This window comes from Haliotis rufescens, unplaced genomic scaffold (genome assembly GCF_023055435.1).
Source record: "Haliotis rufescens isolate VD_foot unplaced genomic scaffold, xgHalRufe1.0.p SCAF_10, whole genome shotgun sequence".
Classification (NCBI taxonomy): Eukaryota; Metazoa; Mollusca; class Gastropoda; order Lepetellida; family Haliotidae; genus Haliotis; species Haliotis rufescens.
Window position 1 is genome coordinate 20,985,025 of NW_025963780.1, and position 60,948 is coordinate 21,045,972.

The 60,948-nt window shown below is 40.7% G+C and overlaps 1 protein-coding gene across 6 annotated transcripts; it reads left to right on the forward strand.

Annotated features, from left to right (window-relative positions):
• The first annotated feature begins 11,996 nt into the window (after window positions 1-11,996).
• Window positions 11,997-60,729, forward strand: LOC124143125. Of its 6 annotated transcripts, XM_048388036.1 has the most exons (27): window positions 11,997-12,133; window positions 12,266-12,344; window positions 12,962-13,058; window positions 16,217-16,288; window positions 16,599-16,761; window positions 38,298-38,369; window positions 38,692-38,789; window positions 40,136-40,231; window positions 40,535-40,642; window positions 41,592-41,858; window positions 42,374-42,503; window positions 43,134-43,317; window positions 44,533-45,205; window positions 45,580-45,745; window positions 46,184-46,301; window positions 46,645-46,839; window positions 47,116-47,152; window positions 48,015-48,281; window positions 48,636-48,683; window positions 49,025-49,203; window positions 50,530-50,722; window positions 51,736-51,855; window positions 52,933-53,087; window positions 53,628-53,756; window positions 55,579-55,693; window positions 58,122-58,215; window positions 60,395-60,729. In XM_048388036.1, exons 5-27 carry the CDS (start codon window positions 16,745-16,747, stop codon window positions 60,528-60,530), a joined length of 3,597 nt encoding a protein of 1,198 aa, XP_048243993.1. In that variant the 5' UTR covers window positions 11,997-12,133; window positions 12,266-12,344; window positions 12,962-13,058; window positions 16,217-16,288; window positions 16,599-16,744; the 3' UTR covers window positions 60,531-60,729. The 6 variants fall into 6 exon arrangements, with proteins under 6 accessions (XP_048243993.1, XP_048243999.1, XP_048243992.1 ...); XM_048388042.1 differs by lacking the exon at window positions 16,217-16,288; XM_048388035.1 differs by lacking the exon at window positions 12,266-12,344 and having other exon boundaries at window positions 16,217-16,761.
• The last annotated feature ends 219 nt before the right edge of the window (window positions 60,730-60,948 follow it).

Consider the following 60,948-nt stretch of genomic DNA (forward strand, 5'->3'; position numbering starts at 1 on the left):
AAGATATTTTGTCAAGTCAAATGATATGTCATCATTGGTCGATAAATGTTTACTTGTAGATAAGATATAATATATACATGCAGAACCAGAAGTCCTTATTCACCTAACGTTCCAATTCGAATTTATTTTATTTACCCCAGTAGGTTTGTAAATACAGTACGACACGATATAACGAACACGGAGAGAGCGAACAAACGGATACAAAGAACTGTTACAAAATCTATGATTTATCTCCTATATATTATCATAAAAAATTTACGTACATAAAAGCAAACTCTCTACAGCGAAATAATGGATATAGCGAACTGATATCTGATCCCCGACGAGCCCATCTACCACTTATTAGTGACGTGTACAGCGAACTGAGAAATCTCACTCAGTGTCAAGTGTCTCTTACAACTGTACACAATCAGCGGCGAATCAACGCAATCAAAGTCTATATTTTCATTTTCCAATGTTAAATAAGTCGGTGGAATTACATGAGTTGGGTCCGACGTATATCATGATGATGCCATAAAATAGAGTTTTGTTGTCTGATCGCTGATTGTCTAACTATTGGTAAGTTTATGTATCTTTATTCTAAACAATAATACTAAGCTTGTTTGTTTGTATTTTATACCGATGTGGATTTGAAAGTTAGGGTAGTAGGGTCTTCAGCATGTCTAAAAAACATGTTCGTTGTATATCTTGACTTATGTTTGTAGCATATTATATTTTTTATTCAAAACTAATGTCGACGAAATTGTGTGATAAGGGATCGGCAACCGCTGTCAGATTTTTGCTACTGACGCCTTGAAACGAACTTTAGTTGACAGGGAATGGATACATTATCATAAATGCCATACTTTGACTCATTAAAAGTCATATTTGTTGTCATTTGACCTATGTGCCGCGACAGTGACTGATGTATTCAAATAAAATATTTCATCAAAGCTAGGCCTTATGAAGCTTCAAAATTCGGCACTAGATCTACCTTGCATAACAAATTCCAAGAAATGAAGTCAAGTGCTCATCTTTTCATTTCCAAGAATATGTGCCTTAAATGGAAGTGTTACTACGATTTATCAATGAAACAAGCCTAGTTCGCATTGGTCACCTGCCTGACATCGAAAGGTTTTAATCCGATTGGTTGACTGGTGTAACTGTATGCAAAGTAGATTGCCAGTCTGGGACACAGGCAAAATATTAGCCAATGATAATGAAATATCGTATCATGATCACATGATTACATTCTCGTAAAACTTGACCCAGTTCATTTTCTGTACTCTACTTGTGAAGTGCATGCCAGAGAGTTATATTTGCCCAACATCTAAATCTTACTTGGCACGGGCGTCGGCAATGGTAGTTTTTAACCCCTGCGGGATCGGGAGGTCATGCTTGGTTGATGCATGTCATCGTATCCCAGTTACGTAGACCGGTGTTCATGATGTCAATCACTGGATTGTCTGGTCCAGACTCTATTATTTACATAACGCAGTCATATAGATGGAATGCTGCTGAGTGCGGCGTTAAACAAAAAACTGTGTCTGGGGTATCTATGGTAAACTGTGGCATGGTATCACACATCCATCCCAGGCAAGCGTGTCCACTAAGCCATATCAGAGTCCAGTTTTCACTTGACTTTGACATAGGCAAGTTGACCTGTTATAAGGTAAAAAAATGCATCCCCAAATCCTTAGAAAATTACAACAAATTCAACATTCAAAATGGCGGCTTCACTCGTGATAGCTTTGATCCTGAAGTTAGTAAGTAGTTCTCAGTAAGTTGTCATCACCATACAATCCCGAAGTTAGTAAGTAGTTCTCAGTAAGTTGTCATCACCATACAATCCCGTGATAATGGTGTGACCTGTTGTCCTAACGAGTTGTGTATTAGGACATGACTGTGACAAAAGCGGGTCAGGCGCGACCACTTTATAAAGACAGTTCTCAGTGTTAGAAGAGTAGTGCCATCACCATACAATCTCATGTTAATGGCCTGGCATGTTGTCTTAACGATTGGTGTACTAGGACATGACTGTGACAAAGGCGGGTGGGGCTGGGGCTAAATTCTACATTAATCATCTGTGTTTTGATAGCCTAATCTGAAATTAGAAAGAAACCTTCTTTCACCCAAAGTTTAAATAATTATTGGAATGTTTCCATCCTATGTTAAATACTTTCAGACCATGAAGAAAACGGTTGCCATGTAAACTGGTTACACTTACGAATATTTTGTTGTTATCCTGACTGGCACTCGCAGCATTACGGGCTGAAACAATCTCAGATTTAGTATTTAGTGTATTCATGCTACCTGCCGCTAGCACTAAAAAACTGGTATTCTATAGCCCAGACCAGTACAAACAAATACATGTGCATGCACGTCGCCATATAAGTGCAATAATCATGAACGCGACGTTAAACCCAATTTCACCTCACCTATATATAGTATATAGCATACAACAGCCACGATTGGATGGAGGAGAAGCGGCTTTAATTCCCCTCTCTGCCCAACCAGTTCATGTGTACAGGCTGCTGAGTATGAATCTCATGACACATGCGGGGGTCGTCTCCCCACCAATGGTGCCGAGGGAGCCAACCTGCAACAGAATCGCAAACATGGAGTCTATTTTTAGGAATATACGAATGTGAATAGTTTCTAGTCAGGGCGACGCACATTAGGTTCATGACACATTTTAGGCGTAGGGGTCGACACTAAGTTGGTGATCATTGATTTCGTGGTTCACAGTTTGTGATGAAATAATCTGAATTGCTGTTGCTGAAAGCGACGATATTCGGTTACTGCATGCTTTTGTTTCAAATTTATTGCTGCAATAGAAATATGAAAGTTTAAACACGTTTCTTTACATGTAATTTGTTGCCAATTAATAATAGTTCCTTAGACAGGACAAACGAGTTAAAATCAAGAATGAGTGAGTTTGGTTTTACGCCGCTTTTAGCAATATTCCAGCAATATCACGGCGGGGGACACCAGAAATGGGCTTCACACATTGTACCCATGTTGGGAATCGAACCCGGGTCCTCGGCGTGACGAGCAAACGCTTTAACCACTAGGCTACCCGCCCCGTTAAAATCAAGAATATAGTAGGAATAATATGCATATATGTGTATATTGGACTGGCACATAAGAATGATTGGTTGTTTAACGCCGCATACAGCAATACTCCAGCTATATGACGGCGTATCTGTGAATAATTGAGTCTGGGCCAGACAATCCAGTGATGGACACCATGGGCACCGTTTGGGATACGTTTGGGGCTTTGCTCATCATCAGAACTGGGATTCCAAAGACCATGACGCATTGGTTAACGACCTGGAACTGTTTTACGTCGTTAAAGTGCAATGTGTATACTACAGAATAATAAAGTACGTTTAAGCTTGGTTGATCTGATTGTAAATGCGCGAATAGGTGTAGTCTTTTTTGTGAATGAGTTTGTTTTCATGTCCCCATTTTTCAGTTATATCACACCGTGTCAGCTTAATGTGGGAGGACAGCTCGAAGTAAACCCGCCAGCATGGATATGGTGCTGCCAAAACTAGAAACATGATCGGGGTGAACCGGGATTCGAACCCATGATCTCAAACCACGTTTATGGGTTTCTGGCGTGCAAAAGCCTTAGACGACTTGGCAACCCGTGCCTCTTGAATCATTTATAACCTACCTTAGTGAAAATGGTATTTTATTGTAACGTATTCGTTATATTTAGTTGATGTGGCGCAAAAAATAATATTACAAAACAAATGTACACACGTTTTCTTTTTTATTCCCTAATTATTAATCATAATTGTATCATTATCAGAAGTTAACTTAGTTCTGCTTTTTCAGCTTTGCACATGCCTTTGCCTGAAAAAGTATCAGTGGGAACCCGTGAAGATCCGATTTAGAATAGGTCTTCAGCAACCCATGCCTTCCATAAGAGGCTACTAACGGAATCAGGGGGGTCAGGCTCGCCGACTTGATTGATGTATGTCATGGTTTCCCAACTGCGTGGATCTATACTCATGATGTGAATCACTGGATTGTCTGGTCCATACTTGATTATTTACAGACCGCCGCGTTAGGAGCGTTAAACAACAAACAAACAAACAAACAAACAAACAAACAAACAAACAAAGTATCAGTGGGTATAAAAGGGAAACAATTAACACCTTGTCTTACATGACAATTGTAGTCACTTGTGAAGGACTTGAACTACATTTTCTGAGACAACCGATTTGTCCGAGCACATTCCTCATTTAAGATACGTGGACATTTTAACGAATTTTAACATTTCTATCCTAAAGGCCGTCCCTGTCTGATTGTTGTCATGGAACCGAGGTGACTTAATTGTTGCTCATGCCATCGACCACTGGTCAATTACTTACATGCCACCATGTAGAGCTTGAACAACGTCCACTCACTCACTCACTCACTCACTCACTCACTCACTCACTCACTCACTCACTCACTCATTCAGCCAAGTAAATGGGAGGGATGCATTCAGATTTAGTCAGCAAAGGATCATTTTGCTTTTGAAACCATGCTCTTTATCCAAGGTCATAGCTTCTTACATACTATCCATGTGACTTTCTTCCTGTATCTGTCTATTGTCTGTTACTGTAACTGTCTGTCTGGGGACATGACATTGTGTCTCCTGATATGTGGATTGACTCTGGTGACCAGATCCATCCGGATGACACCCCCAACCCACCAGGTGACCCCGACCCTCTCACCACTCACCAAACCGTCATAGGGTACACACTGGGTACATTTAAAGCCTTTTGCTATTGTTTACTTTCCTTGGTTAATGGTGTTGAAAAAAACACAGGGTCAGCGTTCAGTGCCTCCCCACCATTTTTTGCAATACCCTGAGTGTGGTAAACAGGGTCAGGGTTTAGAGCCTCGCCATCATTTTTCACAATACACTAGGTCAGGTAAAAAAAAATAGGGTTTAGAGCCTCGACACCATTTTTCGCAATACACTATGTCAGGTTAAAAAAATAGGGTTTAGAGCCTCGACACCATTTTTCGCAATACACTGAGTGAGGTAAACGGTCAGTTTTGTGAACCTCGCCATCATTTTTCACAATACGCTATGTGAGGTAAACAGAATTAGGGTTCAGAGCCTCGCCACCATTTTTTGCAATACACTGTGTGAAGTGTGCTGGGTGTGCATGAATTCCGTTTCCGGTTCCGGTTTGCCTGATGTCGAGTTCCGGTTTGCCTTATTTCCGGCTCCGGTTTGCCTGGTGTCTACTTCCGGTTTGCCTCATTTCAAGTTCCGGTTTGCTTTATTTCGGGTTCCGGTTTACCTTATGTCGATTTCCGGATTGCCTCATTTCCGGTTCCGGTTTGCCTTATGTCGAGTTCCGGTTTGCCTTATGTCGACTTCCGGTTCGCCTCATTTCCGCTTCGTCAGGTGTCAACTTCCTTTTTGTCTTATTTCCGGTTCCGGTTTACCTGTGGTCGATTTCCGGATTGCCTCATTTCCGGTTCCGGTTTGCCTTATGTCGAGTTCCGGTTTGCCTTATGTCGACTTCCGGTTCGCCTCATTTCCGCTTCGTCAGGTGTCAACTTCCTGTTTGTCTTATTTCCGGTTCCGGTTTACCTGATGTCGATTTCCGGATTGCCTCATTTCCGGTTCCGGTTTGCCTTATGTCGAGTTCCGGTTTGCCTTATGACGACTTCCGGTTCGCCTCATTTCCGCTTCGTCAGGTGTCAACTTCCTGTTTGTCTTATTTCCGGTTCCGGTTTCCCTGATGTCGATTTCCGGATTGCCTCATTTTCGGTTCCGGTTTGCCTGATGGTGAGTTCCGGGTTTTTTTTATATTTCCGGTTTGCCTGGTGTCGACTTCCTGTTTGTCTTATTTCCGGTTCCGGTTTGCCTCATTTCCGGTTCGGGTTTGCCTGATGTCGAGTTCCGGTTTGCCTCATTTCAGGTTCCGGTTTGCCTCATGTGATTCCTTGTAGACAGGTTTTCCGGCTTTGCGGTTATTTAAAGGTAACCGGAAATGTTAATTTAATGGATATTAGATTTTTGGTACTTATAGGTACTTACAGTATGGTATTTACTGAGTGAATGTGGTCTCTTGATGATGGCAGAGTCACATGGGCTACACATATCAAACATATTCTATTTCAATTTGGGTTTGGTTTTGGTTTTGTATGGACTAGCCAGGATATTATCATTTTTATCACATTATTTAAAATTTGACCTCTTGATAATTTTAAACAAAACTGGTAAACTACACTACACTACACTACACTACACTACACTACACTACACTACACTACACTACTAATTGTATCGTTATGTTATGTTATGTTATGGAAAGTGTTAAAAATCCAAGAAAATGAACAAAGTTGGCACTGTAAAACATATTTAAATTTGATTGAAAAATAAAATGATTAATTTAAATTATTTGTCGTTTGGGTGTCTACAAGGGTGTCTACAAGGCCATCTACAAGGCCATCTACAAGGCCACTATTGGCACCACTCTCACAGTTGAACCTTATATTCACACAAACCTTTGTAAGAAACATATCACTTGAAGCCAGGCTGTCCATGTAAACAATAATTATTCAACACATGGGGTCTGCACCAATATTTCATTGAAGAATATGGCGGTAAATATGGAGTCACGAATTCATTGTGGGTTTTACTCCTGGGGTACCTCGGGTCACGACAGCAATTACAGGCAGTTCCCTTCTCTTTATTCCACTTATTTGCCATTATTTCTTTATTCTGGTAAACGAGTAGGCTAAACTCAGAAAAATACTTTTCTACTTGGGACCAGTAAGGCAAATTAGTTAGCGTACATACCAATGTTGTGAATTTGAGGTTTGCCGAGAGCCCACAGGATATTTTTTTATTCTCGCCTCTGTAGTTTCTGGCCATTATGGCGGACGTCACGTGGCGTTCCAGGTTATCAACAAACTTTTAAAAATTCTTTTGGCTCCTGTTAAAAAAACGTTCCTTGTCCGTATTAGTGCGTGTAATTGAGAAGTAAACTTATGGCCCTTCTTTAATTCCGAAAAAAGTCACACCTACTGACATTGGGCAACAAACGTCCCCTCAAATTGATCAGTTTTATGGCCGAAATGAAACTGAAATTGGACCACATAAAGCGTCACTGTCAGCTGTACCAGGACCAAGGCCACAGAGTTCAAGTACAAAGGGTATGACGTCATCATCGCCAGTTCTGACGTCACAGGTTTTTCAACCAGAGGTCGAGATGTCTTGTTAACGTTTCAAATGTTGCGCAGAGAATGAAAGTAAACCAGTTTGGAGTAAATAATAAATCTTCAATAGACGGATCCAAGTTTAGTGCGTGGCGGAGAGACGAAGTCCTTATTTTATGTTGGCTCGCATTATCGTGATAATAGACCATCTGTTCATACCTTTTTCACATTCCTTCATTCTATTGTCAAAACATTTATTCATAGTTACTTATATTTTTACTCTGTTCAATAGCTTGACCTTTTACAGTCATAACTAATAAGGATCCTATTGTCTACATACCAAGTATTCAAAACATGTAATAGATTATTCAAATCACCTGCCTATTCTGCAAGCAAAAAAAGATCAACACAAATACCAAAATCAGTTTAACTTAGCTTGTCAAGCAAATCCTTCATAAACATAAAAAAATTGAACCGAGTTGGCGAGAGTAAACATCCTTGTTTTAAACCCCGATTAACATTAAACCAGGGTGTATGCATACCATATATACCACACTGCATTTCAGATATAAAGATTGAAGTGCAAGAAACATTTTCCCTTTGACAACAATATTACTTAATTTCTCCCACAGCACACCTCTGTTAATGCTGGCATACGATTTATGAAAGTCAATAAAAGCAGAAAAAAAGTGTCTTTTTTAATACCCTTTTTTTATTTACAATTAGAACACAGAGTGAATATGATCCGAAAGTTGATCTAGGCTTCCGGAACCCATTTTGTGCATCATTTCGAGCTCCTGTACTTTCAGCCCAAGATTGCAGAAGGTTATTTAAGATATTACAATATACATAGATTGGTGAGGGTCAAACCTCTATACGATAAAGGATCCGAAGCATCTAAAATAGAACACTTTCGTATGCAGGGATTTCCCCTGTGATAAAACAAATATTAAAAATAATGTGCATAGCCGAAATAACATTTTGTTATTTAAGACATTCCATCGGGGATACGTCAACACAAGCCTTGCCACCGTGACTTCTATCAACCACTCTAGCTACTTCAAACAGAGTAATTTTAGCGTCGAACAACACACGTGTCAACAGTCTCACTGTCACACTTAACATTCTGCATCCTGACGTCACCATTCAACAGTTTACAATAATCATTCTTCCACTTATCTAGTACATCACTCCATTTCTCAGACACATTTCCATCGTCTACAACCACTCTCAAAGGGGATCTGTTTTCGTCTCTCCCCACCTACCCCAATTTGACCATGTTCTTTCAGAACTCTCTATTATTATCCTCACCCATTTTATCCAACCATTGACTTTCTTCTTGCATGCATTCGTTTGACATGTCTATCGCGAATAGTCTGCATCAGTGCCATTGATGTTTGGGCATGCTAACACTCCTCCCCCAGCCGCTGTATGTTTCGGGGTGTCTTCGCTGGAGGTTTCAAAGAACCCCCGGCGTTGTACCATTCCATAGTTTGAACCCAGGGCATCATCAGTTTGCGGCAAGCATTTTCACAATACCAGTGGTAACGAAAACAAACGAGCCACAATTTGTATATTCCCGCGCATTACCACAGAATTTAACTCTACCAAATTGTTAAGGTATAAGTAGAAAAATGGCCAAATAAAACAAGTGGTAGCGTGTCGCGCTCTCATTACAAAGTTTATGGGTTCAAACCGGCTGTCTCTCCTTGTTTTTTAGATAATCTTTTATAGAAATATACATACACAGCTGAATGAATCGTTTACCGTGTCATTAAATAAAGCATGAATGGTGTTCTTTGAAAACAAAAGTAATGCAAAATAATTTGTATGCAAGACCTCAAACCTAGGATCAGGCTTGAAGCCGCGGTATTCAACTTGGTTTCAGTAAAGGGCTATTTTTCAGATATTTCTCGGGCGCTTCACTCAGTTCAGTCACATCAACAACTCTTCTCACGACAAGCACAGGCCACACTGGGAGCGGTAAACGGCTGATTTAAAGATATTTCTCTGGCGCTTCACTCACTTCAGTCATCTGAACATCCCCCTCAAAAGGACAGGCCAGGCCGCTTGGGACGGTTAAATCTGTCAGTGAGACGATGAATATGCCTGTCAACTCAGTAGCAGCCCAGCAGCCCAGCCCAGCCCAGCCCAGCCCAGCCCAGCCCAGCCCAGCTTTAGTATTTATCTGTCTGCAAAAGGTCTCTCAGACACATGACCGCCTCTGTGGTCTAATGGTAGAGCGTCCGTCCGGTGAGCGGAAGGTCCAGGATTCTATTCCGGGGCCGCGTCATACCAAAAGACGTTAAAAAATGGTACCCTGTGTGTGTGTGTGTGTGTGTGTGTGTGTGTGTGTGTGTGTGCGTGCGTGCGTGCGTGCGTGCGTGCGTGCGTGCGTGCGTGCCTGCCTGCCTGCCTGCCTGCCTGCCTGCCTGCGTGCCTGCCTGCCTGCCTGCCTGCCTGCCTGCCTGTCTGTCTGTCTGTCTGTCTGTCAGAACTGAACTGAACTGAACTGAACTGAACTGAACTGAACTGACTGACTGACTGACTGACTGACTGACAGCAGATCGACGACTTGGTGCATGGAAGTTGTCGATGACCAAATTGACGTCAGGTTTTCCCGATTTTTCGCACATCTAAGTTTTAGGTCTAGGTTTAGGTTTAACAGTAATAGCCACCGTTTTAAGTTCCGTCAGTCGCAACTGTTTTAAGTTCCGTCGATTCCAATAGCTGTTCAAAGATATAACGAATTAGAGATATACATATTCTTTGGATAGATATAATAGCAATAGAGGTCGAGGGTCGAGAGATGTTATATAAAATATGTGTGTGTGTGTGTGTGTGTGTGGGGGGGGGGGGGGGATGTGAAGGGAAGGGGGCGCATGTATTGTTGTATTGACACTTATCTGAAACATGATGAAACTTTAGTGGCTATGATACCATGTATATCATGTCCAACATTGTGCAACACTATCAAGAGCAAAACAGCCATTCAGCCTCCCTGCCCCATGCGTTATGAGTTTTAGTCACCTCTTCCATTAATACAAGTTAAATACTAAGAAAGACTGCACAACGTGTTTCAAGCGACATTCTGAGAGAAGTTTATCTTTAATCAGTTGGGTATTATATAACTACAATGTGAAGTGCTGCCGATACCCAGACATCCCCCAAGCCTTCGCTTGTCATGCCTAGAGAACATCACATGAGAACACGTTAATAGAAATGTGTCATGAGTTTCATGGTTGTTCAGATAAAACGTTTGTGCCGAAATGACTGATAAAGCGCAATTCATATTTTATAGTTCGAAATGTGCACTAAAAAATGGTAACATCTATATACATATCCCACATAATATTGCACAAATATTATTCATACCCAACGAATAGAGTTGCTCTTTCAGTCTTCGAATTAATCAATAGTATCTGTCTTTGTGGTTTAGGCATCTGTTGCGTACTGGAAGTATCATGCAACGTGCCACGTACGTGTGGTATTACATTTTAAGCCCCCGTAAGAAAACCTGGACCGGTGCTTAACGGGGAATGTTGCGAGCTTATAACCCGCAAACAAATGATTCCCATGGCCTGACAATCGATCCTATACACACATAAGCCAGATTTATCATTTAACAGCGCTAATGTGGCCAACAGTAATCTTAGTAATCTCGCGGTATATCCGAACATTTATTAATAGAAAGGGGTTTTTCCAGACAATTCACAACCGTCGGTAAATCAACTTTGGGCTGCTTTTGGGTACCTTCAGAAGTGCTCATACCTGCATTTTTGGTCTGCAGTCGCTTGGCACTGCCCACTTTGGCCCAGGTACTCCTTTAGTGGGTGCAAACCCCCCTTTTAGGAGGAACTCTTTTTTAAGGAACTTCTTACTTATTGCATGAACCCCCAACTCAACTCTCACCCTTCAACCGGAGCCAATCCAATCGCTCCCTTTTCACCGACCGACGAATCGCTTTTCTCCCTTTCCCTTCTTTTGGCTCGCTTACCCGGGCCCCGCTTTGGCCCCGCTTTCACCCCGCTACTGCCCCGTTTTAACCCGCTTTGAACCCACTATTGTTTCGCTTTCACCTAGAATTACCACTAATCGCTTTTCCGCCTTTCCGTTCTTCTCGCTTTCAACCCGCTTTCAACCCGCTTCTGACCCATTTTAACATGCTTCTTCGAAATTCCTCGCTTTCACCTAGAATGACGACTGCGCTTTCAAACGCAATTAATTTGTCTTGTCTTATCTTTCATTTATTCACATTTTTGTCATAAAATATAACTACAACCAAATTAAAAAATAAAATACATTTTTTTAAGTCAATATATTAAGCCTACTTCCAGTCAATATACTTCTTGCACGGCGTATTTATTTCTGCTTTTCTTGCGAGTTGGTGTTGCTGCTACTCAATGCAGCTTTAACTCTCTTTCGAATTGTCAGAATTTCTTTTACAACTAGTCTTCAGGTTTTATACTGTTAATTCTTTACCTTCGCATTTTCGGTTGTCTGTAAAACAAATTATTACATTATTGTACTTTATCTTTTGCAGTAACAAATAAAGGAAATATATTTTATTCATCATACATGTTTTTCCATTTTTCTTCTTCCTTCCACTTTTCACACAAATCCACCAAGTGACTACACCGGCTGCACCGGGAGCATCTGGGCTTTGCACCGACCGCCGAAAAACGCAGTTTAGCAAGCCGGTACCAAGCCACTCGAAAGGCACCGGCTACACCGAGAGCATCTGGCCTTTGCACCGACCACCAAAAAACGCAGTTCAGCCAGCCGGCACCAAGCCACCCGGAAGGAAGCGGCAAAGCACCAATCACAAGCCAGATAACTAATGTCAAAGGCCGTCGCATCCGCCATCGGCTGGCCATGGCGGAGCACGTTTCATCACCACACCCAAGCGTGCTCGCTCCGTCTTGTCGCATCTCTATCGATGGAGACGACGATTATGCACATGCATCTGGAGGTGAGTACGTTCGTATATTTCGCTCCACGTCTTTTATTTCTCGCACAGAGCGGCCATTCTGTCAAACAGGGACGAAGCATGTTCCAAAGCTAGTTCTCCCTTAGCCAATTGCAAGTTCTTCTTTCATCACAGAAAATGTCACCTGCTTTGGCCGCTCCCTGGTGCACGTTGCAAGTCTTTCCGTGGCGAAGAAGCAGGCAGCGTCATTCTTGTATGTAACGTAAATGCGAACCTCAACACACACAATGACCACGCCCTCACAGTCACACAGTGTATACGACTATGGTATTTCATCCGACCGACAAACAAACTGCACTTTATTATCATTAATCAACATGCACCACTCATTGATTGTTCCATTCGATTGTCTCTATTCCATTGCTGCTGTACAGGCCGAACCGATGTCACACGACCCTGGGCCCTCTCCCCCCCCCCCCCCCCCCCCCCCGGGCTCCCCCTTGGCTCCTCCACCCAATCCTGTCATGCAGCATAAATTGCAAAGGAAACAGTTAATTGTATCATCGATTAATATTCCTTTAACATCTGCCATTTCTTTCTTCTAAAAACCTAACCTAAATGTCAATAACATTGTTGACATTGGTCTCTTTGTGTTTCCACTTGGTTGTAACCATGGTAACAGTTCTGTCATTATTCCAGTATCATGAACCAATGAAAAGTGACATTTATTGAAACCTTTACATCTAAATTTCAAAGAAATTGATTTTTTTTGGTTGGTTTCCAAGGTATCAGAGATTTGTGGAGTAATGATGGTTTTATCTTGTTTTGGCTGTGAATCACTTGTGCTCCTTGTGTTGGACATTGTTGCAGACCCTCACCAAAGATGGCTCTGCGGTCGCCGACACAATCTCCTGACACAACTTACCACAGCCCCTGATAATCTCTTCCTTAAGGAACATTGTGAAAGGTAGGTGATTTTATACTTTGGTCTCATTGTACTCAATAATATTTGTCATGTGGTGTCCTGTATTTGTGGTATCAAGCACCCTGCTCCTAAAATAGCAAGGATTTATCTAGAATTCCAAACAAGGTGCCATTGGCAGGCAATTTGGGAAAATTGTGATATTCAAAATTTGATTTTTGAAATGTAACATTTTAGATTCAAATCAGGAATTTGTGCAGTAATTTGCTGCAGACTTGGGGCTGAATATGGGCCTCTGACCAAGTCTAAATAATCCCCAAATAGATTTACATGACAGGTCCATTTTTGTGTGTATATTACAGCAATGGTGAAGGAGTGACTATCAGCAATACAGTTTACTTGGCCCAGCTTAGTTAGCACAAATTGTCTCAGGCTGTCGATTGTGGCTCTCACTTCACAGATCTTGTGTTCCCCTTCAATCCTTAGGGCAAGTTGTGTTTTTGTTAGGCTAGGTTAATCACAACTCTCTGTTTAACCCTTTCCCATCAAGTACCCCTTTATGATCATTAGGGTTGGGTACCCGGTTCCCATCAAGCACCCCCATACAATCCTTAGAGTTAAGTTCCCCTTTCCGATCAAGCACCCCTATAAAATACTTAGGGTTAAGTTCCCCTTTCCGATCGAGCACCACTATACAATCCTTAGGGTTAAGTACCCCTTTCCGATCAAGCACCCCTATAAAATACTTAGGATTAAGTTCCCCTTTCCGATCGAGCACCACTATACAATCCTTAGGGTTAAGTACCCCTTTCCGATCAAGCACCCCTATACAATCCTTAGGGTTAGTTATGTGGAAGGGCATGGGTTAGCTATCTCTGTTACTTGATCCAAAGTAATTAATGGAAAATCCTTGCCATTATTATCAAGTTTATCAAGCTCCGCAACGTCTCTGACAACAAATGTAACTTATGCTTGGTTTCAATAAGCGCTCCACTTTGTCAATTTGCCAAGCCCCCGGAGTGTTTACAACGGCTGGTCCTATGTTTGAGTTTTTTGTTTCAATTGTCTTGCGACCATGGAAACATATGATACAAAGGATTCCAGAGAATCTCTTCATTTTCAGGAGGAATCTAGAGTTGTCATAGTTTTGTAGACTTGCTTTGGAGCATTCCGATATTTCTTCTTCAGTGTCTGTGGGAGAGATGAGTATGACACCAACATCTGAAGTGTTTCATCACTACATGTCCATATATCATGTCCGTATACCATGTCCCAGACTTGATTATTTACTGCCGTGGTGATACTGGAATACTTTCATTCACTCACACACATGCTCTACAAGACTGGCAGAGTGATAGGCCGATGGTTCAATCCCCTGTTGGCCGTGTCTTTCCAAATGATGGTAAAGGATGGTACTTGTTTTTAGGCTGATGGTTGGGGTTTAGGAAAACCTCAACGATGGTTTATGTGGCTGTGTTGTCTTGGTTACAAACCGAGGTCCAGTTCACCAAGAACTTGTTTGTGGTTGCTTTCTGTCTTTTTATGAGTCTTTGTGGTATGGGTGGAACAGTTGTTTTGTTTTTTTCAATTTAGCTGTGCAGAGTTGTGTCCCTTAGGCATACCTGCAAGGTAGAGGAAAGTTGGTGGTTTGAAATAATCTTGTCTCTCTTTAAGACCCCAGATCATATAAATCCATCACCCTCATTCTGTTCCATCCCTCATCCCTTCTCAGATCCATCTGATAGTACTCATCCCATTCTCAGCTCTATCAGCCTGTACGCTGTGATGCAACTTGAATACTGTTCAAAGCAGCATTAAACCTACCTCACTCATTCACTCACTCACTTATTCTAACATCCTATGCTTATCCCATTCTCAGCTCTTATCAGCCTGTACACCATGATATAACTTAAATTATGTTCAAAGCAGCATTAAACTTCACTCACTCACTCACTCACTCACTCACTCACTCACTCACTCACTCACTCACTCTACCATCCTATACATATCCCATTGTCAAATATTAAATATTATTGTTCCTTATACAATTGTTTTTTCAACAGTATACATAACTTTAGTGAAGAGATGGTATGTTAATCTTAAAATGAATGCCAGAAACCGGTGATCTTGGGTTCGAATCCTGGTTCGACCTGATTATGTTTCTAACTTTTTCAGCACCATTCCCATGCTCATGGATTTTGCCTAAGTGGTAAACATCTTACACCTACATCCATTCAGCATTACCGATCACTGATTTAGTCCCTCATTGAACTCAACTGCCCTCCTTCGTAAGATATAGCATAAATATCCTGTTTATGATGTAATTTCAATAACATTTGACATATAAATGGTGATGTCAGCATTTAGTCCCACATTTACCTTCACGTCTTATGTTTTCTGTAAAAAATTTTTTTGCATAATTATTCTTTGTTTTTCATATCAACCAATGTATCAGTTAGATCTTCTTCCTCTTTTCCACTTTTCACAGCACCACATGTGCACATCCACTCTACTCATGGTCTCCAAATCACCCACCACTACACTTGCAAATGTCTCTAAGAATACGGTTATATGTACTTCTCATTCAGTAGAGACTTGAAACAAGTCTAACCGATCACCCGCCTTTCTGTTACTGGAAGTAGCATACCAATCAAAGGCGAGATCACGAACGGCCTTGTTTACCTCCATCAGCTGGCCATGGAGGCACATGTCTCTTGTGCCCTGCATCACGAACATGGTGGTTCTGTCTGGTCAAATCGCCATCGCTTGTCAGGGACAGCTATTAATTCATTCGTATATTGTACTCAACAGTATTTATTTCTTGCATGTAGCTGTCATTCTGTCAAATAGGGACGAAGCATGTTGGAAACCATGTCACATGACTTGGCCATTCGCAGCCCTCTAAGACTTTGTCACCTGTATTTACCGCCCTCTGGTGCGCATTCCAAGTGTTTTCATGGTGAGCAAGTGTGTTCATGGTGAGCAAGTGTTTTCATGGTGAGCGAGCAGGCGGCGTGCCTCCTGTATTGTTGTATGTATTATAAAGGCGACCTTCAAACACTGTCCACGCCTGAACAGTGTAAACAAACCGTATTCAACTACTGTGTTTCCGACAAAAACACCTCCCTTTATTATGAGTATTCATACATTATGCTCCATTCACTGACCAAGTTGTATGTCTTTATTCCATTGCTGCTGTACAGACCTGCTGACCCGATGTCACACAACCACGGCCCTCTCCCCCCTGGCTCCCACTCCCAAGGAAACAGTGCATTGTCTCATCATTTTGTATCTTTAAAATCTCTTCTTTTTTCTAAACACGTAACCTTAAAGTTAATAATGATGCCGGCTCTAGTCATTCGTGTTACAAGTTCATTGTATCCATGGTAACAGTACTGTACTTTTTCTAGTATTCTGAACGAGGAAAAATCACATATAAACACCTTATTCATAAATTTCCATTAAATTCAATTTGTAGTTTATTTCTATGATATGAGGACATTAACGTTTGCATAGTAATTATGGTTTATCTTGCTTCCTTTGGCTGTCAATTAGTTGTGTTCATTGTGTTGGACATTGTTGCAGACCCAGATCATCATCGTTGTTCATCCACCGATATCACCTCCTGACACAGACTCCTGACACAGCCTCTTGACGCATCCTCCAGACACATCCTTCTGACACAACCTTCTGACACAGCCTCCTCGCAGCCCATTGATATTCACCTCTAGATGGAAGATTGTTTAAGGTAGGGGATTGTTTACCATGGTAGCCACTGTATTCGCCTTAAAAGCACCCCACACCAATATTTCATTTGCACCAATGGGTCCTATTTTCTTGTGTATATTGTACAGCAATGTATAACCAGGGTTAGAAATTGGCACTAGTCCTATAGTCCTTGCCAAAGTGCCAAATAGTAAAGGTATCCTAAGGACAAGTAGAATTTTGCCATTTTTAGAGGTTTTGCTATATGCTATCATTATAAGGACTAGTGGACTGAAACTGTTAGTTTCTACCACTTATAACTATTATCAAACAAGATTTGATGTCACCAATGTCTGAACCAAGTCTCTTCTCTTCCTCTATATCCCTGACAACAGATTCAAGTTGTTGTGGCAGGCCCTAGGGCACTTATTGTGGCGAATATGGTGCTAACTTTTTGTCTCTGACATGAAAGTGTGTTTAGATTTTTTGTTTGAATTGTCTTGTAATAGGTCGTACAAAGGAATCCATAGAATTTCGTCATTTTTCAGGAGAAATCTACTTTTGGCAAAACATAGACTTGCTTGGCACATTTTACATATTTCAGTGCAGTGTCATACTAGCCCTGTCATACCCGTCAAAGTATGAGTGGGCGTGACCTGCTTCAGTACTACATTTCCCTATACCATGTATACCCATGTGTATATTGCTACATCAACCCGTTGCTGTTGGGGTTAACATAGCCTTGCTCCAAGTCTGTACTGAATGATCAGTCCATGTGTATATTGCTACATCAACCCATTGCTGTTGGGGTTAACATAGCCTTGCTCCAAGTCTGTACTGAATGATCAGTCCATTTTTGTGTAGTCATTTTTTGCTTATAACAGGCAAGTCTACATTAGCAGACAGTACTCTCAGGAACAACTTGTTCTTATTATTTTTATTATCTAGGAATTTTCATTTAAACTAATAATCATTTCCTTAGAAACATGTGTCAAGTCAGGGTTATCAGTATGTCTACACGGGTGATGATACCGTACATCATGTGATATAATGACTGGCACATAAAGGGTCCTGTTTATTTCCTGACTCCTGGAGTGTCTTAAGGTATTTTTGCCATCATATGCCAAACACAAGACATTTTGTGCCCCAGATATATGATATGTGTTCTGATACTTTCACTTGATTTCTTCGAGGCCTGTATGTATGGTATGCTCCTTATCTATATTGATATATATTATATATGAACTGGTGCACCACTAGTCGTAACTCTGTCAACGTATGTCATGTAAGTCACTTGACTGATGACTTTCTTATGAGGTGACTAGAGACATTCCACTTTATTTTTTTGTCATATTGTGTATGACATATTTCCCCCCACAATAGCTTGACTGTGAACTATGAACTAATAATATAACATACAACATACTTTGCACTAATTCACTGCGTTGTTGACAGTGATATGATAATAGCAAAGTGGTCAAACTGCAAACACGCTGCCAAATATTTTATATTGACTTTGAATCGTTCATCATATATCGTGTCGCTCTGGAAATGGTCTGTTTCAGCTCTTGAAACATGTCTGATTGTCTCTTATGGAAAAGAGCTTCCATAGGACATATCGCTCGGAATCATACGATATACCCGGTGGATAAATCACTGACATGATCGTTTACTTAGTGTAAGCTATACACGTTCAAGTCTAACCCCAATGATTATAACCTTATGTTTTTGGAAATTTAGTTACTGCAAGGTCAAGGTCAAGACCTTCAAATTCTGGAAAACTTTACATCTAAGTCTGGACAGGAGTTCCTGATTAAGGGAGATATGTTTTAAGGGAAAGTCATTTCTGAAGACCATGCCTTTATTTCTAGTTTGTGACTACATTGCTTTATGATTCATGGATTAGAGCTGCATCACTAAAGGCCTTAGTAAAGCTTTCTTAAGGTAGTCATATGTACCAATTTGACCTGTAACAGGATCAGGTGCATATGTCAAAACTATAAGAAATATGTTGGGATGGTCTGAGTTATGTTTCAACCGGTTGGACCCGCGGACTAAATACGATGTCAGCACAGTTTGGCCCTCTCATCCATGGGTTAAGTTCCGTTCTAGCAATTACAAAGAAGCCATTGTGATATGGAACTATTTCAGGGCTTACATCTTAGTGGCCACGAAAATGTCGCTTGTGCCAGATTAATGTTCACGTTGTAAGAGCCTTACTGTTTGCGGACCCAGTTGATTACGAACGTTACTGTGTCACAATGCTCCCAGACAAACGTCAGTGAATGCTTCATCACTCAACAAGGCATAATCCGGAAGAACACACTCCCTCTTGAGCACCGTCTTCTGGGGTGTCTTGGGGATTGGATAGAGATCATTATGTAGGTTTTCATGGCATAAACTGTCCCGGGGATCGAACATTTCCAGGTTTTATGTAGCGTAACGTGTTACCACAGTTGGTAAATTTCGGCCAAAGCACGTTTTGTATCCAATTATTCCTTTAACCAATAGAATGGGGTAGGTTGTGGAGTGGGGATGTTGTTCAGTCAATGCAGTCATACAACAGATACGATGGATTTGGTATACAAAGGTGTGGGGAAGTTATAGTGTTACGTCACATCCGGTACATGACAAAGGTGCAGAGGGACATGACATAGATCATTAGATAAGCACATTGACTGGATGGGGTGGATTAGCCAAGCAAAGTTGATGCCATTGGAAAGTTAATTGTTCCATCACTAAGCCAGATGATGGTATATATAGATTGTGTCCATTAGCCCGCAGTAGGTTACTATGACAACTCTCCATTGAGATACAAAACACAATATATAAATATATAAACTAGGAATACAAGTTGTATATGTACATGTTCACGCCAACCCTGCATCGGACTTCAAAATGTGTAATAAGGTCTGGTATTAAACGTATTTGTTTTATAAATAATATGTCAGTTCTATAATGTTTTGTCCATGAGAAATTAAATTACATTAATCTACATTGTTGTACAACTGCAAGAGATCGGTCTTAAAAAGGCACCATGTATGGTACCATAATAAAATATTGCCAACATTTTCAAAATTACTTGAACCTACAGCAGGAAAACGCTTGGCGAGTCTCACTTAAGCTTACAACTTGTGACCATAATCTACCTATTTGAACAGGGAGATGGGGCAAATTAGCTTTAACCAAAAGACAATGTCCACTATCTGACATAGGTGATGAAATCCATTGTTTGTTTATTTGTCCATCTTTAAAAAACGAAAGAAATTTTTTTTACAGATTCTACTACATGTATTCTACAAATATGTATAACATGAATTTACTTTTCAAGGATGCACGATTAGGAACATTGAGAAAATTGTCCAAATTCTGTAAAATCATAATGTCATTGTTTAAATATATGAAGTACCTCTCCCTTCTCTTGAATTGCATATATATTGCTACCTGAGTGAATCTATATTAATATGCAAGCATGCTCGGTAAATCTATATTAATATGCAAGCATGCTCGGCAAACATGTTCTTGTATCTATTTATATTTATATGTATATGTTTTATGTTGTTGAAATAACTTTGTACCGCTGATGCCGCTGGTGGCGATCTGAGTGTAATAAAAGTTCAGTTCAGTCAGCATAATGTTCGAGAAAATCCCCAAATGATACATGTCTTCGACATGACCACTTTACTGCCACCAACCAACATAGCCACAATGTATGATGTTGGGGGACTAAAATTAACCATGTCACATATGAGAATCGAACCCACGACCAAAAGAACCTGGTTCGGATATGGGGTCAGTTGGTACTAACGAAGTCAGTTGCGGGGCAGCGGGCGCTGCATCGGTAAGCAACATGGGTTGCTTGGCAATGGTTGTTGCAGGGCAGCGGTTGCTGCAGTTGGGGTTGCTTAACAGGGGTTAAGCTCATTGCTGCAGTCCACCAGTACCTCCACATCCGCGACCATTTCATCCAATAATATCTCTTGTCTTAATTTGAAGCTCCGCTATCATGCATGATGGCGGAGCCTGTCATAATGGAGCCATGTCCTTATATAAAAGTGAAAACAAGCCATTCAACACAAGAGTTCACTGATATAGAATCATTCACTTTACCACAGAGAACACTGATGTAGAAGCATTCACTTAAACACAAAGTTCACTGATATAGAATCATTTACTTAACCACAGAGAACATTGATGTAGAATCATTCACTTCAACACAAAGTTCACTGTCATACAATCATTCACTTCATCACAGATTAAACTGACATAGAATCATTTATTTCACCAGGAGTACACTGGTATAAAATCATTCACTCACCACAGAGTACACTGGTATAGAATCATTCACGTCACCACAGAGTACAATGATATACAATCATTCACGTCACCACGGAGTACAATGATATAGAATCATTCACGTCACCACAGAGTACAATGATATAAAATCATTCACGTCACCACACAGTACACTGATATAGAATCATTCACGTCACCACAGAGTACAATGATATAGAATCATTCAAGCCACCACAGAGTACAATGAATCAGAATCTTTCAAGTCACCACAGATTACAATGATATAGAATCATTCACGTCACCACAGAGTACAATGAATCAGAATCATTCACGTCACCACAGAGTACAATCATATAGAATCATTCAAGTCACCACAGAGTACACTAACAAGAATAACACACTCTGTTTATATTGCTTTGGAATATTTTCCAGTATCTTTCAAATATTATTATCAAACGTTCAAGAATACACATTCTTTATAGTCGAGTGAGTTACTCACAGTAAGATATGGTGTTATCAAATATTGTTTTCCTTATGAAGGGGTGAATTGGGAAGAAACTTGATAATTTGGGTTACCCGTGTCCTATTTTTTTAACAAGGCACTGCTGTCAGTTGCATGCCTTGAATCAAGTGACCGGTACACTATATGGTCATGATACATTCGACCTGTGAAGATCCGGGATAGCTTAGTTCTTCAGCAACCCATGCTTGCCGTAAAAGGCGACTATGCTTGTCTTAGGAGGCGACTAACGGGACCGGGTGGTCAGGGTCGCTGACATGGTTGATACATGTCATCGATCCCAATTGCGTGGATCGATGCTCATGATATCAACCACTGGATTGTCTGGTCCAGACTCGATTATTTACAGACCCCCGTCATATAGCTGCAATATTGCTGAGTGCGGCGTTAAAAAACCAACCAACCAACCATAATATATTCACTTGTACAACACATTTGCGGAACAGGTTGCTCTGTTGGTTCACGTGCCGCTATCCGCTGTGCAGATTTACGCATGTTATGTCTGTGTCTACTGATAATAAACGTGGGTTCGAATCCATGATTCGCTCTGACAATGTTTCAGTATCAAATCCGTGCCCTTACCTTTTTCACAAAGAAAAAGTCGAACAATTTCTTTCACACTACAGCAAACTACGTTTATAACGAACATGCTTATAACGAACTGACGGATATAACGAACTTTTAGTCCCCACCATTTGTTGTATATATGCTGTATGTATGCTTATAACGAACTACGGTTATTACGAAATCAAATTAGTAGCCCCCTCGAGTTCGTTATAACCGTACTCAACTGTACATTGTTTTTAAGACATGTTCAGCCAACATTCCCCATTTATATTTTAACAAAACGAAAAACTTTCCGAGATTTGCTAAAGCTATTTTTTTTATACATTCTCAGATCCTCAAACCCATCCACTCCGAAACCCCATCCGACCCGTTCATCAACATCAAATGTCGGCACCCTCAGGTCCAGCGCCGCGGTTTGGACTTTTCGCGCAATTAACCTCTGGTAAAGAGTTCTTAAAAATTCGACATTCGACGCGAAACCATCTCCTAGAATATTCCTTATATACATGAACTACGACGATTTTTGTCTACCTTTCGAATTGATTGTCAATGATTCATCCAATAAATACACTTAAATCTGACTCAATCTGTCAATAAAACTATATCCTGGTTCCTTCAGTAGAAAAGTAACTTCCTTGTGTTGGTCGACCAACTCTGCTATTGACTATTGGACATTGTCAGTTTGCCACGCAACTCGACCAAATCAGCTGTGAGATAAATCACCAGAAATAGCATATGGTCATGACAGTATGGGGCGTTGCAGTCACAAGGTGCAACAATCGATGCGCTTTTGTTGTCTCATGCTGTCAATGTCAGCTGTTGTTGTTTCACGCCAGACAGTCATATTCCATTACAGCCCTTAAATTAGCCAATCTGGAACAGGAAACCAGTGGTTGATAGCAGGATCAACATCACACGCCCATCACTCATTAAAACCTACGAATACCTTTGTAAACCAGTCCGTAAACGGAAAACGGTCGCTCGAATACAACAGACATGTCAATGACGGGGTTCAATGCACGAGGTTCACGTCCTAAAAGAGAGATGGCGTAACAACACACTTAACAATGTCAATATCGGGTGTGACCCACATTTGCGTTGACACAGGCGAGGCAGCGGCAGCGCATTGATGACACAAGATGATTGAAAACAGCCAACCGGGTGTTGTTCCAAATGTTCCCTAAAGATTGGTCCAACTGAGCTAGCGTTAGCGGCTGGTTCTGATCCTGTCGTAGGCGTCTCTCCTCTATCTCATCCCAGACATGTTCTATGAGGGAGTGGTCTGGGAAACAGCCGGCCATGGCAATACAACAATGTTACGCTGCCCCATAAAGAGTGTGAGAACATGTGCAACATGTTGGCGGCGTTGTCCTGCAACGTGACGTTACGTCCCTCCATTTGCACAAAGGATAGAACATGATCTCGAACGATGTTGTAACTGTAGCGTACGCCATTCAAATTGCCGATCAACAACGATGAGTTGTGTTCTCCCATTAGTTGTGATGCCACCCCATACCACGACACTTCCACCCCCAAACTGCTTACGTTGAGTAACGCAAGCGTCGAACGTTCTCCTGGTTCCCTGTCGACCCTTGCACGACCCCATCAGGGCGGCCCGGATGAAACCCGGACTCATCTGTGAACAGCATACTGTCCAAGTCTTGTTTTCCTATCCTCGGATGCTGTCTACACCAAACCGCCTCCGTGGTCCTGTGGTAGAGCATCCGCCCGGAGAGCGGAACGTCCCGTGTTCGAACCCCGGCCGCGTCATATCAAAAGACGTTAAAAGATGGTTCTTGTTGTCACCCTGCCTGGCGCTCGGCATTAAGGGGCTAAAACAAGGACCGGTCGGCTCGGAGTCAGTATGTCTGGTTGAGGTATTCATGTTAAACTGCGGCATGGTATAACAGTGTGCTACAAATCGGCATCAGTCCGGACTAGTACAAGCACACACACACACACACACACACACACACACACACACACACACACACACACACACACGTACGTCGCTATATAAGTGCAATAATCTTGGACGCGACGTTAAACCCCATTTCACCTCACCCCCACCGTAACTGAAATACTAATCAAAAAGGTGATTTTTCTTTGAGGCAGGATATATTTCGGTCACTGCTTCAAACCAGGCAGTTAACTTTTACCGAAAAGAGCCAAACAATTTAAATTCAATTCACTTACACGTTGATGTGTTTTTCTCTCCACCATGTTTGTAACCAATTAATTTCGGGACCAGAACGTTGGTCCAGTATTGACAGAAATCCGGATTAGTCACAGTCCGGTTGACACAGATACCACTGTAGTACGTAACATTAAGGTTATGTACTTTCCGAACCAACGCGACGTAATTGTTCTTTTTTTATTAATGCGTTCGTGTTTTCGTGACCATGACACATTTGTTCTACTTGTCAGATGATCTTTAGCGCGAAAATATCCGAGTATCGTCTTGCATTATTTGTGCCCCGTGAAGATCCGGGGTCTCTAGCAAAAAATGCTTGCCGTAAAAGGCGACTGTGCTTGTCGAAAGAGGCATCTAATTATAACGGGGTCGAAGGGTCAGGCTCGCTGACTTCGTTGATGCATGTCATCGTATCCAAAATGACGTAGATCAATGCTCATGATATCAGTCACTGGATTGTCTGGTGCAGACTCGATTATTTACAGACGGTGTCATATAGCTGGAAGATTGGTGAGTGCGGTATTAAACAACAAACCAAACAAACAAAACTTGTATTGATTGAAAATCTTGACGTGGCGTGGCTCTCTTCAGCGTGGTGTGTGTGTCTTTCTGTGGGTTTCTAGGAATGTTGTATGTGAAGCGAAGTGACTTACAATTTACCTGGAAGCAGTATAATGTGGGGTATAGGTGGTTTTATTGGTCCCGCGTTAGGAATTATACCACGAGCCGGAGGCGCATATATCCCGGGTGATACAATGAGAGCTATAACGAATTTAGAGAGAGAGAGGGGTGGGGGGTGGGATTGGTGAGAGAGAGAGAGAGAGAGAGAGAGAGAGAGGGAGAGAGAGAGAGAGAGAGAGAGAGAGAGAGAGAGTTCTAACTCTTAGCACAATGTAGTAAACATTAAGTTAGTGGAGTAAGATTGAACTCACTTTTAATTGGCATATTTTATTTGAGAAGGCAGAGTGGACCAGGTGTTTTAACCGCAAGGCGAGAGAAAGAGCCGCTTTAACGACTAGGCTTCTTAGCTTATCTTTTTACTTGATACCGTTTTCATCGGATAAAAAGAGTTCGCCTCCAAAACAAGGTAAGTCGCTTCACAGGAAGTTAAAAAACCCACTGTGCTCCGCCCTCCGCCCTTTGGTGCCATTGTGGACTAAACAACCTCATGTGTTAGAAGGTACATATTTCCTGATGTGATGGGAAATGACTAATTATAATTAACAAATGAAGTTACATAACATGTTTCCTTTAATTAATATTCCATACATATATGTATGTGTAGAACATATGGTATCTTGAAAGTCCTGAAAATATCAACTCACGATATATGGTTAAACGCACGATGATATAAACACGTTATTGGCAAGGATCGGCTGCTCCCCCTACCCCCCAACCCGACCCCTTCACGGATTCATAATATGGATAATAGCCTCCCTCCACCCCCACCCCCCACCCTGCACAAACACACACTATTTCATACAGCATCATCATCAGCATACTCATCGTCGTCATGAATCAATTATTTAAATGAAACAGCATGTTAAGGTTTTAGTATAAATGACAGGATCTGTTCTCATGTTGAACTGCGAAGATTGAGATAACAAATCATGCTAATGTACTTGTTAGACCGGTGAAGATTCCTGGGTAGAATAGGTCTTCAGCAACCCATGCTTGCCGTGACTACCCTTGTCGTAAAAGGCGACTAACGGGATCGGGTGGTCAGGCTCGCTGACTTGGTTGATACGTGTCATCGATCCCAATTGGGTGGTTAGATGCTCATGATATCAATCACTGGATTGTCAGTTCCAGATTCGATTATTTACAGACTGCCGTCATATAGCTGGAATATTGCTGAGTGCGGCGTTAAACAACCAACCAACCAAACCAACTTCCTTGTTAGAGCGTATAAAGTCCCAAACACGTCACCCCAATGATCATTCAGAATGGCTGCGGGTGTATTGGTAGTTTTCATGCTGGCTCTCGCTGTTAGACACTCTGTTCAATGGAGCGGGTAAGATATATAATTTAATTTAGATGATTAACTTTTTTCACGAAAATTGAAACAAGAAGTATTCTAAAAGCAGAATTCGTTTTAGCGTCCTACTGATAGTGTTGTGTGTTTACTTCAGGCGTTTAAAGAGAGACTACGCCCAACTGTTCAAAGACCATTTTCATTCCTAACCGTTGTAATATATGTCGTATATCAACCTGTTATATGACTGTGATTAATGGCGGCAATGGTTTGTCGAAAATTGTTCTACAATTTTAGATTTGTGTTAACAGACAAAAACATTGATCGTTTGTACGAATTCAATCAAATGTGCAGATCAGTCAATCAGTCAATAAATCAAGCAAGCAAGCAATCAATCAAGCAAGCAATACTTTATTCAGTATGAAGGCCATAAGCCCATATACAAATAACAGTTTACAAGAATGGTAGAGGCAACATACATAATTTGAAACATTGTTTAACAAATACTTTCTTCTTTCATACGCATGATAATTAAACAGGCAAGTTGATTTTATTTTGTTCTGTATCGTCTGTGGCAATTATGGTTTTAAATGTATGCATACTAACATTAGTTATACATGTCTTTGGTAGATATTTACTTCTGCTGGCATCAAAAGTTGCAGATACAAGTAGCAAATGAAATTCGTCCTCTATACCTCGATGACATAAAGGACAGTTTCTCATGCATATATCGATTTTTTTTGCCATCTACATTCATTTTATCTCAACCGTAATAGTCCACCTCTAAACTCCACTAAAATATTTCGAAGCTATAATTCGCTAATTGCATAAAGATATTTTTCTGGTTCTAACAAACTTTTAAATTATCTATAATGGTTATAACATGAACTGTTATAATAGCAGATATACAATTTTGATAAAACATTATTAGCACCCCATTTCTGGTGTCCCCCCGCCGTGATATTGCTGGAATTTTGCTAAAAGCGGCGTAAAACCGTACTCACTCACAAACTATTAATAGCACAATCCATTAACGTTCTTATTGAACATGTTTTTATCTCCAACTGTTTGTGACATTCAAATAAAATTAAAACCATGAGAAAAAAGAAGATATCTAGTATACGAACCGCAAAAGAAACGTCACCTGGTATTTGTCCAAACACTGTAATGATACTTTGAGACATATCAAAAAGATGAAACTTGGCAAAACTGATCATCAAGGTTAAAATTAAAATGTTAAATATTCTTAAAGTGAAACACAACACTAGTCTCTGAGAAAATGGCATCACAAGTCAGTATCTCGTGTGTCAGCCATGTGCATTGATGACTGCCGTGCAACGTCGATACATGGAATGGATGAGGCGGTTGATGAAGGCCATAGGCACTTGAGCACACTCTGAGGAACGCCTGACATAGTTCAGCTGTAGTTGTCGGCCTTGGTCGGACGTCATTCAGCCGTCCTTGAATCTCGTCCCACAGGTGCTCAATGGGATTTAAATCGTGATTGAGGACAGGCCACTGCATGGTTCTGATGCCATTCTGCTGGTGGAAGTCTTTTGTTGCTCTCGCAGTTTTGGCACGGGCGTTTTCATGCTTCAACTCGTGGTTGCGGCGACGTGCCAAATGAGGAATGGCGTGTGGTCCCAAGACTTGATCAATGTACCGAGCTACTGTGACACCATTGCCTCTCCCTGGACCGATGTTCTGGAAGACCACAGGGCCGACCTTCTGTGCAAGACCAATTCGACCCCACACCATGATTCTCGGACCCCCCAACGAGTCTCTCTCAACAACACAAGCATCCAAATAACGTTCCCCACGGCGTCGCTAGACTCTCACTCTGCTATCTGCTGTTGAAATGCAGTAACGGCTCTCGTCTGTGAAGAGGACTCTTCTCAACTGCTGGTGGCGCCAATGCTAGTGCTGTGTTACCCACTGAAGACGGTACTGGCGATGATGTGGTGTCAGAATGGGTCCTCGGTGTGGCCTGTGACAGTTGAGGTACCGCTCGTCAATCGTCGACGCACGGCCAGTCGAGCAGTTTCCGCAGCAGTAACAAAGCGATCTTGAAGATGCTGTCGCACAATTTGACGATCCTGACGTCGGTTGGTGACCCTTGGTCTTCCAGTACGTGGTCAGTCATCTGTGGTGTTGGTGGTCCTTACCGTTGCTGGAGCCTGTATATGGTCCTTACGTGGACTTGAAATGCATTGGCTACTTGCCGGGCGGTTTGTCCAGCTTGCAATCGTCCAAGGTCTTGGTGTCGCTGATTTCTTGTCAATCTTGGCATGTGGTAGCAATTCAATAACGAATGCATGTTTTCGGATCTGGGTGTATTTATATAGGGCATGAAATAGGGGAACACATGTGCATTTCAATTTGCATGGAACTCACGTGCATCGGGTTACCATGGCCGTTGCCGTGATGCGTTTGGTCGATCGGTTTTATTGTCATCTGCTTTGTTTTTTTATCATCAAATTTCATTTTTTCCGGACAAGGTATGTTAAATTTTAGAAACTTTGACAAATATTACCCAGGTATTTAAATGACAACTGTCCATGCAATGTTACTTGGGGTGACGTTTCTTTTGCGGTTCAGTATATTTGAAGCCAACTTTTTATACCCCACATTATCTAAATAAAGTAACATGTTGTACCCTTTTTTATGGAGGGGTCATCATGCATTGATAATATTTTACACCAGTATCCAGCACTACGAGCCAGTGAGTTGATATACATTGGATATCGGTCATATTAACCAATCACCATAAACTATATCATGTTGTTTTTGTGGTCCTATGTGAAAGTTCCTAAAGGAGATTGTACAAGGCAGTCAGTGGGTTTTCGCTATACTCTCAAATCTATTGATTGATTTGTGTACAAAAGAATAGGACTTATCTGACATCCAATAACTTTAAGCGTGTTAACCAAGGCCAGTTCCACGGACCTATCTAAGTGTTAAGACGATCGTAACCACAATACTTTAACGTAGACTTATTACAGTCATAACGCTAAAATGGCTTTGTAGGACGGAACACTGAGCTCACTTTGATCCAAAATTATTGTTATTGCCCCCGTGACTGCGTTTTTACAGAAATTATATGGTAGACATTCAGACAAATTAAAATTTAAGTAAAAATGATACATCACGTGTCAACATGCTATGTTATGCTGTCCCATACTGTGACCGTTACATGGACTTTACACACATATTTACGCACTGGAATTTACAACCCCTAAAGATCCGGTTTAGAAAAGGTCTTCAGTAACCCAGGCCTGCCGTAAAAGGAGACTATGCTTGTCGTTATAGACTCAACTGTTCACAGAGCACAGTCACATGGCTGGAATATTGCTGAGTGCCGCGTGGAAAAACAAACAAAATCAAAACCCCAAAATACAACCTGGTACTGACGTTAGAGCATTGCATGCTTACCATTTTGACGAACACCTGATGTCGTCACTAATTCATTCAAATAATTTGCACCATATTTTCCTTTTAACGCCATATGAAATCTGATTCGGCAGATATTCGAGAGGCTCGCTGATTTGGTTGATGCATTTCATCATATCCCAATTGCGTGGATCGATGCTTATGATATCAATCACTGGGTTGTCTGGTTGAGACTCGATTACTTATTGCCCAGTGCGGCGTTAAACAAACAAACAAACAAACAAAGATATTCGAGACTGATTATTCTCTGGCGTTGACGTTTTGAATTAGATATTTCATTAGTCTTGTGACTGCATGTCCTGCCCTGTTGACTATGTAAATGCAGTATCTGTTAGAGGTAACTTACATTTGTAAAAGACCCGTGAAGATTCCGGGATAGAATAGGTCTTCAGCAACCCATGCTTGCCGTAAAAGGCGACTATGCTTGTCGTAAAAGGCGACTAACGGGATCGGGTGGTCAGGCTCGCTGGTTGATGCATGTCATCGATCCCAATTGCGTGGATCGATGCTCATGATATCAATCACTGGATTGTCAGTTCCAGACTCGATTATTTACCGACCGCCGTCATATAGCTGTAATATTGCTGAGTGCGACGTTAAACATCAAACCAACCAACCAACCAACCAACCAACATTTGTGAAACCGTATTAATAACTGGCTTTTTGAAGCTGTAGTATCAATGATTACAGAATTGACTAATGGATTATAACAGTTCTTCTTGTTGTACATGCAAGGAAGTGGTTATCGTTTGGTAGCGGAGCGATACTACACAAAGTTTGCTGAGGATCAAGTTTTGATGATATTGAAAAAACATCCCACAAATAATCACTGCTAATCACAGACTGTGAAACGTTGGAAGTTTTGGCCACTGCACGCTGATTTCTGCTAGTTTCTAGCATGTCAATAGCCAGTGGACGCTCCATGCGCTGCAGATGCGCCCGTCGCTCGTTCAAACACAAACAATGAATTACATCTCAAGTAAATCACAACTGTATGATAAGCAGATTGACAGAAATAATGATCCACAGAGATTAGTCGATCTTCCTTGAATGTGTCCAAATCAGGAATGACACATTACGCACGTGTATGGCGCTACTGTTGGGTGTGTTTTGGTGTTATGTTTTACAGATATAAACTTTCTAGCATCGTTTTGTTGTTCTTATATTTGGTTTTAGGATTTGTATTTCATATCTACTTTCTTTTAAGTGTATATATGAGGTTGGCGCATGGGTAAAGTGTTATGCAGGGTGCCGCCAAGTGTTTGACGAGGCCGGAAGTACTTAGCAAGAGTGAAAAAACCCGGATGTTGAAGGTAGCTTTCGAGCGTCCATTTTGTAAAAAGCACAGATGTACGCTTTATGTAACAAACACTCAGGGCACTATACAACGTTAAATGGAATAAATTGTTTGGTCTGGGGGACACGTTAAATCATGATGGTGTACTGCTGGTCGATGGCCGTTCCGTATCGTAACTGTCGACTACGTTTATGGACTTTCTGTTTCATTGTTTGTTTGTTGTTTAACGCCGAACTCAGTAATATTCCTGCTATATGACGACGTTATGTCAATGATCAAGTCTGGATCAGACAATCCAGTGATTGGCATCATTGATCCACACAATTGGATCAACCGAGCCAGCGAGACTAACCCGATCCATTTAGTTGCTGAAGACCAATGCTAACCCAACTCTTCTCGGAGATGTTCTGTTTTAAAGTCGCGCTGCTTATGAAATGTATTTGCTCTAAATGGAAGTGATTTAATTCAAACGAAAGTGCGTTTAACCTTCATATGATTGATTGGTTTGTTGTTTAACGCCGCACTCAGCAATATTCCAGCTATATGACGGCAGTTTGTAAATAATCTGGACCAGACAATCCAGTGATTCATATCATGAGCATCGATCCACGCAATTGGGATCGATGACATGAATCAACCAAGTCAGTGAGCCTGACCACCCGATCCCGTTAGTCGCCTTTTACGACAAGCATAGTCACCTTTTACGGCAAGCATGGGTTGCTGAAGTCCTATTCTACCCCGGAATGTGTGTGTGTGTGGATGTGTGTGTGTGTGTGTGGATGTGTGTGTGTGTGTGTGTGTGTGTGTGTGTGTGTGTGTGTGTGTGTGTGGCTGCTTGTACCAGTCCAGACTTATGCCGATTTAAAGGGTTAGCTCACTGAGAAACCATGCCACAGTTTAACCTGAAATACCTAGTACTCATACACAGTATACTGTTTTAGCCCCTTAATGTCGAACGCCAGGGAGGGTAACAATAAGTGCCATCTTTTAACGTCTTTTGCTATGACGCAGCCGGGGATCGAACCCCCGACCTTTCGATCTCCGGGCGGACACTCTACCACTAAACCACGGAGGCGGAAAACGTTAGAACTACGTCAATTCTGGACTAATTTCCTCTCACATGAAGCTAACGTGCAATGATATAACAGATATACTGCTGTAATGCAAGCGGCATAATCCACACTCACACACTCAATATCAGAAATGTGATTCAAAATATTATATTGCAAAACAGTGGATGTATGAAGTAGAGTGAGTGAAAAGGTGAGTATAGTCTTATGCCGCTTATAGTGATATTTTCCCTTCAGTGATATATTGTACGATAAACAACCCCGATTCGTTGTTTATTTCTTAAGTAGAGGGGGCGGTCGGGTAGCCTAGTGGTTAAAGCGTTCGCTCGTCACGCCGAAGACCCGGGTTCGATTCCCGACATGGGTACAATGTGTGAAGCCCATTTCTGGTGTCCCCCGCCGTGATATTGCTGGAATATTGCTAAAAGCGGCGTAAAACCATATTCACTGTTAAGTAGAGTATCTTACATGAATAAGTCCCACGTGTATTGCACATGCGTTCCTGTGTTCACTCAGTACATTAAAAACGAATTCTTTTTCCAACAGTTACAAATTCTTCATTGAAAATATTGTGTTCTTTTTACTATCCATCAGTCAATAGTGCCAAACCGCAGTTTACCATGGATACCAGCAGGCTTAAAATACATTTTAAAGCGTATTTTGGTATGACAAAATAGACACTATTTATGGACTGAGAGTCTTTCATGACAACGGTATAAGGATCTATACCGAAATGTCGCTTTTTAGAGAATTAAAGAAGTTGTCATCCATAAATTGTGTCAAGTATGTCATCCATCAGCTTCTAAGTAATGCCTAATATCAAACAATTTATTTTGGCATGGTTCGGCCAGGTAGACACATACGCGGCGTGAGCTATATCGACCAGGCAGAGTATATTTGAGATAATTGAGTTTGGATCCGACAACCAGTGACTGATATTACGAACAACGTCTAACCCCATTGGGTATGACTGTATGTGAATGTATATGTAACCGTATGCGACTGTATGTAACTGTATATATGACTTATGTATCTGTATGTGTCTGTATGTGACTGTATGTGACGATATGTGACTGTAGTGATTGTTCATGTGACTATATGTGACTGTATATGTGACTATGTGACTGTGTGTAACTGTATGTGAATATATGTGACTGTATGTGACTGTGTGTAACTGTATGTGATTATGTGACTGTATGTGACTATATGTAACTCAATGTGACTGTACATTTGACCATATGTGACTGTATGTAACTACATTACATGTGACTGTATGTGCCTATATGAGACTGTATGTGACTGTATGTGACTGTATGTAACTGTATTATATGAGACTGTATGTGACTGTATGTAACTGTATTATATGAGACTGTACATGTGACTATATGTGACTGTGTGATTCTGTGACTGTATGTGACTATATGTAACTCTTTGTGACTGTACATGTGAGTTATGTGTCTGTATGTAACTATATTGGACTGCATGTGACTATATTTGACTGTATGTAACTGTATTATATTTGTCTATATGTGACTACATGTGACTGTATGTGATTCTGTGACTGTATGTGACTGCATGTAACTATATTATATGTGACTATATGTGACTGCCTGTGACTGTAAAACTGACAAATGTGTGAATGAGGATGAAGTTGCATTAACGCAGGTAACGTGCACGATCTCCCATATCCTCCTGCAAATATTGAAATAATCAGATATTTGATGTTGGGGGTCACACATTTATTGCACATCTGAACACATGAGTGATGACATATTTCACACAGGACAGCAGTGGACACTGTCCAATATGAAGACATTACGGAAGGAAATGGACTGATCACACGTTGGGGAATGTTAGCCAACCCAGGCTGTAGTGTACGTACCTATTGCACCGTCTCTGGTTCAGGATGACGATGTCGCACCAGTTCATCCCGCGTGTGTTTTTGTTAGGTTCCAATCTGAGGCTACGTGGAACCTATATGTTTTGGTTCTCAAATAATGCTGCTTGGACTCGTGATGTATAGCGTCTAGCAATGTTGTGTTGAAAGTGACGTCAGCCTGATTCACACTAGAAACAACGTGCGGCTGTAGGATTTCATAACACAAGCGTTGGACCAGGGCATATCAGTAATACCAAGGCGGTACTTTTTTATGAGTATTATAAACTGCCGGACAAAATATTTGACCACAACAGGACAGACATCATCAACACGTTACTAGGCTGAAGACAGTCATCGAAACACTGCAAGCTTATATAAGGTTCCAAACACAACCAAGATACCTGTATCAAATACATCACCATCGAATACCATTTCTTGTTTGTTTCATTAATAACCACCATCAAGCATGGGTGTATATTTTCTTTTGCACGACAGTATACTTATTTTGGTTTGCAATGACCTTTTCGACGGTCTGACCTTTCAGTATACTATTTTAGACTATCCACACAATAACTGTATTGATAAAATACTGCTAGTTCGTAGAAACAAATTGTTATGTGAATTAGAGTCACAATCCCATCACATGATTTAGGCTTCATACAATAATATCAATTGTATAAAATGAAACACTGTCACATATATAAGAAAGAAATTTTGAATTTTCTGACATTTGATTTTGGAGTCAGGCATACATTAAGCTTCACAACAGTCTTGTACAACGCGTATATAGTGGGCATCATCCACATTCACCTCTAACAACATCATTTGCAGTTGTAGATTTACACTCTGCAGGCGCTAACATGACAACATATGTACAGTTTCAATTTCTTCAAATAATTCACGATTTACACCCCATTCTGCTGCCCCATAAAGTAAAATTGGACTCGTCTTTGCGTCAAATATTTTGAAAGAATAAAAGAAACGGTAACGGTTTTAGTATTGACACACATTTAAAAACACCATATAGAATCCTTCTAGCTTGCAAGGGAACATCTTTAACATGTTTGGACCATGATATAGATTTAGTAAACGTAAATCCTAAGTATTTATATAGGTACACAAACAAGCGGGTTGTCCATCATACTTCTTCCTCCATTCTCACTCACCTTTGTCTTATCAAAATAAACACAGAAACGGTAATTGTCACAACAAGATTTTAAAGCATTGATGCGTCTTTGTAGCTCGTACACTATATCAGAAATCATGATAACACAATATGCAAATAACAATAAAAACAGGTTCAGGGTGGAACTGGCACAGGAAGCCAGTTGCTACTTCATTTGTTAAAAAAGTGAATAATAGAGGACTTAAAACACAGCCTTGTCTTTGTCCTAAAGGACACTCAAAAGTATGGGAAGTAGCTAGCAAAGCCTTTAACACATTTGTAAATAGATTGCGAAGCTCGAAGTCATTTTAAATATATTCCATAATTTGTTAACATATTCCATTATTAATTAAGTCTATATACAAGGACAATGCCTTCAAAAAGTCAACAATAATTTCATATAATTTCCACTTTGTTTGACAGGTAATGTTGGAGGACCGCTTGTAAAATATAAATATTGTCAATAGTGCTATAGCGTTGTAAAACCTGCGTGTGATTCCACAATATTATCTCAAGCGTTGGACCAATAAGCTAACCTATTATTTAGTACTGCTGTAAATGTCTTTCTAAAAACACTTAACAATGTTATTCCTCTGTAATTGATCGGGGAGACGAACCTTTTCCATGCAATGGAATAACTACGCCAGTGCACCGTGTAAAGTGGCCTTACTTACAGTATATTAAATACATGTTCCATATATGGTAAAAAAATGTCTTGGGCAAGTCTGAAACAATTCTGAGATTACATATTCATGCCTCATTTAAATCATGTTCAGGAGTGTCAAGTAAAGTTATAAAATGTTCAAACCACTTTTCAGTCGTTATTGGCGATTTATATGGAACTTTGAATTGTTTTAGTGTCCGACAAAACGTTTAGGCAACATGCATACAAGAAAAATAATTTATCTTTCATATTATCAATGGATAATTATTATCACAGATATATATATACTCACACGCTAAAGAAACGCAAGTGGTTTTAAGCAAATAGGTAACAAGCACGGAACCATAAATTGATACGAGTTTTAGCATTTTGTGAAGCCTGATGGTGTTATCAGTATTTTTGGTTGCATTTTGGAAGCCCCGAGTAAAAACGCAACATAAAAAACGAATCGCCAAAATGCACCATTTCAATGAATATGTGGGTATCATGCACCCATTTCTCGCGAAATCACTGTCACAAACTGTAGTGGGTATAAAACTGTGGCCGATGCTTGGACCTACCACTCCTTGGTCAACAATGCCACGCCTAACTCAAATTCAGAGAAACCAGGCTATCGGACGTTTGGAAGCTGGAGAGTCTGTCCAAGGCCGTCATTTCAACGTTAACATATCCACAATTTACCGTCTCCTGCATCGATACAGTGCTACACAGACCACAGATGAGCTTCCTCGGAGCGGTCGTCCTAGGGTCACCACACCTCAACAAGATCGACAGATTACCCGTCAACACCAGCGACATCCGTTCCTAACTGCAAGTGCTCGAAAGACCATAGGAACATATAATCGACACATTAGCCGGGACCCTGTGATTCGACGTCTCCGTACCAACAACCTCAGATGTCGCCGACCAGCACGTCGTCCTGTTCTCCAACCACGGCATCGACAAGCACGACTTCAGTGGACACAGGGTCATCAAAATTGGCGTCATCGTGAGTGGAGGCGTGTCATCTTCTCTGATGAAAGACGCTTTTGTATCTCCCATGCAGACGGAAGAGTCAGAATTTGTCGGCGTCGAGGAAATCGTTTCGCAGACAGAAACGTTGTGGAAAGGGATCCATGGGGTGGACCTAGCGTCATGATATGGGCACGGATTTGACTTAATGCGAAGCTTGGACCCATATGCTTTCTGAATGTTGGTCAAGGTCGGGGACACGGCTTCACTGCTCAACGGTATATCGACCAAGTGATCAGACCCCACGTTGCACAACATCAACAACATATTTTCCAGCAGGACAACGCTCGTCCCCGTGTTGCCAGAGCTACCATGGCCTTTCTGCAACAACACAACATCCGTGCTCTACCGTGTCCAGCCCTCAGCCCTGATCTGAACCCCATCGAACACATGTGGGATGAGGTTAAAAGGCGTCTACACAATGTGCGCCCAGTCCCTACAACTGCCGATGAACTACGGACAGCTGCTCTGGATGTGTGCAGGAGGATCCCTAGGGCCTTCACAAATCTGATCCACTCAATGTACAGGAGATGTGTGGCAGTGATTAATGCTAATGGTTGTCACACCAGGTATTGACTGACATTTTGGGTATTGACCCGAAACTGTGTAAGCCCTTAACATTTGAATTTTTTTTTATGTCATCTGCCTTTAATCCATTAAGCTGTCTTCAGTCAAATTGTTGTGAATCTTGCCATATTAGTATTTCGTGTCTCTACTGTTGAAAATAAATAACATTTATACTGCATACTCGACTTGCGTTTCTTTTGCCTGTGAGTATATATTCCGAGATTTGATGTACAATTGTAATGAGACATTACCCTTGCAACACCTAAAACATTTAAGCAGCCTGTCTCTTTTCGTCCTATAATATGAGAACATTCATTATCATTTGATTGTTAAGGATACAAGATAACTTCATCTTCATTGATTCCGCAGCGTTACATAGTGCTGGTAAATAAATGCACATAGCCATTAATTTCAACTAAAGCTTTTTCAGAACACAAGAGTCGGATTCTTCTATTGAAAAAGTCCTACAGTGGGTGGGTTCAAAGTTAGGATGATCCCGTGACTGACACGTGCACGAGATCGGCAAATGAACGGACTCGCCACATGAAACCACGCTAAAGTTGTCACATTTATAAAAAAAGGTTGCTGGATACAATAACGTAATCAATAGAGGTTGTTCCTGAATAGTCACATAATCACTAAATGTAGATGAATAGTGTGTACGATCCAACATGGCATCTTTGAATAGTTCGAGCGTGATGCCCATTTTCACTTACGATCTTTCCTAATGCATGATTGACATATTCACGCTGTTTACATTCCTTGGTGAGATCATGAACATTTATATTCAGGAAAATTCCCCGGAGCTCTGACACCGGTGACTCAATCAACAGAGGAGGTAATCGAATACTGTTGCAAGCATAGTATTATATTGGGGGAAACATATTTATTTAATTAATAATAACATGAATGTTCTTCTTTCAGACATGCATGTCCCTACACTATTGTCTCATACACATCAAGCTACGTGTGTAGTTGTCCCTGTTGGTGGTGGGGGTAGGTTTCCGTTTCTATATTTACCATTGTTTATTATCATCGAAAGGACTTTGTCGCTTTTGTGAACATGTTGCCACGGACTAACTACAGGGATAGTAATATATTTCGGGTTTCCTTGATTTTCACTTTGAAACATGGTCATGTTTATCAACAGGAACCAGCGATCAGCTTTGTCCCGAACATAGACTATAGCTAGAAGTAGTGTCCCAAAACAATGTCAAGTGATTGTGGACTATTGTCTCTCGGTGCAAACAAAGATTGGAGAGATCTTCAACCAGAGTGCATACTTTGATATTAATGCTATCAATATTCCATGTTTCAGTTGCTGTGCTCACGCATTGGTACACCAACCCATTTACACTACAGTGTACAAGTGTTGTCCCGGGTGGAGGGACGATGGAGATGAAAACTGCAATATCGGTTTGTATGGTTTTAGAAAATATGAATAGGTCAGATAAATGCATGTTCACAGTGAAAATGACTTATATGCAGATGTCATGCCATTTATGTACAAGCATGTGCTTCTGAAGTTGTTGTTGTTGTTTGTTGTTGTTTAACACCGCATTCAGCAATATTCCAACTGTATGACGGCGGTCTGTAAATAATCGAGTCTGGACCAGACAATCCAGTGATTGGCATCATGTGCATCGATCCACGCTATTGGGATCGATGACATGCTTCAACCAAGTCAGCGAGCCTGACCACCCGATCCTGTTAGTCGCCTCTTACGACAAGCATAGTGGCCTTTTACGGCAAGTATGGGTTGCTGAAGACCTTTTCTACCCCGGATCTTCACGGGTCGGGCTTCTGAAGTATTTCAAAATGAAGAATTAGCTCTGTTTGCTTTTCTTTTTGAAATACAGTTCTTCACTTGTTAGGTCAGTGAACACGTGGGAAAAGATAACATTTTCAGACTGATGAATGGTATGTTGTGAAATGACCTTAAAATCACAATTAGTTCACTTCGATGAAACATTACCTTTTTTGTTTTGGAGCAGTTTCCAAAAGTCATATAACAGCAACTTCACCCGTGCATTGCCTTGGCCTTACGTCGTTTAAAGGCCTGTTAAATACAACAGCCACTTTGTCGTTTCTTTTGTAAAGTACTCAATATAGAAAGTCACAATATCATACAAATGTGAGTCTGTTTGATGAGAGGACATGGGCAAGCTGGAATTGTTGCATACAGACATGCACCATAACTTCATTAAGTTAGATGTTGCAGAAGCTGATGACATTGTGGTGAACATCATCCATAGTCAACTTCTTTCAGTGGCATTTAGAAGTTGGTGTGATGAAGTAAGACGAGTTCTGTGGATGAACAACTTCTTTATTACAATTAGTGCGACGTTTCGGTGTAGATCCTAACACCTTTATCAAGCAAGTACAATTAGTGCGACGTTTCGGTGTAGATCCTAACACCTTTATCCAGCAAGTACCTGATAAAGGTGTTAGGATCTACACCGAAACGTCGCACTAATTGTAATAAAGAAGTTGTTCATCCATAGAACTCGTCTTACTTAATCCATAGTCAACTTCTTTCAGTGGCATTTGGAAGTTGGTGTGATGAAGTAAGACGAGTTCTATGGATGAATAACTTGCACTTGCTTGATAAAGGTGTTAGGATCTACACCGAAACGTCGCACTAATTGTAATAAAGAAGTTGGATACCCATAGAACTCGTCTTACTTAATCTATAGTCAAGACGTACATTGTAGTTTCTCGCTGGTAATATTACAACACACTCTCTGCTGAATTGCTTTCAGCAATCTGCTACCCTGGGTGCAGTAATGGAGGTACATGCACGTCCCCAGGAAGGTGCAGCTGCAGGAGCGGATATACTGGAGCGACATGCACTGGACGTAAGTGCGATAGTGGTTCGTGTTGTACAATATCAACTCGATCGAAATTGTATCAGAGTATATCGTTTACTCAAAAACGTGTCCTTATAAATAAATTATACATGGTTTTTATATTGTGTTATTGTATGCAGAAAGATTTATAAACACCGTGTCGGTTTTGTTGAATTGAGCACGTTCTGCAACACTTACAAAATTCACCACGAGAAGGTCATAATCGTTTTGAAGGATTTGGTATTTAATCAATATCATTGTGTTTCCTTGAAAATTATTATACAGCAAAGATCTAAAATTAATTGTTTCCAGTCGACTGTAATAATGAGCGACCATGCTATCCAGGAGAATGCCAAGGAAATGGTGCTGCGGTTGTCTGCAACTGTATGGATGACTTCGATGGAACGTTTTGCATACGTCGTGAGTCAGTTTTGATATTATGCCAACTGACACGTGGGCAAGGAAATATTATTGACATTTCAAAACACTGCCTTCACTTTGTCTTCATGTGTCTAATGGATAGACAGTGTACACACAGGTATACAGTAGTTATTACACTTACATCTTTAGAATCAATAATCGAGGACAGTTTTCTTTCTGTTCATTATTTGTGTCTTCCACACTGGTTAGTTGGTTGTTTAACGCCGCACTCAGCAATATTCCAGCTATATGACGGCGGTCTGTAAATAATCGAGCCTGGACCAGACAATCCAGTGATTGACATCATGAGCATCGAACCGTGCACTTGGGATCGATGATATGTATCAACCAAGTCAGCGAGCCTGACCACCCGATCCCGTTAGTCGCCTCTTACGACAGTCTTCTACACTGCAACAAAATAGTCCGTCACAATTAAACTAATTTAAACATATGATTAGTAAGATGTTAAATTTCTACAGGACCATCTAATTTATGTGACGCAGTTGATTGACCTAAATGATGAATTGTACTGGCACTTCAGCTAGCATATCATTGATGTGGGATGCTGCAATACACATTTGTGGACGCTTAGTTACATTGAAAGAAACTGTTTTTTCGCATTTAATACGTTCAGCATGAGTGAGTGAGTGAGTTGGGTTTAACGCCGCTTTTAACATTATTCCAGTCATATCACGGCGTGTCAGCTTAATGTGGGAGGAAAGCCCGAGGTGATGCAGGTCTCAGACGTTTACCACTCCAGATAAGATACGGATGTAAAATATTCCACAGGGTCATTCCTTAAAAATGCCTTTGCCTGAAGTCTCAGTCGCAACCGCTCACATATACGTCAAGGTAGTGACAAGGAGTCAATGTTGAAAGTGTGCATTGACACATTCCAGTGAATGTATTAATATTATTGGATTCATTTGAATGATATTTCATCATACAGTAAAGGAGACCCAGGTACCTGAGGTCACACAGATACGGGCACAGTTTTCATACATGGAAGATGACGGTCAGATGAGCAAGGACATCTATAGCCTCATAGCAGATGGCACGGAGGAGAAGGAAAAGGTCATCGTATGGACAAATCGCCAACAACTGAACAAGCTGAACGTGACGGCCAGTGCTATGTTTAAAGGCAGAGATCTGCCATATCCCCCTGCTTATATCCCCGAAGCTAAGACTGGAATTGCGAGAGCATTTTTCAAATTGAGTAAGTAATCAGTAGTGATCGAATTCTTGCTGATTTTTAGCGACTGATCCATTTATATAGTGTTCACTGCTATTTTGGCTTTTACGCTTACGGCCTTTACGGTTATGATCTGACACCAGGTGTTCGCGAAAGGCATGTTAACAAAGTGAAAGTACTTTCAAGTCTAGGTTCTGTCCAGTGTTTTCCCTAGGTGTACGTACATCCATCATTCAGTGTGTTTCCTATTTCAATCACTAACTCAATCACTCACTGCAAATAGGGGCGGTCGGGTAGCCTAGTGGTTAAAGCGTTCGCTCGTCACGCCGAAGACCAGGGTTCGATTCCCGACATGGGTACAATGTGTGAAGCCCATTTCTGGTGTCCCCCGCCGTGATATTGCGGGAATATTGCTGAAAGCGGCGTAAAACCATACTCACTCACTCAGTGCAAATAAGCCAACAACCGTTCCCGCTGCCGCGTTATTATCGTTGTCTAAAATGAAGTACATTCATGTAACGTATTTATGTTTTGGCAAGGTGGCCCTGATATATCCTCACAAGACAAGGAACACCAGTGTGATGATACGGTTGGCTCCGAAAACCCCAAGGAAACTGTCACCTGTACCTTTACTACAAATTACACTAATCCTTTGACAGATGGTGACAAGTAAGTCATACCGCTACATCTACAGTGGCCTTGCAATGTGTGTGTGTGTGTGTGTGTGTTTGTGTGTGTGTGTGTGTGTGTGTGTGTGTGTGTGTGTGTGTGTGTGTGTGTGTGTGTGTGTGTGTGTGTGTGTTTTTGTGGTCAACCCACTTTACCTTACTCCTCCCTTCAGTGTTAATATGTATATGACCATAAGGACGTGACAATACATATTCCCCAAATGCCCTACATGATAACTGTACATTACACTGTTGCTCACAAGTACTTACATCTTTTCATTGGAAATTATTTATGAGAGTTTGGCGACACCACAGCAATACAAAGCGGAAAACATACTACTTTACTTCCGCAAATGTACCGAGTTCCGCAGTCTTGCACTGTAGTGCGATACAGAGGTAAGTAAGTTGTGAGCAGTAGTGTAGTACTACAAAGTCATGATCTGATGAAACTCATGACATTGGTAAGATACTCACAAACCGAGGGGGAAAGAGTGCGCATTAAGGATTCGAGGTCACGATCATTAGACCCTGGGATGCGTAAGGGACGCAACTCCACAGAATGAATTATGGTAAAAAATCCAACGTACTTTCTGAAAACCAATGCCTCTAAACCAAATATGTGTTTATCAAGGTTGACCTTGACCTTCCGAGTTTCAAGTGGTGGCTTCCGGAAGCTAGTCGGAACAGGTACTACAGCCACACAACACTATACCGGAGAGGATGCTGTCAGCACTGTAGCCTTCCACGTTGACACGGGTGAACCGGTGTACAACAGCCCCAGTGATGCTTTTCAGATTCACCCAGAATTCACAAATGTAAGACTGTTTATCGTACTCTTAACCTCACATACAGCATAAATGTATAATCATTATACCATCAGGCGAATTTCTTTTGGACTCAACATTAGTTAACCAATGTGAAAACGACCTTCAACAAAGGCATATCTGCGATAAGACATTGGTTTTGTACTGAAACCATGTGACGGTAAGAATTGCCCAATGATTATAATTAATTGAAATTCGATTACATAGGAGTAATGCATGGCCTTTTGGAGAGATGGCAGTGTCTTTCTAAGCTACTAAAAACCGCATCGTTTGAAAAAAGCTAGGTAAGTGATTCAAAGATCACAGTGATGATATCGGTTGTTTTACCGCATACTGGTTTTTATCATATAATGGGAAGGATTTCGGCAATAAAGCCAACCGATAAAAACGGTATCCGTTGGGGCCATTATGGATAAAGATGCAAATATGAAAGATCAGGTAGGTACTACTTTCAGTACTTACAAACAAAGGTGGCGTCGCCCTTGTCAATCGGCGACCGAATCAGAATGAACCATCGTGAGTCTGGGGAAATTACTGGGATAAGTATTAGCATTATTAAAACAATAGTATAATATGCTGAAAGTCAGGGGCTGACTGGGACACAGCTGAGGCATTTTACAAGGTTTGGTCACTTTAGAGATGTAAATTGTGAAACTATTTAGCCAGGATACTAGACCGACTGGCCTTGCAGGATCGGTTTCCATATCTGTGCTTGGGACGTCTGCGGTGCCTTTTGCTCAATTTCAAATAGTTGGGTTTGGCAGAAATTTCCGAATTCGTACTATTTACATGTTTCGCTGTGAGTCATACACAATATTGTGTCCTTGACCTTTGTAACCAAGTGACATTGTTAACTTTCTATTGTTAAATGAGTTCTTCAAACACTGACAATCGAAACTGGTATATATGTGTCCCAAACTTTCGTTGATTGCAGCTAACTTTTATCGATGATTTTGAATATATAGAAATGTTTGGTTATAAAAAGCAAACAGTTTCATTCAGCTTCCAAATAGTTGACTTTAAACCTTTCCATTTATTTTTTACAAAACAAACAACACAATGATTTTAAATACTTGCCAGGACTTTTGAATACAAAATACAAAAGTCTTGATAATCATTTTCTTGTTTCAGGAAAAGGTTTGATGACATTCTGTCATCCTGTAAGGAATTGGATAAAGAAAATTTATTGTTGTGTGCTTTATATAGATGCCAGTCACCATGAAGTGGGAAGGGTGGACCGATGCTAAATCTGGAATGGACAAATACACATGGGAAGCCTTCAAACTTGAACCCACTGGGAACGGAAGCTTGACGGAAGTAGACAAACTGAGACCTGTTGTTCACAGACAAGTTGACCACACCGATCCCATCTCCAACCCTCTTCCCTATGCCCCCACAAGACCAGGGATGTACTCCTTCGTCCTTGAAGCCGTGGACAAGGCCAATAACTCTGTATACATGAGAAGGTTTGCACTGTACGACAAAGAGTCAGAAGTGACCACTGATCCAAACCATGCCCTGTTCATATCATCTGCCGTACAAGACCAGGGCTTCCAGTGGATGACCGATGCCTCCAAGCCACTAGTGATCAACTGGCAAAACCATTTTCTCAATTATGTCCATGAAAGTGGTAAATTCCTCAACAACATCCTCCCCTTCAAGGTAAAGGTTGTAGAAAATCCACCAATCTACAAGGAAGTGACGTATGAAAATGATGATCATTATGGCAGAAGAACCATAGCAGCTATCCCCAATGTACGTGGCATTGTGAGGTTTGAGTGGACACATGCTGTTAATAAGACAGGGGGTAGCACACAAGCCACACCTCCCAACTGGGATGAGATCCCTGGTCTGAACACTACAATGCAAAAAGAACTTGGTGAGTACATTATACACAGTAGGTCATCAATTGTTCAAGATAGCTATGAAACAACTACTTCATTTTATGCATTTTGTGTGACATTTAGGCAAAGACGATGTTTTTTCTTTATGTGCATGTATCGTATGATCGATCTTGAGTCTGAACAATGCATTGACCCTGGACAAATACCTTCTGCGAATGTTCTGTGAATTGCTTCAACTTGTTATCACATAGGGTACATCAATGTATCGTCATTCGGACCCCGACTATCCGTAACCCCGTTTTTCATGATATTACAGAAACTCGTGATTCGTTAACACTGAATTTTGTCAATACGGACGATTTCACCTGGAGCATAGATGTCCGGATTTATGACGTTTCGCATATTTCAGACAACGTTACCAGCGGGAGCACCGTTACTGTGTGGATAAGGGCCAGGGACGTTGTCGACAACAAGAAAGTGGACTTCACAAGAGTAACCTATGACTTGACTGAACCACAGTTCAGCAAAATGACATTCCATCAAAACGAACTATCAACCATCCCTTTCAGCTCAGGGTAAACATATTGATTAAACTATACTCTTATACATGTTTTTGCTGAATTTTATGTTGAGCGTATTGTGATATTGGCTAGTAGGGTTTGAAGGAAATGATTAAACCAGTGGAATATGCAGTCATCCTTCAGATGGAAAGCTTGTAATTAACTCTCAATCCATAATTTAACAATCTTGGAAAGAGAAACTTTGAGCTGGGTTTAACGACTCGTTGAACAGTATTAATATTATAGCAAGTCACACAATTTCACTCATGTCTTAGAAGTTTTCGTTTTTTTGTGAAACCTACCATTCTGTTTTTGAGTCTAAGGTCGTTGGATATTGGGACAGAAAAAATGTCATTGGTCATTCGGGATATCTGCTTCAACCAAGTCTAGATCTCGTTCTCCGAATTGAAAATGAATATAGTATTTTGCTTTTAATGTTCCCACGGTTCACAGGTTAGAGGTGACAATGAAAGACCAGGAGAGCGGGATTGATCACCTTGCAGTCAAAGTCACAGAGATTGGTGACGGCCATTTAATGACCCACAAGAACTTGACGATTGCTTCTATTCTGGTGAATACAGCCTTTTTAATGATGGAATCGTGAAGCTATGCATATCATAGGCGCTAACATATTATATGATAGTTGAGACATTATTGTCAAATTATTATCATATTTAATGGTGTTTGTTTTAAAAATCACGTTCTATAATGTTACGCATATTAAATTAAACATTCATGAGTCCATATATGTCCTTTCGAAACGCTGCTATATGTGCCTCGTATTCATGCTTTAAAGCTTAATATTATTCTTATTATTAGTAATTCATAAAAAATACATTGTGGGACCAAGAACCCGTCCATCTTCTTTTTCAATTGAATGTACATAAGTGTTCACGTGATTGTAATCACTGCAGCCGCACAAATGCACGGACAGAGTACATGACTGCTACTGCCCTAACGCCCTGAACGTGTGTTACAAACGAGTGTACAAACTGTTCATCAGCAACTGCTGGCTGATGGTGGCCAAGGACGCCCTCGAGACTGCCCATGTTCAGATGGAGGTGGGCGTGGTCAACAGGGCGGGGTTGACGACACGCAGGGTGCACCCGGTGAGTACTGGAAAACATTTGAACTACAAAGAGAATAGCAGATTTGCACATTGCGAACCGGTTGATGTGCCTTTTATATTAAAGTGTTAAACAATAGAATGTCATTACTGACTGTCGTCTCAACTGGAAGCGCTCGTAAAATCTAGTTAATTAAGACCATTGTTACGTTGTGAATGCAACCAACGTAACGGTTATATAAACAGGTGGTACGAGTTGTAGTTACCACAAATCCAATCTGGTAATTCGAATAATCATTACACTATTTCATTATCATAGATAAGGAATCTCATGCAGCTCAACGGAACAGAAGCATGTAAGTGGTACCATTATACCATTATTTAAGAATTCTACAGCGATTTAAAAATATAATACTTGACATTTCAACGCAACACCCCTCTACCCTCCCCCTTTACTTTCCATAATATTATGCATGATTAATTTTTGTGCATGACATCCTTATAAATTGTACCTTTAATACTGATTTTACACCATCTTAAAATACCATTCAAACCATCAGGGTTCCGAGTAAGAATATATAGTTTCGTTTGTTTGGTTTATTTGTTGTTTATGCCGCACTCAGCAATATTCCAGCTATATGACGACGGTCTGTAAATAATCGAGTCTAGAACAGACAATCCAGTGATTGATATCATGAGCATCGATCCACGCAATTGGGATCGACGACATGTATCGACCAAGTCAGCGAACTTTGACCACCCGATCCCGTTAGTCGCCTCTTACGACAAGCATAGTCGCCTTTTATGGCAATCATGGATTGCTGAAGACGAATTCTACCCCGGATCTTCACGGGTCAAGTATATCTAGGTCCCCATCAACCTATGCTCGTTTTAAGACAATATGGATTGGGTGGTCAATCACCGTTGCTTGGTTGAATGCATGTCATCGAATCCTAGTTGTGTGGATCTATTCCCATGGCAATCAATGAATCGTCTCATCCAGACTCTATTATTTACATACGGCTGGAATACAGCCCTGAATCCGGCGTGAAATAACCAACAGACAAAATTATTCCACCCTTCATTAAATATTACAATTCAGACAGTGCTGGTGAAATTGGTGTCACACTCTTGTCTAATATAATTTGGACCATACTTGAGATTAGAAATACGACTCTCTTGGACTTTTTGTGACGTTTGCCGGGCCTTTTTTTCTAGTCTTCGGCCTTGAGAATGTGAAAACAGAGAGGGTGAGGGACACAACGGTGCGTGTTACCTGGGACCACGCCCCAAGCTGTTACGAGAGGACCGCCATCTTGGTCAGCTACGAGTGGGACTCGGGAGCGTCTGATCCTGTGCAGGTCTTCAAAGACGCTAAATCTTACGACATCGTAGGCCTTGAGCCCGGCACCAAATACAGAGTCTCTGTAACAGCAGAGTATGGAGACATTAAGAGTGTACCAAAATCATCATATTTCACCACATGTAAGTTCTATTCTGATTTCGTTCTAAATGTTTCAACACACAAAAATAACGTCGTCCAATACTCGACGTCTGCGTGTTGCAAGCGCATATTCGAATCTCCAGAAATGAATCATGATAACACAATATATTATCGTGAAATAATCCACACCTCGTTCTCCATTGTTCTTTGCGATTTATCGCGTAGCTATGTTATATCATAAGAACGACTCTCTTCTTAAGTAGAATTACGCCAGACATCAAAGGGCGACAACTATAAGGGAGATAACTCCAGCGAACAAGATGCAACTCCTATTACATATTGCGTTTTTACACGTTACATCATGCCATTCAAATGTTTGAATTGTGCACTTACAGCGGATCTGTCAGGCATTGGTGCAGGCGCTGTAGCAGGAATTGTTATAGGTATGAGCAGCTGTTCATGATTAAATTACTATAATAAAAAAATAAAAATATATAAATATTTATTGAAGATGAAAGGCAAGATCAGCTTATTTGCCAGGTGATAAGGTCAACAGGCTTTATTTCGCAGCCATGAAGGAACTGGTTAGGCAAAGAAAGATAACTCTTCCTTGAAATTCTGGGACAAAGACAAACACTTCTGAACACAAAATGCTCTGGCACCTTAAATGGCCAGAACTGTGCTGAGAAACATTTGTGAGATAAATTTAACTAAACTGTTTTATTCCATATTTTGGATCGTTTACTTTCCTTGAGTAATGCCTCTGACAACATGTATTCCCCAGCGCTTCTCCTCATACTTGTTGCGCTGGGAGCTGTGTTCCTGCTGTGGAGGACCGGCAGGCTGGCGGTGCTCATCAAGCAACGTGAGAACAGACAAAGTCGACGTGAAGGAAACGTGACTGGGAGGATCACCAACAATCTTGGAACTTCAAAAAATAGAGGAGGAGTTTTGTCCTATCAGGTAGAAGATACAGTGATGAGTGAAAGCGTGATCAACACCATATTTAACATTCATACAGCTTTAGAACGGCGGTTGATTATTAATGGAGTCGGGATCAGACAAAAACAGCGAATGAAGGTCAGACTAATGATCCATGTCATCTGGAAGACGACGCCACGTAATCGGTCTGGTCACAGAACCTGACCTCGGGCCCCTTTCTGCTTTATCACTGTAGAGGACAACGGGCCAACCGTGCGAAAATCTGGTAATGTAATTAAGAAGCTTTGCTAAAAGACCACAGGCACACAATTCTTCGATATAGTACAGGTCATCATGGGCTTACGTCGCTGTTCGACTTGTCTGTCCCCGTGATCTAATGTATCCTTGGTAACAGTTTTCTGTCATCCAATCAAGATGGCGCATCCACGTCACTAATTGATAGGATAGGTTTTTTTTACTTTTTGGATGAACATTATTCCCTGGGAACAAATATGACAAAATGATTTATCATCCAAACTGGCTCCCACAGGAGATATCGCTTATTTGAGATCAAACATTGCAGACCATTGTGACGTCATTGATTACCATGACGTCACAATCAAATGACATGACTAATGGCTCTGCTACTGAAGCTGTTAGCAGTACTTTTTACACTTAAGACACTGCTTATAACTTTCTACAAACTGAAAAAGTTGGAAGAATGATGTTGGATGATAAATAAAATCTCACCCTCGTGTCTTTTGATATCAAATATATCAACACTCGTTGATAAAAGTGGAAAAAAGTCTTCGGCAAGCCTCGGAGTTTTCCCACTTTTATCAACTAGTGTTGATATATTTGATTTCAAAAGACACTCGCATGAGATTCTCTATGTCAACTATTGCACAAATGTTAAAGGCCAGTCGCATGGCACCGGTCCCCTGACGCACGTGATGACCTAGGCTTCCTTTGTATTATTGGCTGTCCTGGTATGCCTTGCTATAGGATTTGTTCCATGTAAAGCAATGTGATTTGCTGATAAGTCAGTTTTAGGATATGTAATCTGTCAGTGGAATTTCGACAGACGCCAAGAAGTCTAATTAAACCATGTTGCCAAGTTTATTGAGATCCCACATCATTCCGCAATGCACAGTTAAATATATCGGACAATAGGATGTGAGAAACTGATAAACACAGAGTAAGTTACATTCAGTATTGGTTTGACAGTGGGCATTGTTTCGCGTACCAGTTGTGTTTATATCCCTCAAATGAATGCACAAATTGTCACATGCTAGCATTGATTCTTAACTGAACATTAATTGCTCTTTCACCCATCGACTGATGGTTTGAAACTTATGTCCCTCACAGAACAATGCATACGACGACGAAGACATCTACCTCTACGGCGGCATGACGTTCGCCACGGCTCAGACATGGCACATATCCATGGAAGACCTAACCTTAAAGGACAAGCTTCACACTGGAAGATTTGCACAAATGTATAAAGCTTCTCACAAATCCGGAAAAACAGCGAGCGAAGTGGCAGCAAAGGTTATCAGAGGTAATCACAGTAGTGTCACATTTAGAGTTTAGTGATCTAAGTGATGATTTCGGCATGAACAACTCAAGTCCGTCTGAGGGTCCACAACTGCTTATTTAGGCAGCATGTCTGTTAAGTCTCGGGTACATTAATAGTAGGTTCAAAGGTGAATGTTAAAAGCCCTTACTAGTACAGTAATTATTGCTTTGGCATGGCGACTGTCCACCACCCAACTACGCCGCTGACTCATCTGCAGGTATGATTAGGAGACAAAGGTTTCCCACTGACCAATGCATCAGTAGTGGGGGAAGCAATCTGCGTACTTAGTTGTGCAATAAAAGGTTTCTCACTGACCAGTGCATTATTAGTGAGGGAAGCAATCTGCACAATTAGTGGGGCAAATCTGTCACCCCCTTACCCCTGATAGTAAACACATCAAAGCATTGATTTAATATTGTTTTGTTGTGAATAATCTGTTTCACACCTACATGTAACTAAACATATCTCGCTCTGCATATTCTTAGTGTTTGTCGTCATCTTCTTTACTAAATTGAAAGTAACTTAAAGGTTAGAGATACTACTTGTATAACGACAACTAATGTATTTTTACTCTACACTCCATTATCTTTCTTATCACGTGTAACTCACATTCACCTCCTTCGGAAATAACGTTATTGTCAATGTGTATATATAATGAAGGATGTGCTTTATACAACCTGGCCCGATGTGTACTCAGATCTTCATGCTAAGAAGTATCTCTCCGATTTAAAGCTCTTATATTAATGACATTGTGGCGTTAAACAACAGCAAAATAGGAGAACTTCTTTAGACCAGACTTCATTAAATCAGAAATCCAGACCTCCAGATGAGTTATACTGACAGAAAACGTGTATAGTAGGGAGATTATTACTCACAAACGATTTATCAATCAGGAAATTAATTAACCAGGACGGTTTAACCAACAATGGCACTGTCCGGTTTGACGGGATTTAACTGCTCACCTTCATTGGCTTTAATGATCGGTAACATTACAGATACACCAGATGAAGAAAACAAGTTGTTGATGATGGCCAAGATCAACTTTGCTGCAACACAGGTCGGAGAACATCGCAACGTGCTGAGATTTCTTGGCGCTGTTGTCAACAACGATGCACGTGAGTGTTATTTGTACGCATGAATGGAGCTGGAAATATGCGTTTAAAGTTGGAAAGAACTTACACGATTATACATGGTGTGATCATGTTCCCCTCGACTGAGCCACCTTGTGGACAGAGAACCTGCCGGAACAGCGAAAGGTCGGTGATTCATTCCCTGGCCCTGTCCAACCCATCTTCCCGATGTAAGAGAGTTAACTGACTTTAAAAGTCCAATTTCCACCCTTGCCAAACTGGGATGGAATTCCTGGGCTCGATCTTAGCGCCACCAGTGGCTATTACGAGTTATTGTCCCTTTTAAGCCACTCCCAAGGACCAATCGACCGAAATCTGCATGACAGTTTACGAACCGGATTTCGATTTCGTTACGCGATTTTTATTGGACAATGCATAGACTCGTTAGTCCAGCCAAAATGTAACTCCATAATACCATCCTAGTTCGGCAAGGGTGGAAAGTGGACTTTTATTGTCAGTTAACTCTCTTTGCCTCGGGAAGATGTGTCCTACCAGAGTTTGAAAGATGTTAATTACTGTTACTTGTCTGGCGCTCGCCATGATGGGCATAAGAATGTAATGTCCATTTCAATGAGATTGCACTGTAAGGTTGGACTACAAGCAGTATTACACAGACATGCACGCCGTTTAAAAAAACACGTAAGTGCAATAATCTTAAACGCTGCGATAAACCCCAATTCACCTTATAATCATCTCCTTACGGCCAGTTGGTTTCCGAGGCAGACTTGGTCCCCAACACCTCATGTTCAGGCGTATCGCTACCTTATCGTTGCTCGTGTTTGCTGGCAATCATGATATAGCTTGAATATCTTCCTACTGCGTGAAACGTTCATTCAATCATTGTATGATCAAGTTGTTGTCATCTGGAATATCAATAAAGCAGGATTTACCCCTCCCTAGTCATTGTCCCTGGCCCTGGCTATCTGCTTCTTAATCCACCGTGTCTATTAACACGAGCTACATATCTTCTTTCGGTCGTCGCGAATGGCAAGATTGCTGATGAAGCGCGATACATCATTCACACGGTCACTCGATCACACGCTCCCCCACTCACTCTTTCAGTCGGCCCAATGATGGTCTTAGAGTACTGTGAAAATGGTCAGCTGGACACGTGGCTCAAGGACAATCGGGACAAAGTGGACATGGACGTTCTGGAGAGGATTCAGATGTTTGTCTTGGGTGTTGCCAGAGGAATGGAATTTCTGGCCAATAAAGAGGTATGTGTTTCCTTCAGATGCTTTCCTAACCAGAGATTCTTGCTTAGAAGTTAGTGTATCTGCCACATACCAGGCAGCTGCAGTGGTGAGGAATCGTTCCAACACAGATAATACTTTAAGTAATTAATTACTTTCATCATAGACATTTATAACTATTCTGCACATTTGGATAATCATAACTTAGAGCAAAGATCATGGCACATTTCGTTAGTTTACATGGGCTGTACGTCACAACAGGCACGTATCAGATCCTGGGTCAACACAACAGCTTTTCGACTATTGTATCTTTGGGCCTGGTTGATATGGCAGAAAACCCCAAGGTGGTATTGGTGGGATTCATTTACCCATTTGTTGATATCCACGAACTCTGGCTTGTTGCTGACAGACTGAAGGTCATACTCAGGGCGAGACAAGGATTCGGTCCAACGATCAACGAATTCTGGGAAGTCTGGGGAACGGAACTCTGCACAGCAGGGACTCCAACCACTATGTGTCACGCTTACCCCTTCCTAAAAAAAACATGTATATTTTATTGTGTAGATTGTTCACCGAAAACTGGCTGCTCGGAACTGCCTGGTAACATTTTTATACGAGGTGAAGATCAGTGGATTTGGGCCGAGCTGCATGGACGACACCAACGACGATGACAACACCAACAATGCAAAAGCGGTAAGCCGACTACCATACCAATACTTTGGATTCCATTTTCATATTTGATTAATACCAACATCTACATTGAAATCCCACGGGCACGGAATTGGAATGAAACAAGATTAAATATCTTTGAAATTATGTTATTAACAATTTTATCACCAATGATATGGTCCTCTGAAGGAGTGTGACTTTGTTCGAAATTACTTTGAAATCCCGTTATTTTAGAGCAATGTCTTTGTAACGCTGTGGGTGTATATGAGAATGAAAATGAGAATAAAGGATGAATGTTTGATTGGCATTCTAGAAATTGGTAAGTAAATTAAAAGTTAACAGATGTTATCCATTAATCTTCAGCCTGCTGAATTGTTTTAGCACAAGGCGCTATAGGGGTGAACGATTTCAAACAGTCGGTGCTTCATTAACATGGGCCAATTGAAGATATATTTATTGGCAGATTGGCACATTTATTCCCGAAAGAAAACTACACATTACTATGTAAAAGTATCCTGATGTTTTCAATTTTACCAAGGTTAAGTTAACAAAGCGAATACAAAATGTGTAAACTTACTTGGTTTACGTTATTGAAAGTGGTTTGCTTTTCCAATCGTTAAACTTGTGCAAATATATCTTAATAATCATATCTCCGCTATCTTGATTTTAACTAAGTATAAATTCGATTTTTTAATTGGCAAATAACGGCGCGATGGTAAACTAAGAACCCTTTCGGTAATCTTATTATCCAAACGTTAAACAGAAAAAAACCCTCAATTTTCGAGGTCGTCAAGTTAGTTGCAGAAATCTTAGTGAGTGAGTGAGTGAGTTATGATTGAACGTCACATCGGCAATATTTCAGCCATATCGTGACGACAACTTGGAGAAACCAAAGTGTCACGTTATAAAATTTGTAGGAAACAATTAATGACCATAAATATTCACCAATCCTAATTTCAAGTGTTTTGGTTGAATATTTACTAAATTTACATTGCCTTCCTCAGTATGCACTGGCGAATGTTGACGATCTTCTCAATTGAAGAATGTTTCATTTGTCATTTGTCTATGAAAATAACGATCGTGAAATCTGAGAGCAATATTTCAGTAAGTGCAAAGGTCACCAGATGTGATGTCACAGGCAGGGGTAGTCTGCTGATAACCTTTAGTTCCAAAGCACCGTGGATGTGATCGTGGATGATGACGTGTATTTGAACATAGAACTGAAAGTGGACATGAACGTGGATGTGGATATAATTGTGGACGTTGTTGTTGATATGGACGTCTCATAGAACATAGAACTGAAAGTGAACATGAACGTGGATGTGGATATAATTGTGGACGTTGTTGTTGATATGGACGTCTCATAGAACATAGAACTGAAAGTGGACATGGACGTGGATGTGGATATAATTGTGGACGTTGTTGTTGACATGGACGTCTCATAGAACATAGAACTGAAAGTGGACATGAACGTGGATGTGGATATAATTGTGGACGTTGTTGTTGATATGGACGTCTCATAGAACATATAACTGAAAGTGGACATGAACGTGGATGTGGATAAAAGTGTTGACGTTGTTGTTGATATGGACGTGGATAATTAAGTCTCATAGAACATGGAACTGAAAGTGGACGTGGAAATGGATGAGAATGAGGTTGCGGACGTGTGGATGTAGACGAGGGAGAGAATGAGGACAAGGACGAAAATTTGGATGTTGATGAGGTTGACTATGTGGGATTTTCTCCGTATTGTCACATTAATTCTTCACATTCGTAACAAATAATTATTGATAGCTTCTAAACAAGTCATGCTTACACTTCTCATTAAAACGAACTGATGTTTCAGGATCGAATCCCTGTGAAGTGGACGGCTCCAGAGTGTCTTCAGTCTCTGAAGGAAGCCAACGAGAAGAGTGACATCTGGTCCTTTGGCATCACTATGTGGGAGATACTTAGCATGGGTAGGTATATCAAATAATATTGCAATACTGTTGGGAACTGTAAGCTGCTATGATCTCATGAAACCGTTTCTCGTGACAGTTGCAGTATAGATCTTCATCTCAAGTATCAAAGATAAGAAATAATCATAACAGATATTATTTTGCAAGCAAGAAAACAATTATATAGTGTTCGAGGAGAAATGGCCAACTCAACTTTTACCTGTAATCAATAATGTATGTTACTGTATCTGTTTTTCTTGATATCATGACTTTGTTTGAAAAATGTATTTGAATTGTGTGTAAGTATAAAATGTTTGTGTGTGTATATGACACATGTATGTGCCTAATTAAATGAATAAAATAAAGTTGACAAAAATAATTCTATACATGAAGTTCCATGGATCATTGAAGATCAAGCAGAAATGGTTTGGGTCTGAGAAATAGAATTAAATGAAATTATACCTTACGAACTATCAATTTTTAGGGTTCTAATGATTCTGTTATGGAACCGTTTCGTAATGTTCTTGTCAAAGAAAGAAAAGATAATTATGTACCCAAGAAATACTTTTCTAATATACAACTCAACGACTAGACTCCACAGAACAGTGAAGATCCAGGGTAGAAGAGGTCTTCAGCAACCCATGCTTGCTGTAAAAGGCGACTGTGTTTGTAAGAGGCGACTAACGGGATCGGGCGATCAGGCTCGCTGACTTGGTTGATGCATGTCATCGTATTCCAATTGCTTGGATCGATGCTCATGATGTCAATCAGTGGATGGTCTAGAAAACTATGATACAATTGAAAAGGTACATCTAAATGCGTGTCAAAGATTTTAGGGGTAAATTCCAACACGCCAAATGTTACAGTTTATGGGGAATGTGGGACATGCCCAATGTATATATATTTAGTCACATAAAAATAATAAGATAATGGATAAAATTGTTTACAATGCCAAGCACCAGATTCCAAAAGAAATGCTATACCATGATGATGCGTTACGATAGTAGAGGTAAACATAACTTGGTCTCGGGTGTCAAAACGATTCTGCAATCTTGCGGGTGTAATTACACGTGGTACTTTTCAGTTAAATCATAACTCGTGTTTTAAATCTTTCATTCTTACTGAAAAATATCTTTTGGACATAAATGTTAAGAAATTCCTAACAGCACTACCCCGTTTCGGATGTAGTTCCAATGACTTTCTAACAGAAAAATGTAGATATTAAGCGATAAAAGAGAAAACATATTGTGCAAATATTGTACTTGTCATAATAAAGAAGATGAATACCATTTTTTGGTGGTCTGTCCATTGTATGCAAATATCAGAAAAAAATACATACATACATATTTTATCTGAATCCTAGAATAGACAAATTTCATATGCTCATGTCATCTCAAAATCAAACAGTCACAAAATATCTTGCAATCTATATATACCATGCTATGATCCTTTGCATTACAGATGATATTTAGTTACGATATATGTAATTCCTATTGCACCCATTGCTACTATATGTATATATGTACTATAGGCCTATGTTCTTTTCAGTACTGAAATAATGATTGATTGATTGATTGAAGAATAGGCTTGACCGTTTAGATCCGAGGTTTACTTGTTGAAATGGTCATCATGTTGATGAGAGTAGCTGTTCTTTATTTGGTTGGTTTGCTGTTTAACGCCGCACTCAGCATGATTCCAGCTATATGACGGTGGTCTGTAAATAATCGAGTCTGGATAAGACAATCCAGTGATTAATATCATGAGCATCGATCCACGCAATTGGGATCGATGACGTGCATCAACCAAGTTAGCGAGCCTGACCACCCGATCCTGTTAGTCGCCTTTTACGACAAGCAAGGGTTGCTGAAGATCTATTCTACCCCGGGTCTTCAAGGGTCTATTCTCTAGGTACTTATGGCGTAACGAAAGGATGAAATGGACGACAGCATTTGCATTAACATACTTTTATGTTTCACATAATGAACTTCATGCACTGTGGTCAAATGCACACGTGGGTACGAATGTGCTTACTAAAAATGCAAACACACCTATCAATAAAATGATTTGTTAATTGTTAGAATTTATTAATTTATTTATTTGTTGTTTAACGCCGCACTCAGCAATATTCCAGCTATATGACGGCGGTCTGTAAATTATCGAGTCTGGACCAGATAACCCAGTGATTGACATTATGAGCATCGGGATACGCAATTGGGATACGATGACATGAACCAACCAAGTCAGCTAGCCTGACCACTTGGTCCCGTCAGTCGCCTCTTTCAACAAGCATGGGTTGCTAAAGATCTATTCTACTCCGGATCATCACGGGGGTGTATGGTTAGAAACGACCTTTGTGTGCGCGACGTTCTGATGAGTTATTTACGATTCGACAATACTATTCGTGATACATCGATGTCTTTGAGGTTTAAATAATGTTTATCAATATCAGGTCAGACGCCATATCCTGACATTCGAAGCAGAGATCTACCTGCCAAAATCAGGAACGGTTACAGACTCCCCAGACCTGAGTATGCTGAAGACATGTAAGTGATTGATGACAACACTTGCAGGAATGAGTCAGAGTAAATATGTGTTTAAGGACTTGAGTTAAGTTTTTCGCCGCTTTAAACAGTATTTCAGTTATATCGCGACTTGTGACCTTTATATGGGAGAACGCCAAAAGTGATGCAAGTCTTCACACCTGTGTCCCAGCTATTTACGAAATGATATACTTCCAAATGCCCCTCAAAGAAGTTAAATGAAGTAAATTAAATTTTGTTGATATTATATTTAAACTCCCTCTCTCGACAAAGACCGCCCCCGTGGTGATGTGGATATGAGCATCTGTCCGAAGAGTGGAATGTCGGTGGTTCGATGCTCCTGAAGATGCATACCAAAAGACGTTTAAAGATAGATGTAACCTTGCCTGGCGCTTTGCATAATTAATGGGATAAAATAAGTGTCACCGGGAGTTAAACCCCAGCTCGTTGTGGTCCAGCTCGGAGGGAGCATCCCTCCTCTCCTCATGATCAGCCGCACGACTGAAGATCTTTGACTTTGTGTTCACTTGGGCAAGCGCTTGAGAATTTGTTGTCCGTAAATTTCAATCTCTAACAGTTTAATCTTATACTCTCATCATGTGTTGATTTTATATATGCTATCTCCCATGCGAGTACAAGCATATTCACATGTTGAACGTGTTTCATAATTTTGATGTTCACGCATTAGCGGGATTTCTCATATAGTTATAGTTAAGTTTGCCATCCTACTAATTGTACATATCTGGCTGTAACTGTTCAATGGTACGCGTGGGTAATACTGTGTATCAGTCCTTTATTTGTTTTTGTATTGGTTTTGTAGTTAGTTTACAATTCGTGTTTCACTACTGAAGAAAGCACATTTCTGTTCGCTTGAGGGGCTAGACGGCGTTCACGGGCAGCTTGCGATTATAGCTTTCTCCGAGGCCAGTCAAGCTTAAATAGCTCAGCGCTACTAAGTGACTTTATCTCCAGGAATCGTAAGACCTTGACGGGTCGCTCAGTTACTGTGTGATCGGTCGAACTTAATTTCGACAGCAGGTGGTCACTGGGCAGTTTGGATCTTATACTGACTTACCCCTGTCGTGACTGCAAAACTTACAATCTAGGGTATCATATTTGAATAATGTACTCCTTGCTTGCGTGAACAACTAATTTCTACCTTTCAGGATAATCTAGCTTAGGTCAAGTACCTTTTTATTGTTGGAAGTAAAGTACCTGTAGGTCAAGTACTTGCATACTCTGGAAGTCAAATATTTCGTTTTTCGTCCAAGAGACGGTTTTAGGGACAGGCCCACAGTGCCAATTTGTCCAGATTTAGTCAAATTTGGTTGCCAACTCATTAGGAAGTGCACAGCAAAACTCCCGAGTGATCATTGGTCTCACACTTAATCTGGTTTCTATGTGTCTGGCTGATTGACTGGTCAGAGTGTTGTTTTACCCATCTTTTGTAATAGCTGGTACACGGCTGCTTAGTTAACGTGAATATCCGGGGTAGAATAGGTCTTCAGCAGCCCATACTTGCCGTTGAAGGCGACTATGCTTGTCGTAAAAGGCGACTAACAGGATCGGGTGGTCAGGCTCGCTGACTTGGTTGATACACGTCATCGATCCAAATTGCCTGGATTGATGCTCATGATGTCAATCACTGGATTGTCTGGTCCAGAGTCGATTATTTTACAGACCGCCGTCATATAGCTGATATATTGCTGATCGCGGCGTTAAACAACAAACAAACAAACAAAGCTTAGTTAACGAGCTTGCATATCCCTTCATTGTTAATGTATTAGAGATCTTTGCCTGTGACAAAGGACGTTGTCACTTTATATTGTCTCTCGTTAATTATATCTAGCTGTTAATAATAAAACTGTGAACATTTACTACATTGTATATCATTTCTTTATTCACATTAATTAACACCCTGATCCAAGGCATTCAGCCCCCTGACAATTAGAAATAATAAAAATGTGAACGTTTACTACATTTGGAATGTCCATTCTAAGAATGGCTTTAATCCCCCTTTGATCTACTCGGCCATACTTTTCTTTATTGATCAAAGTAAAAAAGACTTGACAAAATACACTAACCGTCATCTAAGTATTAATTATACTCCAAAGATATTTTAGTTATAAATAGTTTTATACTCGGACCTGCCATATTGTGCATTTTTTGGTTATATTTTCAGCCACTACAACATGATGGGCAGTTGTTGGGAGAAGAATCCTCAATCAAGACCTACCTTTGTAAAAATTGTGCAGAAACTGGAGGTGTCCTTCGGCTTAAGACCTACCTCTGAAGCTGTGTATTATTACTGCAAATAGCTGTCAAGTCACCAAGTTTAGAACGTGATAGAAGTGTCTGTGTTTCAAGTACATAATAAGAAATGATCAGCACATAATGTATAGTATCAGTCAGTCAGAGAACGTGATTTCAACGATGAGTTGTTGTTTTCATAGAGCTTTTATAACCTAAAGTATTTAAAAAATGTCCATAGTTTTGACTTTGTGTATGTTAAAACATTTAAAAATCAATCAATGTACATACGTAAAGGTCTTTGTTATGTATGGTAGTCAGATCCAATTAGATTAATGTAATTGCATCCATCGAAGACAAGTGGTGACAATTGTCCTACCAGTAGGATGCCACTGTGACCTCCTTTCAAAGTGATATATGCCACAATTTCGTTCTGACATCGAATAAATCATAGTCCAACTAAATATTCTTAACATATAATTTCTA

What these genes read in the sequence shown, in the direction of transcription:
- LOC124143125 (XM_048388031.1), top strand. Translation starts at nt 26,242, where the DNA reads ATGGCTGCGGGTGTATTGGTAGTTTTCATGCTGGCTCTCGCTGTTAGA. An exon ending in TACAATGCAAAAAGAACTTG is followed by an intron (nt 45,206 to 45,579) that starts GTGAGTACATTA and finishes CGCATATTTCAG; the next exon opens with ACAACGTTACCAGCGGGAGC. An exon ending in TGTTGTCAACAACGATGCAC is followed by an intron (nt 51,856 to 52,932) that starts GTGAGTGTTATT and finishes TCACTCTTTCAG; the next exon opens with TCGGCCCAATGATGGTCTTA.